General features: G+C 50.2%; 2 protein-coding genes across 4 annotated transcripts; both read right to left on the bottom strand.

The window, feature by feature from the left end:
* Positions 1-17,658: 17,658 nt before the first annotated feature.
* Chst14 (carbohydrate sulfotransferase 14) lies at positions 17,659-19,561 on the bottom strand. The gene has a single exon (XM_004660696.2). It carries the CDS (start codon positions 19,532-19,534, stop codon positions 18,416-18,418), a length of 1,119 nt encoding a protein of 372 aa, XP_004660753.2. The 5' UTR covers positions 19,535-19,561; the 3' UTR covers positions 17,659-18,415.
* Positions 19,562-22,170: 2,609 nt separating this feature from the next.
* On the bottom strand, positions 22,171-46,399 carry Bahd1 (bromo adjacent homology domain containing 1). 3 transcript variants are annotated; one of them, XM_045156912.1, is made up of 7 exons: positions 46,285-46,399; positions 28,929-30,362; positions 26,702-27,084; positions 26,091-26,250; positions 25,606-25,682; positions 24,840-24,940; positions 22,171-24,397 (listed from the first exon to the last, which is right to left on the bottom strand). In XM_045156912.1, the coding sequence occupies exons 2-7, from the start codon at positions 30,346-30,348 to the stop codon at positions 24,208-24,210; spliced, it is 2,331 nt and encodes a 776-aa protein (XP_045012847.1). In that variant the 5' UTR covers positions 30,349-30,362; positions 46,285-46,399; the 3' UTR covers positions 22,171-24,207. The 3 variants fall into 3 exon arrangements, with proteins under 3 accessions (XP_045012847.1, XP_045012846.1, XP_004660843.2); XM_045156911.1 differs by lacking the exon at positions 46,285-46,399 and adding an exon at positions 30,448-30,466; XM_004660786.2 differs by lacking the exon at positions 46,285-46,399 and having other exon boundaries at positions 24,840-24,931.
* Positions 46,400-70,226: the final 23,827 nt, after the last annotated feature.

Below are 70,226 nucleotides of genomic sequence, written 5' to 3'. Positions count from 1 at the left end.
CCCTGGTGCGCCCATTCTCTCTCTCTGCCTCTTTCTCTCTCTCTGTCTGTCACTCTCAAATAAATAAAAATTAAAAAAAAAATATGGCCAGGATTTTGGCTCATGCCTGTAATCCCAGCACTGGGGAGGTGGAGGCAGAAGTTCCTGTTTGCTGGATAGTGAGTTCTGTGCCAGCTCAGCTATAGGAGACATTGTCTCCAAAACACCAAGCAAACAAACAAACACAGACAACCAGAAATACGATATTAATGTTAATCTGTACTCCTTTATGAGCACAGCAGGATTGAGAAATAGGTCTCATAATTGCCATAATTTCTGAGCTAACAGTGTAGCTCAGCTGCAGAGCTCTTGCCTGGCATATGTGAAGCCCTGGGTTTGATCCCCAGTATTGCAAAATAAGTAAATAAATAACTTCCATAATTTCTAAGAAGTGGACAATGTAATTGATATTTCAACAACCATAAAGTGCTATAGGCATGTCTGTGGTATCAATAGATGACAGTCATGAATCTAACCAATATTTCACAAAACTACAAACTTACTAATACTTCATCTACTTTATGTATGTATGTATTTACTTATTTATTTTATTTTCCAAGGCAGAGTCTCACTCTAGCTCAGGCTGACCTGACATTCACTCTGTAGTCTCAGGGTGGCCTTAAACTCGTGGTGATCCTTCTACCTCTGCCTCCCGAGTGCTGGGATTAAAGGTGTGCGCCACCATGCCCAGCTCTATTTCATATATTTTTAGAAAATTAGTGAAAAGGCTGTAACTTCCCCAAAAATTTACCCCTTGAAATTCTTTCCACAAATCTCTTAAGAGGTCCTAAGCACTCCAGTTAAGGATCATTGACTTAAACTTTATCCAAGTAAAGTGAATAAAATTATAGATATGTACTCAAGATTAATTGCTTCTCTGCATCTTGGCTAAGCTCAAGGGTAGTCTGTTCTTAGGAGTTTGGACGATTGGAACAACAGGCTTGGCTGATTAAGGAGCTACCCCAGTCTCCCACAGAGATGCATGATCAACACCCAAACCCAGCGCCCTTGGCAGGCACACTCTGAGCCTTTGCAGGCCCTTAACCCGGAACCTTCTCTTCTGGCACAAGGCTCTTGCTACCTGGATTTTCTCTTCTTCCTTTTTTTTTTTTTTTAAATATATTTTATTTATTTATTTGAGAGAAAGAGTCAGAGAGAGAGAGATTGAGAGAGAGAATGGACGTGCCAGGGCCTCCAGCCACTGTAAACAAACTCCAGCTGCATGTACCACCTTGCGCATCTGGTTTATGTAGGTCCTAGGGAATTGAACCTAGGTCCTTTGGCTTTGCAGACAAGCACCTTAACCGCTGAGCCATCTCTCCAGCCCTCTTCTAGTTTTTCTGGCCACATCATTGTTGCAAGGGTGATGTGCATCCTCCCCTAAGCTCTCAAGCACTCCTACCCCAGAGGAGACCCATATTCCATGACACACTTGTGTGGCTCCCAGGAGAGAGAGAAGGCCCTGAAGACCCTGCTCCTATCTGGGAGGAGGAGGGAAGCCTCCAGAGTGCAAGGACGTCCTTGTTTGTAAGTTACTGGCCATGTGGAGACCCCCAGGGCAAGAAGGACTCAGCTAGTCCCGCAGTCACCTCTCCACACACCACACAACCTTCCACCAACCAGCTGGTTGAAAAGGGCTGAAATGTCCTAGAGTTGCTAGGCAACAGAACAGAATTCAAAGATGACTGTACCCAGAGAATTGTTACATCCTCAGTAGCGTGTGCTATATGATGTGATGAGGAACTTCCTTGGAGGTCTGGAAGGGGCAGGAAAAAAAAAATCTAATTTCTAAGGAAGTCAAGACAAGCTTATGATGGAGACCAGACTCATAGCACAATATGTTAGAGGTGTCCCCTCCCCAGGGTACCCTAATTCTTACCTGTTAAACTGCTTTTCATCACGGCCAGCATGTGTTAAAAGGGGCTGCTAAAAGAATCTCTTGTAATGGAAGTGGTGGATCACACACGTAATCCCAGCACTGGGAGACTAAGGCAGCAGAATTGCTACAAATTCAAGGCCAATCTAGGCTACACAGTAAGCCTTGTCACAAAAACCTAAAACCAGGCCAAGAATGGTGCATTATGCCTGTTAATGTCGCCCAGTGCTTGGAAGGATGAGGTAAGAGGATCACTGAGTCCAAGGTCAGCCTGGCCTATAGGGTGCCCATTAACCTAGGCTAGAGTGAGACCCTGACTCAGAAAAAAACAAAAATAAATCAACAAGACACCGAACAACAACAACAAAAAATTGAGCCAGGCGTGGTGGCACACGCCTTTAATCCCAGCACTCGGGAGACAGAGATAGGAGGATCGCTGTGAGTTCAAGACCACCCTGAGACTACATAGTAAATTCCAGATCAGCCTGGACTAGAGTGAAACTTTACCTTAATAAAACAAAAACAAAACAAAACAAAAATCCAAACAAGAAAAGCATATGTCATATGATTCTCGTGGTATGGGGCGTGAACTCAGACCTAAACACTAAGCTCTGTGTAGCCAACTCCAGGTCAGTCTCTTCAGAGGTGGGTGACAGCCTTCTACGGCTCTCAGTCTCCTCCTCCCATTGGAATCTCTATAAAGAGTAAATGTGGGGTCTGGAGAGATGGCTTAGCAGTTAAGGTGTTTGCCTGTGAAACCTAAGGACACAGGTTTGATTCCCCAGGACCCATGTAAGCCAGATGCACAAAGTGGCACATGTGTCTGGAGTTCATTTGCAGTGTCTGGAGGCCCTTGGCATGCTCATTCTTTCTCTCTCTCTCTCTCCAATAAATAAATAAAAATTGTTTTAAAAAGAGTCAATGTGCAGGTCAGCCTGCATCGAACATGACCTGAATGCTTCAAAATGTCAAATATCAACAATCAAGCCCTAGAGAAGTGTTTTAGATGAAAGGAAACCAAGCAGCCAGGACAATAAAATATAGCATGTGATACTTGATTAGACATTGGATTAAAAATTATCTGAAAAATAATAAAAAAATAAATTATCCATTGTTCCAGGGGTACATTGGACCAAGGTCTTTTTTTTTCAAGGTAGGGTCTTGCTGTAGCTTGGGCTGACCTGGAATTAGTCCCAGGCTGGCCTTGAACTCACAGCAATCCTCCTACCTCAGCCTCCTAAGTGCTGGGAAGAACTTTATAAAAAAACATTTATAATTATTAGCCGGGCATGGTGATGCATGCTTTTCCTCCCAGCACTTGGGAGGCTGAGGTAGGAGGATCACTGGGAGTTTGAGGCCACCCTGAGAACTACATAGTGAATTCCAGGTCAGCCTGAGCTAGACTGAAACCCTGCCTCAACCCCCCCCAAAAAAATAATAATAAAATATATATTTATTTATTTGAGAGAGAGACAAAGAGAAAGAATGGACACACCAGGGCCTCTAGTCACTGCAAACAAACTCTAGTCACAATTGCCACCATGTGCATCTGGTTTACTTGGGTACTAGGGAATCGAACCTGGGTCCTTAAAGTCTTCACAGGCAAGTGCCTTAACCGCTAAGCGGTCTCTCTAGCCCTGGACCAAAGACTTTTGAGTGTAGCTCCCCCTGGGCCAGCTCCCTGGGAAGGGCTCAGCAGTCTGGTTGCAGTGTGGGGTAATCCATCACCCCATGGCATCCTATACAAGATAGTGTGTACTTCAGGAGAGGTTGCAGCCCTGGGCACATGGGGACAGTTTGTCACCTATTTCATCCACTCAGGGCAGCCTTGAACTCCCATCAGTTCTTGTGAGCTGGCTGAGGGCAGTGTGAAAGATCTCAGGGATGAAAGGCTCTCATGGAAAATGGACCCACCAACCCACCTGGGTGATCCACAGACCACAACTATCCAGTTGCCACTCAGGAAAGGGAACAGATTGCATTCCTCACTGGAATGCCAGGCCTCCCTTTCAGACTTCTAGTTGAAGGAGCTAATACTGGCCCTGGCCAGGGATTGCTAGGGTCCTCCAGAGAGAGGGCTGTGGGAAATCACAGCTCTGAGTCCAGCGTTCTCCCTTCCTTGGCTCTCCATGCCACCACTGGTCCTCGATGGCAAAGATATCTCGATTGACATTAAGGAACTGGTCCAAGCAAGTCAAACACCCATTAGGAGCCAAGCTCTGAGTACCCGGCCTGGGAAACCTGTGAGAATTTGTGTGTGCAGATGCACCCAGCTTCACTGTTTTGTGTACCTGGGGAGACAAGCCTCTAGATAGCCAGTGCTTAAGTGTGTAAATGTGAGAGTTAGGGCTCACTCTTACCAGCGGTCAGGGCTGTGCCCACAGTTGGCATTTGCAGTCTTTTGGGAATGTCCTCTGACTTGCACCTGCTTTCACATAGCAAGTACTCCACATACTTCTGTCTTCTAGGTCCACTTCTGCAAATGTAACCCCTTCCAGCACAGAGCCCACTGGGCATCTGGAATGGAAGGAGAGGACCGGCTGCTTGGTGGAAGTCTAGGTGGACGAAAGGCCAGCAAGGTGTGAGGTCTGCTGGGGAAGCCAGGACCCAGCTTAGTGGGACATCTTCAGTTTGAGCCTCTGTGGAGCTGGGCCCAGGTTCCCCTCACATCTTCCATTTCTGGAAGTGGGGAGGAGATAGCCCTTTAGTTGTGTGTTCATGATTCAGTTGTTTGAAAGGCCAAAAAGAAACAGCCAACCACTGAGCAGGTGCTGGCTGGGTTTTGTTTGATTCCCTTGTATCCATCTTTCTGAAGGTTTTATATGATATTTCAGGTCTCTCTTTTTATTTTATTTTATTTTATTTTATTTTATTTTAGAGAGATTGAGAGAGAGACAGAAAGAGAGAGAGAGAGAGAGAAAGTTGACGTGTCAGGGCCTCAGCCACTGAAATCAAACTACAGATGCTTGTGCCACCTAGTGGGCATGAGCGACCTTCTTCTTGCCTCACCTTTGTGTGCCTGGCTAACCTTGGACCTGGAGAGTAGAACATGTGTCCTCAGGCTTCACAGACAAGCGCCTAACCACTAAGCCATCTTTCCAGCCTAGGTCTCTCAATTTTTGCATACATAAACTGGTGACTTCCCAGGCCATAATTTGAAAAAGAAGATGCTGTTGGCAGCAAGGTTAGCAGTTCCCCAGCCCTTCTTTCCAGACTCCACCACACCAGGCACATAGGTGGAAGGGGAGGGCGATAGATTGTAATAGGAATGAAGGGCCTAGAGTCTAAGCCCACGGGACAGTACCAAAGAGAAGCATTATGTAGAAAGATCACTTTATTTTCTGATAATAATACTGTGGCCAGAATGGCTTCTTGAGCTATTTACCCAGCTTGTATATGTTCTTTTTTCTTTCTTTCTTGTTTTTCTGAGGTAGGGTTTCACTCTAAACCAGATAACCCAGGCTGACCTGGAATTCACTATGTACTCTCCGGATGGCCTTGAACTCACAGTGATCCTCCTACCTCTGCCTCCCAAGTGCTGGGATTAAAGGTGTGCGCCACCATGCTTGGCTTGTATGTGTTTTTAAAATTTTTTTTGTTTATTTTTATTTATTTTTTTTTGAAAGTGACAGGTAGAGAAAGAGGCAGATAGATAAGAGAGAGAGAATGGACCAGGACCTCCAGCCACTGTAGATGAACTCCAGATGTGTGATGTGTGATGTGTGATGCATGTGCCCCCGTGTGCATCTGGCTAATGTGGGTCCTGGAATATTGAGCCTCGAACTGGGGTCCTTAGGCTTCACAGGCAAGCGCTTAACCACTAAGCCATCTCTCCAGCCCTTGTATATGTTTTTTTAAACCAGCTGTCCCTTGGTGCCATCTCACCTCCTAGTACATAGTTCTTGTTACATGTTCTCCCAAAGCCCCCTTGTAAATCACATGTGGTAGTGTTCTTCCATTTAATCCCATGTATCTGGAATCTAATAAATAAGAAGAGGCCAAAAAAATTAATAATCACTCATTCTGGTCATAGTGGCACACACCTTTAATCCCAGCATTTGGGAGGCAGAGGTAAGAGAATCACTGCGAGTTCAAGGCTAGCCTGAGACTACATAGTAAATTCTGGGTCAGCCAGGGTTAGAGCAAGACCCTATCTTGAAAAAACTAAAAAATCCAGGTTGCCTTTCAGACAATTGACTCAATATTCTTGTATTGACCAGTGTGTCTTAATTTTGACAATGGCAGTGGTTCATACAGCCAAATGTCCCTTTCTTTGGGAGAATTATGCTAAAGCTCTGGGGAATGAAGCCTCATGGTGTCTATGATCTACTGTGAAATGATTTAGCAAAACACACACCTTCAGGGAAAGAAAACAAATATGGCCAATATGAACCGGGGAATCTAGGCCACTGTGTTCATTGTACTATTTTTAAAAATCTTATGTAGGTTTGAACATTTTTGAAATAGAAAAAAATATGAATGCTCAGAGCTTGGCACAAAGAAGCTAATAGCAGCTCCTTGTTATGTGAACTGACATACCTGCATGAGCATGATTGCTTTCTTTCTTTCTTTCTTTCTTTTCTTTTCTTTTTTTTTTTTTTTTGAGGGAGGGTCTCACTCTAACACAGGCTGGCCTGGAATTCACTGTGTAGTTTCAGGGTGGCCTCGAACTCCCGGTGATCCTCCTACCTCAGCCTCCCGAGTGCTGGGATGAAAGGCGTGCACCATTACACCGGGCTTGATTTCTTTCTTCAACCACAAGGAGGATGCTGTGGAATACTGGGCCGGGAGGCTTCTGGCCTTTCAAGGCACGTGAGCAGTTCTCCCAGACGCATGGAGAGAGCTCCTCTTTCTGTCGAGGGCACCAGCAGCACTACAGCACTCTACGCACTGTGGGAAGATGTCTGAGTCCACCTGGACCAGGTCATTAGGCAAGTTCGCAGCCTGGTCTTCGGGCTCCTCTGTGGAAGGCTAGAGGCCAGAGGTGGGAAGGACACTCTCCAGGCTGGGCTTGCTGGAGGCAGCTGTGGGGGAGCAGAGTATGGAGCAAGGGGAGGGGCTCTCCCCCTGGGGGACCTGCCTGCCTGGGTCTACTGCAGTGGCAGCCCTGATCAGTCACATTGATGCAGTATTGCCTTGCATTTGCAGAATGTTAGGCACACCTGTGACTTATTTTTGAATTAAAAAAAATTTAATACATTTTTATTTATTTATTTGAGAGAGAGAGAGGGAGGGAGGGAGAGAATGGGCACGCCAAGGCCTCCAGTCACTGCAAACGAACTCCAGACGCGTGCGCCCCCTTGTGCATCTGGCTAACGTGGGACCTGGGGAACCGAGCCTCGAACCGGGGTCCTTAGGCTTCACAGGCAAGTGCTTAACCACCAAGCCATCTCTCCAGCCCTATTTTTGAAATTTTTAAAAAGATTTATTTATTTATTAGAGAGAGAGAGAGGATGGGCATGTCAGGGCCTCCAACCACTGCCAATGAACTTCAGATGCATGTGCCACCATGTGCATCTGGCTTACATGGAGAATCACACCTGGGTCCTTAGGCTTTGCAGGCATGTGCCTTAACCACTAAGCAATCTCTCCAGCCCAAGTCATGTAATTTTTTTTAAATTTTTTATTTATTTATTTGAGAGCGACAGACACAGAGAGAAAGACAGATAGAGGGAGAGAGAGAGAATGGGCACTCCAGGGCTTCCAGCCTCTGCAAACGAACTCCAGACGCGTGCGCCCCCTTGTGCATCTGGCTAACGTGGGACCTGGGGAACAGAGCCTTGAACCGGGGTCCTTAGGCTTCACAGGCAAGCGCTTAACCGCTAAGCCATCTTTCCAGCCCCCCCTTTTTATTTTAATAAGAGAGAGAGAGAGCATTGGTGCACCAAGGCCTCTAGCCACTGCGACAGCACTCCAGACGGGGGCGCCACCTTTGTGTGGCGTGTGGGACCTTAAGCGCTTATGTCATCTTGTGCTGCTGGCTTCGCAGGCAGGAGCCTTAACTGCTAAGCCATCTCTCCAGACCGGGCCCGTAAAGTATTTTTAAACTTTACAACAACTCTTCATTCTGGTGGTTATTTTGCTCATTTCACTGGCTCAGCAAAGGCTTAGAGGCTTAGTATGCACCTGAGCAATGGGGCAAGAGCCTGAACCCAGGGCCTCCTCCTGCCTGAGCCCTCGGGACCACTGTTGTGCGCCATTCTTCCCTCTGTGCACTTTGATAGCGTACATGTGGTCGACAAGCCCCCGGAAGTTAGTGAAGGTGACAGGCAAGGAGAATGAGCCTCAGAGAAGGGACATTCTATGCTCATCACAGGCTTGTTGGCAGAGCCTGGGCAGGAACCCAGGAACTGCTCACCCGGTGCCCTTTACCTCCATGGGATTCCCTCCACATCCACCAGCGGCAGCTGGGACAGCTATACCCGTCCTGGAAGCCTGAGCGAGCTATAAACAGATACACATGGCCTTCTTTTACTTCTGCTTCAAGGAAGGGATTTGATTGCTTGAAATGTTCCCTCTGGGAAAGTCCTGTGGTCATCCTTTAATCCTCTTGGTTCTCATGACAACTGTCGCTCACCTGGCTGTGTTCCTGTTATCTAGACATCACCTTTTCCCTCCTAGGCTTCAGCAAGCCTAGTGCACTTCCATCTGGGCTCAAACCCTCTCCTTCCTTCCTTAGCGGACCATCTTTTCTGCCTTTCCATTGTTACCTCCTTTTAGGTGTCAGTATGCCAACTGCCAGATTCCTGATTGCTATGCGATTCTTTTGTTGTTGTTTTTAGTGGGTAGAGTCTCACTGGAACCCAGGCTGATGTGGAACTCCCTCTGAAGTCTCATGGCAATCCCCCTACCCCTGCCTCCCCAGTGCTAGATTAAAGGCGTGCACCACCTTGCTGGGCCTGATTTCTTTTTAAATTTTTTTTTGTTCATTTTTTATTTATTTATTTGAGAGCGACAGACATAGAGAGAAAGACAGATAGAATGGGTGCGCCAGGGCTTCTAGCCACTGCAAACGAACTCCAGACGCGTGCGCCCCCTTGTGCATCTGGCTAACGTGGGACCTGGGGAACCGAGCCTCGAACCGGGGTCCTTAGGCTTCACAGGCAAGCGCTTAACCGCTAAGCCATCTCTCCAGCCCCTGATTTCTTTTTTGTTTTTGTTGTTTTTCAAGTTGGGGGGGGGGTCTCACTCTAGCTCAGGCTGTCCTAGAATTCACTATGTAGTCTCAGGGTGGTCTCTGCTTCCCAAGTGCTGGGATTAAAGGCATGCACCACCACGCCCGGCTCTGATTTCTATTTTTATAGAAGTTTTTCTTCCTGTATTCCTCTTGCTGCCTGCCATGCATCATCTATCCATCCATCTCTCCACACATATAGGTGAATCCATACAAGCATAATCACACACACTTTTCTTTTCTATTCTATTCTATTCTATTCTATTCTATTCTATTCTATTCTATTCTATTCTATTCTATTCTATTCTATTCTATTCTATTCTATTCTATTCTATTCTATTCTATTCTATTCTATTCTATTCTATTCTATTCTATTCTATTCTATTCCATTCCATTCCATTCCATTCCATTCCATTCCATTCCATTCCATTCCATTCCATTCCATTCCATTCCATTCCATTCCATTCATATATCCACCAACCATCTGGTCTTGTCAATTCAGTCTTTATTAAGCACCTAATACTTACCAAATACAAAGGAAAACAAGGCCTGGACCTTCTTGCCTTTGAGAAACATTCAATTTATAGGTAAGTACTCTTGCTGGTCAAAAGCTCTTCTAGAAACATGTATAGGAACCACAGACATCCGTGGAAGGAAGGGCTCAGTGGTCAGTAGCTGAGGCAGGCTTTAGGGAGGGCTGATATCTGGGCTTCAGTAAGAGACCACCTCCTTTTCTGCTCCTTTTCTAAAGCTAGCACTCCCTAAGTCCTCCATATAGACACAAAGAAAAGAAAAGAAATCTGGGGCTGGGAAGATGGCTCAGTGGTTAAAGATGCTTGCTTGTAAATCCTGCCAGCCCAGGTTCAGTTCCCAAGACACCACTTAAACCAGATGTAAAAAGTGACGTGTCGGCTGTTTAAGCTACCTGTAATCCCAGTGCTTGGGAGGCAGAACCGGGGACCCTGTGTCACGAGAAACGCTGCAGAAGCATAGATGAACCCGTTTGTGTCTTTCCACAGTGTCAGACCTTATTGAATAATAACAAATTCAAAAGGGACAATGGCTTCAATGGCAGCAATTTGCCAGATACCTCTTGTTTTCTTGATAGCCCTGGCCAAGGCAAAGACAGGTTCTTTCCAATCTTAATTACTAATGTTTACACATCATACAGTAAAAATCTCTCTCTCTCTCTCTCTCTCTCTCCATATATATATATGTACACATGGGTTAAAATATGGGTTGGAGAGATGGCTTAGCAGTTAAGGCATTTGCCTGCAAAGCCAAAGGATCCTGGTTCGATTCTCCAGGACTCACATAAGCCAGATGCACAAGGGGGCACATGCATCTGGAGTTCGTTTGCAGTGGCTGGAGGCCCTGGTGCCCCCATTCTCTCCCTCTCTCTTTCTCTCAAATAAATAAGTAAATATAAATAAATAAATATAGATATAAAAAATCAAATAAATAAAATATATTTTAAAAAATAAATAAAAGGATTAAAATAAAAAGGCAGGGTACCAAGGAGGCCAGAGAGGCCTGAGCTGAGAAACCGATAGAAATGAAAAGTCCACCTGGGCATGGTGTTAATCCCAGCACTCAGGAGGCTGAGGTAAGCGGATCTCTGTGAATTTGAGTCGGGCCTGGTCTATAGAATGAGCTCCAGATCAGCCTGGACTGGAGTGAAATGCTGACACAAAACAAAAACAAACAAAAAGAAGTGCAAAAGTCTCTGCATTGATAAGATACTCTATTGTAGAAGAGGCTGGAGAACCTGCTGGGTATACTCAGGCCACGGGGCCAAAGCTGAGCTGCAGGAGCCAGGTGAAAGGCTCACTGGGCACAGATGAATGAACACATGAATGGAAGGTGGGTCCAGATGGGCGAACAGGTGGACAGGCAGATGGCAACTGAGTAGACTGTCAACAGTGGGGACACAGCCGAGATGAAGCCCCTGGGACAGTCAGGAGTTCCTTGACCCCACACATGGGGTGGTCAGATGACAGGTCATTCCTAGCTCCCCACTTCTTCATGGGGTCTAAGTGAGGGAGTTACATTCATTCCTCAGTGTGGTATGTCTGATAAGTTCTTGGGCCTGGTTTTCTTAATATGTAGATATCGGGGAATTGAACCCAAACTGTCAGGCTTTGTAATCAAACACCTTTAACTACTGAACCATCTTCCCAGGCCCCTTCTGATATGATTTCTAAATTTAAAAAAAAATTATTTGCATGCATGAATATGTGCGCGTGTGTGTGTGTGTGTGTGTGTGTGGGGGTTGTGGATTGCTCACTAGGCTTCTTGTCAGTGCAAGCAAACACCAAACACTTGTGCTGCTTGTTTTAAAAAATATTATTTATTTATTTATTTAACAGAGAAAGAAAGAGAGAATGGGCACACCAGGACCTCCAGCCATTGCAAATGAAATCCGGGCACATGGGCCCCCTTGTGCATCTGGCTAACGTGGGTCCTGGGGAATGGAACCTGGGCCCTTTGGCACAGCAGGCAAACACTGTAGCCGCTAAGCCATCCCTCCAGCCCACTTGTGCTATAACATCTGGTTTTATATGGTGCTGAGTATGTAGCTCAGGCTGACCTGGAATTCACTATGCAGTCTCAGGGTGGCCTCAAACTCATGGAGATCCTCCTACCTTGGCCTCCTGTGTGCTGGGAATAAAGATGTGTGCCACCATGCCCAGCTTGGTATTGTGCATTTCTAGTTATAGCATTTGGAAGGTAGAGGCAGAAAGGTTGGCCAGGCGTTGTGGTGCATGCCTTTGTTCCCAGCACTCAGGAGGCCAAGGTAGGAGGATCACTGTGAGTTTGAGGCCAGCCTGAGACTACATAGTGAATTCCTGGGCTAAACTGAGACTCTCCCTAAAAAAAAAAAAAAGCTTACAGGGCTGGGGAGATAGCTTAGGTGTTAAGGCAATTGCCTGGCCAAGCCTCAGGATCCAGGTTTGATTCCCCAGTACCCATGTAAGCCATATGTACAAGGAGGTCTCACTGCAAGCTGCCAGTGAGACAGTGGTCCATTAGGTCTGGGAAAATTACTGGGCCATGGACAAGAATGTTATGCAAGTTCTCCATTTCTTTTTATTTGAATTTTTTTATTTATTTGAGAAAGTGAGAGAGGAAGGGGAGGGAGAGGGATAAACAGAGAAGGAGAGAATGGGCTTGCCAGGGCCTCCAGCCGCTGCAAATGAACTCCAGACACATGCATCACCTTGTGCATCTGGCTTATGTGGGTCCTGGGGAATCCAACTGAGGGCCCTTGGCTTTGCAGGCAAACGCCTTAACTGCTAAGCCATCTCTCTAAACCCACAAATTCCCCATTTCTTTTTTTTTTACTTAAAATTTTTTTTTTTGTTGTTTATTTATTTGACAGTGACAGAGAGAGAGAGAAAGTGAGAGAGAGAATGGGCACGCCAGGGCCTCCAGCCACTGCAAATGAACTCCAGATGCGTGTGCCCCCTTATGCATCTGGCTAACGTGGGTCCTGGGGAATGGAGCCTCGAACCAGGGTCTTGGACTTCACAGGCAAGCGCTTAACTGCTAAGCCATCTCTCCAGCCCATCTTTTTTTAAATATTTATTTTTATTTATTTATTTGACAGGGAGAAAGAGAGAATGGACGTGCCAGGGCCTCCAGCCACTGCAAATGAGCTCCAGACGCATGTGCCCCCTTGTGTATCTGGCTAATGTGGGTCCTAGGGAATTGAACCTGGTTTCTTTGGCTTTGCAGACAAACGCCTCAACTGCTAAGCCATCCCTCAAGCCCAAGTTCTCCATTTCTTTCTGACCCACAAGGCTCTACTCCACAGACAAGATCATCCAACTTTCCTACTGGAGGGGTTGAGAAGCAGTGGGTCACCTGGCTTGACCTTTGTCCTCCTCATCCTCTTGCAGTGGCAAAGTCAGGGTCCTGTAATGCTCCTTGCCTCTGGGGGGGGGGGGACTCCTCTGCTGGATCAGGACCTGAAGAGCTGGGCAGGGGGGTGGGCGCTACAGAAGAGTGGGCTCTCATATATATGTGCATTCTGGAAGCCGTCTTTAGGGAACTGCCCTCCCTTGAAAGCTGAAGGCTGCTCCTGGAGTTGAAGGTCAACTGAGGATGGTCGTGTGGGGAGGAAGCCTGGCCTGGCCCATGACTACGCCAGCGCACAGACTTACCTTCTGTAATCCCTCTGGCTGCGTCTGCCCTCTCCACCCCAGCTGAAAGGATGAGAGCCTAGGGAAGCCTATGAAAGCCACCATCAACACTGAGCACCTCAACTAATGAATGACAGACACAATTGACACTTAATGAAAACCTACCTTAAGTTGGATAAAGTGCAGAGAAAATACCCTAAAGATACAACTGGGCATCAGGGCATGGTGATGCAGGTACCTTCTAGGTGAAGGCAGGGACAGAGGTACAGCTATTAGGTCAGGGATAGCTATGGAGATGACTTTAATTCAGAATTATCCAGACATTAAGATCAATAGCTGGTTTTATTTAATCTTATCTTTTATTGTTCAAAAGACCATGGGGCAGGGGCAGAGAGACCATTATGGTCAGAAATGGCGTGACAGCCTGTAATCCTAAGACTCCTGCAATCAGGAGACCGAGACAAGAGGATTGCAAGTTCAAGGTCAGCCTGAATTACATAATGCATTGAAGACCAGTCTGGGTACATAGTGAATTGAAGGAGCTATCCTAAGTTATATAGTGAGATCCTATCTCAAACAATAATACAGGGCTGGACAGATGGTTTAGCAGTTAAGGAGCTTGCTTGAAAAGCCTAAGGACCCTGGTTCGAGGTTTGATTCCCCAGGACCCACATAAGCCACATACACAGGGCGGCACATGCATGTGGAGTTCATTTGCAGTGGTTGGAGGCCCTGGCATGCCCATTCTCTCTCTACCTGCCTCTTTCTCTCAAATAAATAAAAATTTTAAAATGTTTAAAAAAATAATAACACAGGGCTAGAGAGATGGCTTATTGGTTAAGGCACTTGCCTGTGAAGCTTGAGTACCCAAGTTCAATTCCTCAGTATCCATATAAGCCAGATGCACAAGGTGGTGAATTGTGTCTGGAGTTTATTTACAGTGGCTGGATGGCCCTGGCACACCCATTCTCTCTCCCTCTCTCTCTCTCTCCCCCTTTCTCAAATAAATAAATGAATAAAATATAGGGGAAAAAAGGCTTAAAAAATAATAATACAAAAAAGGGAGGCTAGATGTAGCTCAGTGGTAGAGTGCTTGCCTAGCATGAGCAAGGCCCTGGGTTCGATCCCTAGCACATTTAAATAAAAATAATGTCACCATAACCCAAAGGGGCTGACAGGTATAAGCCAGAGTGGCATATTGGTTCTGTGGGACTGCCCTGGAGGCCCACTACTAGGATCTCTCTTTAAGATGACCTGCTGGGAAAATGAATATGTTTGGCTGACAGCACCCCTCCCGTTCCCCTCAGCGCCTTGGGTGTGCCTCACTATTCATGTTTCCCTGGTTGCTTCCAGCATGACTGGGATACCAACAGAGTGCTATCTCCCCCACCCCTCCACCCTCCCATGAAGACTGGCATCTTTTACAGTCCTGCCAGGCCTCATCTTGTTTGAAACCAGATGGGCTGGTTTGAAAAAGAAAGGCACTGGGTCCATCCTAGGCATGGGCTCGGCAGCCTGGCCCCGACAGGAAGGTGAGGGGTTCTGTATTCTCCCAGAGGGGTCGGGTCAGTTGCCCCTGTGCCCTTATGGCTTCTTCCAGGATCCTGTGTGGTGGGACTTTCTGTAGGGTAGGGGAAAAGAAGGGAAAGACCTTAGAATTTAAGGTGGTTTCTGGATAGTAGCTTCAGACTGGAGCAGAATTGGAGCCTGGGAATGAAGTCAGGGCCAGACTTAGAAGACCAGACTTCTGGGGGACCCTCCTCCTCCTCCTTTGCTCAAGGCCCTTATCCCCTGACAGACTGTCCTGGATGGAGGCCGCTTCTTGGAGACCAGCCCCAGTGTAAGGCTTGGCTTCATGTGGGCATCAGATCTGACCCAGTGAAAAGCAGACATTCTAAGAAGATACAGTTCTGGGGTGTAGGCCTGAGAAGTCTTTGCCTCTGGTGACCTAGAACCTGCAAGCCTGGCCTGGACACTCAGACCCACTACGGCTAGCTGGCCCCCACGGTTCTGTTACCTGTTCAGCAGCTTCTCTTAAGGAGTCCATGTGGGGGGCTGGGGAGGTGGCTCAGCTGTTAAACGTGCTTGATTGCAAAGTCTGCCAACCAGGGGTTCAATCCCCCAGTGTCTACATAAAGCCAGATGCATAAATTAGCACATGTATCTGGAGTTCATTTGCAGAGGCAATGGTCCTGGGCATTCATTTTTCTCTCCTCATAAATAAAAAAAATAAAAAAGAAGTCTTATTTTTCGGAGGCTGGGGAGAGAGCTCAGTTGGTAAAGTGCTTGTCATGCAAGCGTGAGGGTCTGAGGTCAGTCAGATTCCCAGTACCCACATAAGAGCTGGGTATGATGATATACCTGCTTTTGTACCTGGGCATGCTAGGCCTTCTAGCCACTGCAAACAAATTCCTCAATGCACGTGCCACCTTGTGCATATGGGTACTGGGGAATCACACCCAGGTCATCAGGCTTTGCAGGCCAGTGCCTTAATTTAACCACTGAGTCATCTCTCCAGCCCCAAGAAGCCTTTTCTATTTTTCAAGGTAGGGTTTTGCTCTAGCCCAGACTGACCTGGAATTCACTATGTAGTCTCATGCTGGCCTCGAACTCACAGCGATCCTTTAAACTCTGCCTCCCCAGTGCTGGAATTAGTGTGTGCCACCACGCCCAGCATATTCTTTAGGGAGGAAATGTAATGACAACTTTCTTGGGCTGAGTCTAGATAATAAGAGGCCTGGCAGATTCAGTTTGTCTTGCCAGACTCTCTCCTTTCTCCTTTCCTCACACCCTTCTCCCAGACCATCAGTTCTGGACACAAGAATGCCCTGTGGGCCAGAACTCCCCACCCCTTCTTTTGCCTGTGTGTGTGGGGGAGCTAATAAGCTAGTATCAATGGACTTCATTTATTGTCCCCTTCTTCGGGGCAGGGACTGGTCAGCTAGCTGGACTGAGTTGGATTCTTTGCAAATGAAAGAATGGAGAAGGGCTAGAGAGATGGTTCAGTGGTTAAGGCACATGCCTACAAAGCCTAAGGAACCAAGTTTGATTGCCCAGTTCCCACATAAAGCCAAATACACAAGGTGGCGCATGCATCTAGAGTTCTTTTGCAGTGGCTAGAGGCCCTGGTGTGCCCATTGTCTCTCTCTCCCTCTTTGCCTTTCAAATAAATAATTGATAAATATTTAAAAAAAGAATGGAGACGCTTGCTAAAAGTTCCTACCCACAAACCCATTCATCATCCCTATATTCTCTGTTTGGTCACACCTTCCACAAACCACCTAGTCTCCCATTGTGGGTTGGTTGGTCCATGTGTCTGTCTTTCCCTTCTTCCCCCCACTCCCTCCTACTTTGAGGGGGGCATGCAGCCTGGGTTGGACACTTTGGGCAGGCTACTTTCCCATTTCTTTGTTGGCTCCCATTTCTGTACAACAGGATGACACCTAGGTGAGTGACCAGACTCTTCTGAGGACTAAATGGAATGAAGCAGATACAACAGACGGGCGGGCATTTTCTGGCCTCTCTGGGTTGACTGTGTGGGCCCTCATGAGGGACCCAATTTACTGCAACAGTCTGGAGATGCTGTAGGTCCGAGGTGAGGAGAGAGCAGGGAGTGGAGGGCTTCTAAGTCCTCGAAGCTCATTGGACTTGACAGCCTCTATCTTTAATTCTGTTTTCCTCTTGCACACACAGCAATCCCCTTTTCTTGTCTTCAAGAAATATTTTACTTATTTATAAGAGAAAGAAAATGGATGCGCCAGGGCCTCTAGCCTCTGTAACTGAACTCCAGACACATGCACCTGCTTATGTGAGTACTGGGGAATAGAACCTTGGTCCTTAGGCTTCACAGGCGCTAAGCCATCTCTCTAGCCCAGCAATCTCCTTCTCATTTGAAAATGTTCTGGGGAGACTCCTCATTCAAGAAGTATTCCTACCTGGGTAGTACCTATAGTTACACCTACTCCAGAGGCTGAGGCAGAAGAATCACGTGTTCCAGTTCAGCCTAGGTGACACATTGACACCCTCGCTACCACCAAAAAAAAAAAAAAAAAAAAAAAAAAAAAAGGATCAAGTCTTACTCCCTAAGAGAACATGGGTTTCATCTCTCTTGTCTACTTTCTTCTTCAGGAACTAATCCAGGCAGGTATGTTTTGGATCCGGCACCATTCCTAACAGGCCTTACTCTCTAATGGCATCTTAGAAGTTGAATGTGTTAGTCTATTAGAAGCCCCCAAAGGCTCCGTGATGTCCAGGGGCCCACGGAACCTGCCCAAGCATTCCCTTATATTGTTAAAACCTTGTATTATTGTCTCTGCCTGCAAGTTTCTTCTCTGGACCTGGAGAAACGAACATCTAAACTCCCTGGATCCATAGGAGTTCAGAAGGGGAATCACAGAAATGCTCAATTTGTATACAAAAAAAAAAAAAAAGTTTATTAAAAGTTCTGCCCTTACAAAGAGTCTATCAAAAAGTACAAATTTTAAATAAATGCATTACAAAAGAGGCAGTCAGCTATACCAACCACAGTTACAACTTTGAAGGCCTTGTAGAAAAGGAAGGGAGATTACTGAAGAGGTTACTGGAGCCCTAGGAAGAGGTGGGGTACACAGGGGTCTGGAGGCTCGGGGAGCGGGCCCTAGAGCTGCCACAGGGGCCCTGCTTCCGTCTCATTTTCCTTGGCAAGTGTAGCAAATTCTCAGTCTGAGGCAGAAAGACACAAGCTTCATTTATAAGGCACCACAGCTCATTCCAGTCCTGAGGCACATGGAGTAGTGGATGGTCAGGGGATCAAAGCCACAGGGCCCTGGGCGCTGATCATGCTTCAAGGCTGGTGCCGCCTTTGGGGTTGGTCACCGGTTAAATCAGGGTGGAACCGGTAGACTGCACAGGCACAGTCAGGCTTTAGATCGGATGTATGGCTTCACTAACACACTAGCCAGGCTCCGACACAGGAAGCATCCTCCCAACGGCCTATAAAACATTCCCCCAGTGGGAATAGCAGGTCTGTCCGGACTAGACCTGTCCTCTGAACCATTGTGGGCACCACCTCTAGACAAGGAACTCCTGAAGACAGTCTCTGCCATCTGGATATCCAGACATCTGGAGAAGCTCCAAGCCCCCAGGGCCAGGGTTTCTCTGAGCAGCATGGCAGAAGTTACCCTAAAAGCTGGTGGCCCGTGGTCACTGGTTACAGGCTGCCCTGGTAACATTAGGCAGTGGGTAGGCAAAGAGGGAGAAATCAAGTATATACTTAGGCAGCACATCCTGCAGCAGAGCCCGTGGGACACTGCACAAGTGGTAATGCAGGCTTTCAGGGCTGGCTGGCCGGTACCAGGCCTGTCGAGCTGGGAAGCGAACATGGGTTGGGGCCTGCACCCACTCCAGCACCTGGTTGGCATCAGCCTCCAGCCTCTCGTAGGAGCCTACGAAGTCATAGTGCACAGCGCAAGGCTGGCACAGATGGTACACTGGCATCCAATGCTCATTCATGTGCTCAGGATCCTCATCCACCAGGTATCTCAGGAATTCTGGGAAGGTGACATCGTCCCCTGCAGGGCTGGGTCCAGCTCCGGCCCGGTACCGCCTCACAATCTCAGCCCCATAGCGCTGCTGGTACTCCCGGATCTCTCCAAACTTGTTGCGGTAGGCGGAGAGGAGGCGCTCCAGGGGGTCGCGCACAAACAGGAACTTGAAGTAGTGCTGCAGGCGGTAGCGAATCTCCTCGGGCCGCAGGTCTGCCAGGAACACCAGATCACTCCGGTGGTCCATCTTGAGGCGGACATCCACGCTGTCCAGGACACCCGCCAGCACCTTCAGCACCCGCTTCCAGTTAGAGCAGGCCACTTTGGGGACGTAGCAGTAGAGGAAGTGATAGCGGTCACTTACGAGGATGTGGCGAAGCAGGGTGCGTCGCTGCCCCACGGGCAAGTCCCAGGGGTCCCGGGGCATGCCAGGTTGTCCACACACGGTCCTCAAGGTCCGGTTCCGAACGTCCCGCCGCACTTGCAAGTCCGGATCGCTGGCATCCAGAGGCTTGAAGGCTGCCCCGCGCCAGGCCGCGCCCTTGTGGCTGCTCGGGTTCAGGGGTAGGGGCTTCATCTCGGCGAGGATGCCCCGCTCGATCATGAGCAGCAGCCCGCTGGAGGCCACGATCACCGCGAACATCAGCATGGACGGCAGCAGCAGCGGCGCGCCCCCCAGGCCCGCCCGGGCCCGACCCAGCGGGGCCCGCCTCGGAGGCCGGCCCAAGGGCTCGACACCCTTGGCGACTGCCAGCGGGGTCAGCGGGCGCGGGAACATGGTGCCCCGATCTCGGCGCTGCGGGCGGGAGGCCCCGAGGAGGCAGCGCTGGCGGCAGGCTCCCGGCGGCGGCGGCGGCGGCGGTGGGCGGAGAGGGACCGGGGCCGGATGTCCCGCCCGGCCGGGCCAGGCGCGGGGGGCGGATCTACGCTGGGGGGGGGGGGGGGGGCGGGGAGAGGGGCGGGAGCCCGGCCCCAGGCCGCATTTGGAACCCCGCTTGGGAGAGGGCGCGGGAGCTTGGCCTGCACCCCGGCCTCGAGGACAAAAGCTTGCAGAAAGAAACGAGCTAGGCCGCGGTCATCGGTCATCGCTCGCCGTCTAGGAAGCTGGACCCGCACCCACCATCCCGCCACCACCTCTGTCCCCTTTCCTCCAACTGAAGGCAGGGCAAACACCTTGCGGGTGCAGACGCGGGGGACCCTATCCTGCCTCGAAGCAGGGTCTTCCCTAAGTAGCCGCCCTGACCTTCCTCGGCCAAGCAGGTCTCGGCCTCTCTCTCCAGCAAAGAGGAAAATAAGGCACTAGCTAATGTCTCCATGGTGACCCTTTAGTTTAGCAATAGCTGAGGACTAGAGTTTATCCACCGGTTAATGCAGCAGTGTCAAGTGGAATCTCCCCTCCTCTACATCTGAAGCGGTGGATTAGCAAGGATTCTTCGGGTAAGGATAAGTGCCTCACGACCAGCCGTGTAGCCAGCATACATTTTAGGATGAACTGGGGGCACATTACTGAGCCTCCTTGCCTGAAGGCAAATGTGTGCTGGATGGCGCTAAGCTGATGGTGTACAGGTAGTGCTCTGGGTGGCACCAAACAGGCAACCGAGCCCGGCAGCCACACTCCAGAACCAGCAAGGTTCTGAAGCACAGAGATAAAGAGTCCAGGCGCATTGAGGCTAAAGGACTTCTAAGATTTCCTTTAGCTTGACACAGCCACTTGGCAGGAAGGTTCTGCGGGGATTCTCATAATAGGGAAAGTAACAACGAGCCTGGGGGAAGCTGAGACAGCACAACGTTTTTGTTTCTTTTTCATTTTTAAATCCTCTCCCCAAGATTGTTCTGAACGTTTTACTAGGTAGCACAGGCTAGCCTTGAATTAAGAGATCTTCCTGCCTCAGGCTTCTTAGTGCTCAGTTTATAGGCATGGGACACTATGTCTGGCTGCCAACCCCCACCCCAGGTAGGGTTTCACTCTAGCCCAGGATGACCTGGAATTCACTATGTGGTCTCAGGCTGGCCTTGAACTCACAGCAATCCTCCTACTTCTGCTTCCTGAGTGCTGGGATAAAAGGTGTGAGCCACCACACAGACTGTCTGGCTTTTCTTGTTGCTGGTCTAAGGTATTCCTTGCTAATCACCACATGGTATGGAGGAAGCTGCAGGCCTCAGGACAAGTTATGCTAAGAGGATGCCCGGAGGCAGAGATGCTAGATGTAGCTACCACCAATTGGACAGGGGCTCTAAAGGATGAAGATGCTAGAGAATTCATGGATAGCCCTCTAATAACATGGGAGCACAGGGAAGTAAGGGTAAGGGCTGGGGGACTGGCACCCTTCCAACTTGCTAAAGCAAGCTCCCTACATCAGGGATGGAATGCCGTGGTACATCCTCAGGCCACTTTTGACCCTCGGCACACTGCTGCTCATTTCTACCTAAGCAGATTTCTGTGGTACAATTATTTGCTACTGCACACCGCCTTGCCCCCCAAAAAGCACAACAAAGACAAACAAAACCTTTGACAATCCCACCACACATGCTCTCTTCTGTTAACAGCCAGTCATTCCACACTCTGGGGTAATCCTTGGGCAAGGTGCTCACTTCTGCGCTAGGTTCCTGTCTGTAAGATACAGTTCTGAAGACACTGACGGGCAGAGCTTTGGCAAGTCCCTAACGGTACCCATACTACCAATAGCCTCTGTGAAGAGGACCAGGGATGGGAAGTCATGTTCTGCCTCCCAAGAACCTGCATTACAGCTGCTGCTCTACCATGACTACATCAACACAGGCTCTACAATGAGCTGACAGGAATCCATTCGGAAGCCCTTGGACGTAAGAAATAAATTTAGCTCTATAACAAGCAAAGGAGTACCTATTTCAAGATACTGATGTCTAAAGGGAAGAGAAAGGAAGGGAGGAGGGTACTTAATAGGTTGATATTGCATATATGTAAGTACAATGATTGAGATGGGATGGGAAGGTAATATGATGGAGAATGGAATTTCAAAGGGGAAAGTATCAGGGGGGAGGGAGGGAATTACCATGGGATATATTTTATATTCATGGAAAATGTTAATAAAAATTTTAAAATTAAGAAAAAAAGAGATACTGATGTCTTAAGAGTTCCCACTGGTCAGTCCCTCAAGATGATAATATGGTGTCTTCAGGCTCGTATTTGAGACTAGCTCAGGTCACTGGTCAGGTGAGGGCTGGCTACCCTCACAGACCCAGGCAGGTGGCTGTGTTCTACCATAATGTCAAGTTCCTCCTCCTGGTCTCTCCTCTTTCTCCATGGCCCCCATCTTCCTTCCCTTATTTAGTCTTGGTAAGCACACGTGCTGCAGAGTAACCAGGACCCCTGAAGTAAGAATAGTGAGCCCCCACATTTACAGGACAAAAAATGACAAGACACACAGGAAATGATACTTTTCTAAATCAATACAACTTCTCAAATTTATTTTTTTTTTTCTTAAAGAAGTACTTCTAATCTCTGTCAAAAGGGAGGCGAGGAAGGGTACCCCCTCTCCCTTGTAAACACTGAAATACAGATCTGGGAAACCAGGATCGACACACACAAAAAGTGCATTTTACAAAATATCAACTAAAATATATTTTACATGGATTATGCTTCCATCGAAATTCTACCAGCTGCATTTTCAGGTTCGAAAAAATATTTCCACATCTAAGAGATTTCAAAAGCATTGAAGTTCCGGGTAGCAAGCCCTGCCTCCTGGGAGGAGGGCCTTCTCGCCTCTCCTTAGGTGAGGTTGGGCTCCTTGGCAGCATCCTGGGAACAAGCAGGCTCCAAAGCTGGCTCTCCAGGGCTCCACGGCCACTCTGCCAACCTCTTACTGCCTGCCTGCCTAGACTGATGCCTTCTTCCAGCTTATTCAATACAAGACGGCCTCAAGTTTGGGATCAGGCTTCCAAAGCACAAATTCCTACCTGAAGCCACCAGGCCTCACCCAGTCCAATGAGCAGTTACAAGCAACCCATCTTTTAAGGGTCAAGACAGGGACCTGAGGTTGCCAGGGTGGTACCCCAAGGACTCATTTCCACTTTCCACAGTAGCCTAAGTCAAACTGTCCTCATCCAGTGCCACCTCCTCAGCCTGCTGGGCGTATCTTCCTCCCCCTAAAGGAGGTCCCAGTGCTGCCTTCCTTGGCTCCTGCCCCAGGGCATGCCCTAGTGGAAGTGCTCAGCTAACAGGCTCAGTCACACTGCACCTCCCTTCCCCATGCTCCTCTTTGGTACAAACAGGAAATAATCAGGCCTCCAGTCCCTTAGACAGTCCAGGCCCAGTCCCGGCAAGGACAACAGGGGGATGAGCCTCCTAATCTTAACCTACTCTGGGGGGCAGCATGAGATGAGAACAGTCTCTGGGCAACAGGAACGAACTGAAAATGCAGGTCCCTAGCTCCTAGAGCAGTGGCTGCAGCTCAGCAGGTCTGTGGACTGATACAGTGTTGATTCTTGCTGGGATGTAAATTAGTGCAATCTACAAAAGACTAGGGGTAGGGGTGGCAGGGCACGGGGAGCCACAGCACTCCTTTGGTTTGATTTCGGGTGGGTGTGGCTTAGAGTATTGTGTGAAGTTCTGCAAGAGGTTTCCCAGAACCTCCAAGTATAAGGCAAGAGGAAAAATCTTCAACAAATCAGGTAGCAATTTTCCTTGCCCCCTGCCCTCCACTGTCGCCCAACACCCATCTACCCTCCCAGGCATGATAAAACTCCATGATGACCAGTTAATTTTCTGAGCAGCCAGACCTGCTGGGTATCCCTCAATGGGAAGTAGACAGGAGGCCGACTCCCACATGTGGGTCACACCTATGACTACAAGGGCCAGGTCAATTTGTGCCAGCACCAGTGGCTACTGCAAGGGCAAAGGAGGAAAGCTAGGGAAAAGCCCCAAGTCTAGGAAGAGGAAGTCAATGCTCTGGAAGCCAGAGTCTGGCTCTCTGCCTCAGAGGAACAAGCTCAGAGCTGTGCTAGTAACCTGGAGAGCCTGGTCCCAGGCTGATAGGGAAGCAGCGGGTCACAGTGGGTGAGGTAAAGCTGGCTCCTGTTCCCCTTGGAAAGCCTCGGGGAGGCAAGGGAAAGGCCGTGGTGGGCCTTGTTCTGGAAGGACCTTACCTCTTCTCTTTTTCCCTGCCCCTTCTTGGCCCATGTCCCTCAGGCTTGGCTCAGCCTTAGGGAAAACTGATTCCTCAGGAGGTTCCACCCAGGGGTACGCGGATGGGCACTCCAGGCCAAGCGGAGGGCTCTGTTGTCTTTGTCGTATCCTGGCCTCCCCTTCCTCCCACAGAGCCCAGACCCAGAGGGACCCTTGCCCCCCACCCCCCAAGAGAGCCACAGACCAGCAACCTGTGGCCCCTTAACCAAGTGCTGTGCTTCAAGCAGTGCCCTCTGCCCTGGGCCCCACCTGCCGCCCATGGGCAGTCCCAGTGTGAGCTTGGGAGGCTACTGGGGGTTCTTGAGGATGCGGCCATGGCGGAAGTCATAAACATGGCGGCAAAGGAACACCAGCTCAGGGTCCGTGTCCTCGGGCACTGTGCGGTGTGGCGGGGTGGAGTAGTCTGCAGACGGGGGTACCAGGGCTGTCTTGCGGCTGGGAAGGCCCTCACCCCGGCGCTTGGCCATGGCACAAAATCTGAAGTGACAAACCATTTGCCATCATTAGCACAGCCACCTATTCCGAAGTCCACTCCTTCCCACCCTTCCCAGAGAGCTGGGACTGTCTTTTCTGGTCAAGGGATGATGCTGCCCCACTCCTAGGGATATTCTTGCTCTGACAAGCACCTCGGCTCTTGAAAAGCCAAATCTGCCAGTGTTTTCTTCCCCCAAACCTCCCAGTTTCCCTACATTTTCTTCTGGGACAGTACTGTCATCTACCTCAGTAGGGTAGAGTACAATTTTTTTTATTTAAAAACAAACAAAAAACCAGGAGGCAAACTAAGGCAGTTGTAAAGAAGAAAGTTCTGAGCCAGTGAGGATGGACCCAGGGCATAAAGTGATTTCCTTGGGAATCCCAGCAGTTCCTCAAATAGTCCTGGGGAGTCTGAGAATAGAGGCCAGCCACAGGCACCACCTACCTGCAGTATTCAGCAAAGGTTAGCACATAGCACTTCTCCTCGATACAGGCCACACTGTTCTGGTCCTGATGACGTGATGCAAAAACTTCATTCTGCAAAGGCTCAAGGGGAGACAGGCAGGGTTGGTTATGAAAGTTAGAAAGAAGCACCTAGCTGTAGAACAAGGCAGGCATGGCCCATCTGCTGGAACTGCTGACCGGAATCAACCCCAGCAAGCCAGGGAGACTCACACGATGTCTAGACCCAACTCCCCACAGCCCTGGCCCAGAGGAGGAAAGGGAAATTGATCCTCGTCCCCCCACACTGGGAAATAAAAAGTGAGCTCGGGCAGCTCCTGGCTTGCAGGTAAGTAGTGCCCATGGCTGGCCTCTGCTCTGACTCCCCAGGACTTTTTGAAGAACTGCATGGAATTCCCAGGGAAACCACTTTGTGCTCTGGGTCTAACGTCGATAGAGAGCTGGGGATGCAGGGAGGGGCCTTGCCTCTCTTTCATGTTGTAGGTAACAACAGCAGGAGCTACATGTGCCAAGACACTTCTGCTCACTCCCATTTTGGCAACCCCTGCCCCCGAGGGTTCCCTTTCTGTCTCTTTGAAGACAAAAAATTTATGTTTGCTTTGGAACATAAACCGGGGCAATGTTCGAGAGACTTAACCCCGGGCCCTTCACTAGGCTCTCTGGTGTGCAAGGTGGTAAGCCCCATGCCATGTTTTGATGCTGCAACCTCTTGCTGTCAGCCCTCCCTCAGCACCTGCCAGGCCGCTCACCTCATGCATGCTGGGGCTGCGGCCTCCCTGCAGGTGCTCAGGCCTGTAGTACCACAGGAGACTCATCATCAGCTCCCCTGGGGAGACAACAGCAGAGGTCACCGCTGGAGCTGACAACGTTGCATACTTAGGCAGGCTGGCCACCTCACTTAGAAACTTGTCCAACCTCAGCTCATGGCCCAATCCTGTAGGCTCCAGCCACCACCCATGTCCCCTGTCCCAGGCCAAGAAGTGGGTGTCCTGGAATGCTGTTAGTGTGGAGATGGCCGAGGAGGCACTGATAGGTGAGTTGGAGACAGGTGCTTAGCTCTGGTGGCTAACAAGGTGGATGCGCAGATTTAATCCAAGCCACAAGGTCGTCACACCCTCCGGAGAAGACAGACCCCTGAGTATAAGGCAGTCTGCCAAGAATGGTGGACACCTGAGCCAGGCCAAACTCCAGGCAGAGCCCAACTGTTTAGATTCCCAGCCTGAGGGACAGGTACCTGACTCGGGATTCTCCCAGAGGGCAGAGATCTTGGCCACATAAGGAGTAGACGTCTTTCTCGGGCCTGACTTGAGGAGAACAGTGTCGCGCACTCGGATTGTCTCTCCATGTCGCTCTACCGCCTGGTAGCTCTTTCGGATGGCTGGTTCTGGCTCATCCTAGGCAAACCAACGCCAAACCAGCTCTCAGAGCCATTACCACAGTGAGGATGGAGGGGAGCAGGAAATGGTATCTCTACGCTTTCATCAGCAGTCAACCTACTAAGCATGCTTGAATGCTATACCCTGCCTACCTGGCATGCAGGGACAGGGTGGAGGTGGGGAACCCCCATGCTTGGAGAAGAGGAATGGGGAAGAAAAGTAGCCTAAAACTTCAGGAACTATATTCTGCCCATCAGTTTTGCCAGCTGGCTCTCTGTAAGTTTCCTAGCACAGTCTGAACACTTCTGCTCCCAAATGACAGTTCAGGTGTGAACCAGTAAGGTTTAGATCAACATGATTGGTCCCAAACATAAGTGAACTTAAGGCCGGTGTCACCTCTCAGTGTAGCCAACGCAGCTCACTGCAGGGCTTACGTCCCCTCTCTCCCCACCCTTCCCATTACACTCACCAAGACGTAGACTGCCTTCTCGCAGGCGGCTCCTACAGGCACCCAGCCATTAGTGCGGCGGCGGCGGCGGCGGCGGGGGCGAGGGCGCTGTGCCCGTGGCTGCTTGGGGTGGCTGGGCCTGCGGGCAGCCTTGCTTCTCACAGTGTGCTTGCAGCTGGAGCCTGTGCGCAGACCTGATTTGGAGCCACTAGGAGGCTTGGCACTCTGAGGGCATGCCCGGGCTACCGTCTGGGGCTCCGAGGTGGGTGTCTGAAGATGGGGGACTGGCTCTGCTGCAGGTGGCACACTGGGCACAGGGCACCCCAGGAGGGGGTGGGCAGGTGAGGCTGGGTGGCCAGCTTCTGGAAGAGGAAATTCCAGCTGACCCAGGGACCTGCAGCCTTCTAGAAAAGGGGAGAGTGGGTGAGGGCAGGTAAAGACAAGATGTCAGCCATCTGCTTTCAGATTCTACTTCTTAATTCCAAGTGTGCAACTCAAAAGGCCAGTGAGGTGGTAGATGGGACAGGGGTCCTTCTTGATCCTGGAGACTGATTAGCAGACATTTCCATCTCCCTTTCTAGTTGAAAAGAGCAATGGTAGAAACAAATTTATTTCTCCAGGGTTTCCATGGTGCTTAGAAGCAGGGGTTCAGACAGACTGGAATCACCTACACTTATCAGCCATGTGACCTCAGGAGAGCCACTCTGCCCCTCAGTGCACTGTTAAGTAGTGCTTGAGTATCCTACGGCATTTCCTGGCCACTTTCCTTATGAACATATTAATTACAACAACCATGAGGTAAATGCTACTACTGCTACTTTATAGTTGGGAAAAGAGACTCAGCAGTTACTGGCTTGTCCCATGGTCATGCGGAAAGCAAGTGGGGCAGAACATTTCACTACAGGCAGTTTGGCTCCAGTCAGCCCAAATACATGCCTTGTGGCCTACTGTATGCAGCAAACCTGGAATAGTATGGTTTGTAGTGTTTACTGGTGGTCTTGCTATGAGGGTAAGGGGTAAAGGGCTACACTTGGGGAAATACACAAAAAGGAAGAAAAGCCCAAGAAACAGCCTGCTCATGTCTTAGCACTCCGACTGCTGCCAGAATCTGATATAACCAGTCTGGCCAGAGCTCAGTGGTCTATAAAGTTATTTTATAGACCCCTAGATGAAGGAGGGGTGGGTGGGGAGGAAGAAAGCTCAGGGAAGGCCCAGCCCTCACCTTCCTAGCAACAGGGCAGATCTGCTGGCCAGGATGGCTCCAGTTACCTCATGTGTACCCAGAAGCCAGGAAGGCAGCCTGAAGAGACAGGTGGGTACACCCCTCCCAATTTAAGGCTATCTTATCAGTTGCACATGAGCCACTTGCGTGTTTAGGTCTTGCTAGGAAGGCAGACACCAAATGTCTGGGCCCCGATTTCACTCCAACCATGCCAAGGAGTTCTGCTGGCCTGTTCTTGGGAGTGTCTATCCAGTCCACATCCAGGTGTCTATATGATCATGATGCTATCTGGGCATCTCTTATGGCCAGGGCAAAGCTCCCCTACTGCACCTAGCTCCACCTCCTGAGCCCAGAACCCACCAACCATTCCATGAATGCTGAACCCAGCCCAGCATGCAGATGGTCTGGGCTCCTTCAAAGTGAATGTTGGCCCTTTGGGGGACGGAGGAGCATGGACAGAATAGGAAGGACTTGCTATATATTATGAAGCCTAAGTTCCTAAGGCCCTGCAGCCAGTATTGGGGGTTGAGCCCAGGGCCTTGTGCATGCTAGGGAAATGCCTGACCACTGTGTCTGGGGATGAGGGTGCGTATAGGCCTCATTTCTTTTTTCTCTTTTGACACAAGGTCTCATTCTGTAATCCAGCCTTGAAGTGTACCACTGGGCCTAGCAAAAGCCCCAACTTCTGTATTTAGAGTCTACGAATGGAAATTACATGGTAAATGGTAGAAGAGACCCTCCTACCCCCTCCTCCATCACTACAATGACACATGACCTCCAAGCAGGGAAGTCTCACTGACAGCCTTGGACAAAGCAGGCCACAAGAGCTGAACATGGGGCTCCTTTCCTGACAATGTTCCTAGGCCTGGGCTGTTGCCTAGGTTAAGTCCTCCCTTCTCAAAGTTCCCAGACTTCCACGAACTAGCTAGACTCACAGGAGGCCCTACCTAGAACCACAGACCAGCCTCCTAGGAAGCCATGTCTCGGACAGTACCCAGCACACTCCACCACCCAGAAGGCAGTTACCTGCTGCAAAAGGCATTTTGTAGGGGCAGCCGCCACAGGTAGTTCCAATGTGGGTGAGAGACAGGGGCAACACTCCACAGATGCTGTAGCCATTCACTCCCGTATCCTCGCTGGAGCAGTAGTGAGATGAACTCCAGGGAGGATGCTGGAAAGGGATGCCTGAGGGCACTGAGCTGGGGGCCATGAGGAGCCCCTCATTAGGGGCAGCCACTGGAGACAGCTTGCCTTCTGGAAGCATGGGGCAAGGAGCATAGCCCCCACACTGCAGTCCCTCTTGGCCGCAGTACAGGTAGAAGCTGCCGAGTGCAGTGAGCTCAGGCCCTGCACACAGGCCACTCACGTCGGCAGGGTTGCCAGGCATCGGCAGTGGAGACAGCTGAGGTACAGGGAAAGAGGGCTGATGCAGTTCCTGCTTGGGAGCAGGTGACTCCTCTCCTGGACGTCCGGGCTCTGGCTTCAGGGCTGCCTGCCCGCCCATGAGCAAAGGCAGGTGGGGGCGCAGCTCCAAAGGGCTCTCCAGAGCTTTGCTCAGGGGCTGGTAAGGTGGCTGGAGGGATGGCTCACCAGAAGTACCAGATGGCCAGGGCTCATCAGGGTGCTCTTGCCAGCTGGGGGGCCCTGTAGCCTCCCCAGAGCCAGCTCCCTGCTGGGCCTTGGGGTAATTCTTGCCATTGACCTTGGCCCATTTTGGCCGTGGGACCTTCGGCGCCAAGGGCTCAGTGGCGCTCCCATCGGCTTCTGCATGGGCACGAGGAGGTCGGAGGGGTAGCTCTCTCTCCTGGCTGAGTTTCAAGAAGGCAGCTGCATTCAGGCTAGCCAGTCTCTTGGGAGCTGGGTCTCCGTTGCGGCGGGCACCTTCATCTGGAGTTGGCTCTGGAGACAGGTCCCGACTTCCTTCTCTGAACTCTCCCAGCCGAGGTCGCTTCTTGGAGGACCAACCCCCAGTGGCCCGGTCACGGCTCCGATGGGGGTCTCCTCCTCGGCTACGGCGGCTGCCCGACAGGCTACTGGTGTCCTCTCGCTCCAGCAGCAGGTTATTTAGAGCCTCTGCATTAAGGGAGGCCAGACGCCGCTTGCGGGGTTGAACAAGACCAATGTCCTCACTGGACGGGGCAGGGCTGGGGGTCTTGGGCAGATCAGGGGGCAGCTCATCAGCCTCATCAGCGCTGCACGGACCAGCCACGTTTTCCAGGCGAGTCAGCAGCACTTTGCAGGCTTTGGGCTTCTCAGGAACCAGGGAGCGCTTGCGTAGTGGGTAGTTCTTGCGGCGCCCTGTGAGGTGCCCAGGACTCTCGGGCATGCCTGGCTCCACACCCTCAGGCCCCTGTTTCCTATTGCTGTCTTCCATCTGCAGGGGCTCCCGGTGGCCGGTGGGGCTGGAACTCAGCATGGGAAGGGACTTCCTCCGAGTATGTGTCATGGAGTCCCTCCAACCTGCAGGATGAAGGCAGGCAATTAGAAGAACCAGTCCTAGCTTGCCCCTGCCTGTTTTCTCCCAAACTACAGCCCCCAACCTCACCTGCAACAGTAACTCTTGCCCACCCCTCCTCTTGTCTCCAGCCTGGATTTTCCTGTAACTCTCTTCTTTGCAAGGGTCTGAGTAGTCAGGCTGTCAGCAGCTGTGTAAGGACTGGTTCCTCCACTCTCAGTCTTTATGAACTACGGCCTTGGCCAGTCCAAGGGGTGATGCAGACCCAAGAGTACAAGAGAAGCTAGAGGCAAAGCTTGGACCTCTACTTGTTTTCTTCCCTCTGGATACTCAAGGACAGGAAAGGCTGAGGATGTGGCTAGGTAGTAGGAAGTCTTTACTACCAACTCCTCCCCAACTCAGGGTAGAGAGGAGTTGAGACTAGGAACCTGCCTGCTGGGTGGGGGAGGAGACGAAGTCCAGCTTCTGAAGACTACCTGGCACATAGGGCAGAGCACCACACTGGATCTTGATGGAAAAGCACTAAGATGGGCGAGGCCTCGCTTTCATAAGCCCAAGGTTGGGGAGGCCTCAGGCAGCCCTGGGAGAGAGCTCCACTTGATGGGTTCAGTTCTAGGGAAGGGCAGCTCAAAGAGTGCCAGTCTTTTAAGTAAGGCTGGGATCAAATCTGACGCAGCAGACAAGCCAGGGGGTCCTTGTCGATCTCACCCTGTTCCTCTGTTCTCCCTGGAAGGAAAGATGTCAAAGTGGGCAGGATTAGGGAGGAGTCGTCTTGGGACACCCAGGGCTCCTGAGGCAAGATGCCACGACAAGGCATGATCCCCTAACTTTGCTTGGCAGATGTCCCCTACTATATACTCAGAGTTAGCCCAGGCCCTAGTTCTGAGTGGAAACAGCCAGAGCTGGCTGAGCTGAGCTGTGTGCTGAGCTGTTCTAACGCTGAAGCAATGCACAGTGCAGGGGACAGCAGGAGCTGGTGGTCAGGGACTGAGCTCTTCACTTCCTACCTACTCAACCCATAGCACAGGCCACAGTCACTGCCAAGTAAGGTGCCAGACAGTGTGAGAGCCCCCACCAGCCACCCTGTGACCCTCCCCAACAAGCAGGTGCGAGCTTTTCAGCTAGGTCTCCCCACTGCTATTGTTATTCTCACAAACTCCACTGGGAGCTGGGAGCAGTCCCTGTTGGGTTGGGATTTAACCCTGAAAGTCCCCAACCTGAAGATTTCCAGGCACTGCTGGGTCCTTTCTGGGCCCGTGGCTCGGTTACTGGGTACCCTCTCTCTACATATGCTACAATAGCCTGAGAAAAGACTTGGAAAACTGGAAAGGGGAGGAAACAGGCCAGGGCCATGTGTGGGGACCTGCCAGTGTCCAGAGATCAGATGTGCCCTAGGTGTGACAGTCACAGAAGGCAAGTCCATTCGTTCTTGAAGCACAGACAGAGCTCTTGAAAATCCCAGGCACCACTAGGCTCCATAAGACTCTTTCTTGCTTTGAATCAGAGTGGCCACTGCCCCTGACAACTTAACATGCTTGTTAGTACCGCCTCTCTCTCCCTCTCTCTAAAGCATCCCAACTGGGAACAGCTCATAGGTTCCCTTTTTTCAAACCAGGGCACCCCCTACCCAGGGCCCACTTGTCACCCATGTCATCCTCTATTTCCTAGCTAGCTTCTCCATCCCTGGGGATCCTGGAAATGCGGGGAGGGAACAGACTGACCAGACAGTTGAATGCGAAGACTGAAGGACCTCAGCAAGACCCTATCACCAAAGGGGCTGACCCTCCAAGGCTGAGGTCACCTGAGCGAGCACTGGGTACAGAGCCAGGGGTGAAGCACTGCTTGGCGGGGCTCAGCAGGGAGGAGAATGGCTTGTTCCCAGGCTGCCTGTTGCAGGGTGGCCACATGGGTGGATTGATGGTCCTGGAACACCCGTGTCATAGTACCTCCCCCCGCACACCACCCAGCTGTCTTTCTGTCTTGATACACAAAAGGTCCCAAGCAAGGCGTTGGAAGTGCTTTGACCACATTCAGGTACCTGTTCTCATAGAGCACTTCTGTCCCTCAAAGATACCCACTTCCCCGAGGTGGGCATCTGGGGGTAAGTTCTGAATCACAAGGTTTAAGTCCCAATTCTAAGTCAAGCATAGGAGCCTGCTGCTAACATGAATGTGCCAAACCTGTCACTAGCTCAAAGCACCCAAGGCCATCAAAGCACGCTGGAAACAATCTCCAGCTTTCATGTGGTGCCTCGGGTCAAAGAGGCTGGGGTCTCGGTGGCCAGCCGCTGGTGCACTTGCGTATGAGAAGAGCTGGTGTGAGTCATGCTTTGAAGCACCTGTGAGAACGTCAGCAGTAGCTTTTCCCTCGGGTGGGGCTGGGTGGAGGGGCTCCTGGCCTTTCAGGGCCAGCCCCCTCCCGCCACAGGGGGGTGGCCTCGCTGGGCTGGTTGGAGGAACAAGATCCCAGGAAAGAAATAGGCTTGGCTCTTATTCCAAACTGGCAAATCTCCTGTTGGCCCTCCCACTTACAGTAGCTCAACCAGGAACTTTTTATCACTGCAAAAGGATGAAACTGCGATACTGCCCTCCCTCCCCTCTGGGAGGCCCTGCCCATGCAGGCCCCCAGAGAAGGCTCCTAGGAGGGCTCTCCAGGATGACAACCTCTCACCTACCAGGTATCAAACAAGCTCTTACTGGAGAGAACCAGTTTTACTATCCTTGCCTCTTAATAGCTACCCTGTAGGACAGTGGCTAGCCAGGGGCCAAAGACCCAGAGAACCACAGGCTGAATCCTAAATCCCCACAAGCACATGACAAAGTCTGCAAACAAGCCATCTCCATTATAGGCACACCAAAGGCTAAAAATAAAAAGAGGAGGGGGTAATCCTGCCTGATGTGGTGGTACATGCCGTTAATCCCAGCACTCGGGAGGCAGAGGTAGGAGAATCACAGTGAGTTCGAGACCCCCCCACCCCCCGTGAGCCTACACAGTGAATTCCAGGTTAGCCTGGACTAGATGAAACCCCACCTTGAAACACCATAAAAAGGGGTGGGAAGGGGATGTAGCCCAGCTGAAGTGTGTCATGGTGTGGCCAGACCTCAGTGTGGCTCAAACCTGCCTGGGGCTTGCAGAAGCCATGCCCAGAAAGAGGGTGAGATGCCTGTCTCTTGCCCACAAAACACCACATACCATCCTGACCAGTGCAGGTAGAAGGCCTCCAATGTGCTATGGGGACAGATGGAAGGCCACAGCGAGGGAAATGGGGGTGGGCAGGATTAAGGGCCGGTCCTATTCTCTCCTATCTGTCACACTTGAAATTCTTCTTTGGCCTTAGTGGGAGAAGTGTTCATGGGTGCTGAGTGAGGCCAGACCAGGTTCCACCCAGATGAAGGCTAAGAGGGACACCACCTCAGCCACCTTCCTCCACCTACAACAAACTGCACACATCTGAGCTATGTGCTGCCCTCCCTCCATGTTCTCAACTGGAATAACTCTCTAGCACCTAGAATGAGCAAGACTTTCTAGGGCATTGGCTTTTCAAGAGTCTTCCATCAAAAAAGAAAAGCAGGGCTGGAGGGTTGGCTTAACAGTTAAAGTGCTTGCCAGCAAAGCCAAAGGACCCAGGTTTGACTCCTCAGTACCCACATAAAGCCAGATGCACAAGGTGGTGCATGCATCTGGAGTTCATCCACAGTGGCTGGCGTCCCTGGCATGCCAATTCTCTCTGCCTCTTTCTCTCTCCCTCTCTCAAATAAATAAAATATATTAAAAAAGAAGAAAAGTGTCAAAAGACTCCCTTTTATTTAAATTTAGTTGATGTTCTTTTATGGGAAAATAGGTGAAGCTGCTGTTTTTCTTACAAGTAAGGCTAGGTAAAGGTCTCATATCTCTGCAATCTCTTGAAAGTAAAACACAGAAAGAACCAAAGGCCTAAGGCAGGCAGAGCTGGTTTTGAGGCTAGAGTGAGGCTCAGTGGCAGAAGGCTTGCTTAGCATGTACAAAAGGCCCTGGTTTCTATTCCTAACACAATAAAAATAAAGATGAAAAACAAGTGCTGGCTTTGGCCCTCACAAACAACTTTCTTAAACTTCTCTGAACTTTAGATTCCTCATTTGAAATGGATATATCAAAATGAACCTTACTCCCCAAAGGTAGCAAGGATGGCAAGACACTGAAGAAAACTACCAGAGACCAGAAGTCAGCAGACTGGAATCCCTCCTCTCCCCTCCAGGCCACACAGGAGGTACCTGTTGTCTTCCAGAGCACACCCAGGGCAACCTGGCTGGGAAGCTGGCCTCATGTGGTTATGAGAATTGCAATGTTCACCCTACACCTGAAATCTCTGCTCTGCTATTTGGTCAAGAACACTCAAGGGTCAATCCCAAGGGAAGATGAGACCCTTTTCAGAGGCAGCACAGGGGCAAATTATGGGGGGTCCAGCAAGAAGGTTGAGGCAGAAGTTGTGCCAGAATAACTTCCGAGCAACACTGCCATGTCTCTAGGAAACCCTCAAAAGCCGAGTTCCTCAGAGGGCCTGTGTTCTGGGCAGTCACCCACAAAGAGTAGAGGTTCAGGGCCAGGGTCGTGGCAGCAGAGTTCCAATCCTGAGCATTGTCTGACAACCAGCCCTGCCTCTTGGGTGCCCATTTGGCTCAACCTACTTGGAATACTCGATTCGCCTTACCACCAAGGTGGGCCCAGGAAACACCAGGGCAGGAAGCATGGTGAATGAACAACCCAAGGCAGATGGCTTGAGCCCCTGGACAAAGGCTTCTTTCTGTTGCTGTTATACCAAGTCCAGCATGCATCCAAGGAGGCATAAATGCCCTCCAGAAGTACCAATCCTGTCTATGGTGTGTCAGACCACATGCTTCTGCCCTGTCACCCTGGGACTTTTGGGAGCCCAGATAGGCGGAACCAAGAACCTATGCAGAGAAAGGTTCACACCCATCCCTAATAGGTAGGAAGCTTGCCCTGCAGCCAGGTCCTATTGTATTACACTGACCATTCTAGCAGAAGAGCCCTAAGGGTCAGGGCTTTACACAAGGGTCCAGAACTGTGGCTTACTTAGAGCCCCAGACACTCACCAGCCCCTTCCGGTAGCTATAAAGGCATATAGACGCCAATGGGAGGAGGTAGCTCTGACTCGGGCTACAGACCCCCTCATCCTCTGTTAGAAATAGAAATGTAGGACAGTAACAGCAGAGCTGATAGAATATTCTCATATGGTTAGGAACTGTCAAGCAGGCTGCAAAGAGAGGGCTTAGTGGTTAAGGCACTTGCTTGCCAAGCCTCAGGACCCAGATTTGGTTCTCGAGATCCCATGTAAGCACATGGTGGCACTGTATCTGAAGCTCATGTGCAGTGGCTAGAAACTCTGGCATGCTCATTCTTTGTCTGTCTCTCTCTCTTTCCCTCCCTCAAATAAATAAATAAATAAAAATATTTTTTAAAAAGACACTGTCGGGCTGGAGAGATGGTTTAGCAGTTAAACGCTTGCCTGTGAAGCCTAAGGACCCTGGTTCGAGGCTCGGTTCCCCAAGTCCCACGTTAGCCAGATGCACAAGGGGGCGCACGTATCTGGAGTTCGTTTGCAGAGGCTGGAAGCCCTGGCGCGCCCATTCTCTCTCTCCCCCTCTATCTGTCTTTCTCTCTGTGTCTGTCGCTCTCAAATAAATAAATAAATAATTAAAAAAAAAAGACATTGTCAAGCAACCTAGACTTGAGGCAGGATCCTTCCTCCAGGTAGGGATTGAAGGTGAGGAGTCTAGAGGGTATCTTTTGGTTTACAGATCCCTGAGCAAGCCCAGTGGATAGGGAAAGAACTCAGTTTAGTCTTCAGGAAAATGAATCTATGATATATTAGAAGGTAATCATATGTAATGCCAACTTGTCTTCAGGGTGTTCTTTCGCTAAAGGTTCCTGCCCCTACCTACTTCAGGCAATCTGACCTCCCTAAGCTCTTTCTGCTGCACAGCTCCCGTGAGAAGCCAGAGCATGTACCCTTCCCAGGTACAAAGCACATCTTGTGACTTTTTCCCATTCAGCCAGCATTTGTTGTCCCAACTTAGCCCCAGGTCCCTCAAAGTAAGATCCAATCCAAGCTGCAAGCTACTTTAGGCTTGGTCAAGGGCCTGAACTCTGAGCCTTGCTTGCTTTCCTTATTCACATAGCATGATTTTTAAGGGTTAAATAAAATAGGAATGTGTATTTATAAAGTGCATAAAAGAGTGCCTAGTATACACTGGGTGCTCAATAAATGACAATCCTTTCCTCCTTTCCCTTACATGCACTTTTTTCATGCTAAGGGCCGAAAAAAATACAAAAGACAAAACTGGAGCATGGGCTGTAGCTTTACAGAGCGAACATTTGAACTAGGATTTCATCAGAAGTTTCCTGAGGGCCTACTATATACCAGGGGTACAGTGGGAATAATAGCCCAGCAGGGAGGGCAGCATTCCAAGAAGTTCTTTTCTAAAGGCTGGGATGTAGGAAGGGGCCAGAGACAAGAGGCTGAAGTTCTGAGGAAGCGAATGAAACATCCCAACCTAGTCCTGTCAAGTCCTTGGAGGACTGCTCCAGGCAGGGGCGAAGGAAGGATCGATCTCTGCCAGGCTCCCTTAGACACTGCCACTCACATGCCACGTTGCCTAGGCTGGGCCAGAAGTAACCCTATTTTTCTGTGAGTAGCAAATAGTACTAGAGAAATAAAGCAGGAATGGGGACAAAGATCCTCCCAACTTTGCAATGAGCCCTCAGCAAACCAGGAAGCCTTGAGCTACTGAGGCATCATTTTTCAAAAAAGTGTATTAAAAAAAAAGTGTACGAATGGCTGGCGCATCAAGCTGCTCTGCACACCGGTGCAGGAGCAGCAAAGGATGTGTGTGGGCTCAGCCACCAGGACAGCGCTAGGATGGACTTCAGCAGGAAGCACCAGCCTCGAATATGCAAATATGCAAGGCTTCAGGCTCCATCCCCTCCATGTGAATAGGTGATGAGTAGGATTGGGGTGTTGTGGGGATTAAGCCAGGTAGAGTTTCAGGAACTCCTGGGCCTCAGGAGTTCTAGGCCAGCCTGGAGAACACAGGGAGACCTCCGGAAACTTAGATTTCTAAAACTGATTGCTAAGACTAGCGGTACTGCTTCCAGTTCTGAACAGAAAAGAAGTCAGTCGGCTCATAATGGGAGGTCTGCCTTAGACCTTCTCAACAGAGAACTAACCTCCTGAATAAGGTTGCCATGAAAAACAAGACCCAAGGCCAGGTCTTGCGAACACTCCATTAGCAGGAGCGAGTCACAAGGCAGACCCCGGTGTCACCACAACAGGTCACAAGCTTAGGGAAAGGAGCAGGTGGACCTTAGCTTTACTAGTAAATTTCATCCACAGGGTTTAACAAAAGTATAAATGAAGCTGGGTATAGTAGCCTCTTTCACAACTTGGGAGGCAGAGATAGAAGGATCCCAGTGAATTCAAGGTCACCATGAGACTACATAATGAATTCCAGGTCAGCCTGGGCTAAAGTGAGTCCCTACCTTGAAAAACAATAATAACAAGCAAAAAGTGTACTAAATGAATGGAGACCTTGCTAACTACCCAGCCTGGTTCAACCCAGCTGAAAATCCCTTATCCAAAACATTTGCAAGAACTAGAAGTATTTCAAATTTCTGAGTTTTTTGGATCTTGGAATATGTACTTTATCTGCATGCATCTGTATCTGAAATGTTTTTCAAATCCAAACCTTTTAAACAGCATCTGAGGATTTTCAAGTTTTTGGATTAGGGATACTCAATGTACGTAACATTTCTAGACTAACGTAGCACTTTGGTGACCAAGATAAAGTCTCCAAATTTCTCCTCCCATTTCCCAGGAGTCCATTTGCATAGTTAGCTTAACCTACACTCAGTCACTTTGAATTATACAACCCAACCCTCTCTCCTGACCATCCTGTGCTCTCTCAGGAAAACACTCTACCTGTTCCCTACACCATTAGTGAGTGAGTGTAGTAATATGCATACTCAAGACAGATGCTGGAGATGAGCTGGGGACGCGACTCAGGACAACATGAAGCCCTGGTTTCACTCCTCAGCACGGCATGAAACGGTGTAATCTCGGTATTCAGGCAGTAGAAGCGGGAAGACCAGAAGTTCAAGGTCATCCTTGGCTACATGGCATGTTCCAGGCCAGCCCGGATACACATACACCTCTCTCATTTTCTTCTCCCCGTTGGGGAAAAAGAAAAAAGAATGTCAGAGAAAGAAAGGTGGAACGGGCAGCAATGACCCAGGGTTAGCCCTATCAGTTCTCAAGTTCCCCGAGTGTGCAGGGCAGAGAACGCAGAGGCTCCTCCGGCAGCAGGATGCTGCTGCTTTTGGGTCCTCTACTCACAACAGTGCACCTGGCACCAGCCCTGGCAGGCAGCTGTCGCCACCTCACCCTCAGGAAGATGGAACAGGCACAAATAGTTTTTTTTTTTTTTAAATGCCACAACACTGAGGGCAAAGGCTGGATGTCCAAGCGTGTGCCAGCCAGCCTCCATATTCCTTATAGCCACACACTGACTCTATCTAGGACCTTACAGGACAGCTGATGGGTCACACACCAACGTGCAAGAAGATAACGTGCACGTACTATTCATTTCCTCCCATGTTAGTTATTGCCATTACAACATATATTATTCGTTTTCCTTGAATTTACCACAAAAAATTGAAGCTGTATCTTATTTAAATTGTATCTGTGAGCTAGCTAGGGGACCATGAACGTAATTTAAAGAATTGTTTCTATAGCTACTTGTGGTGATCCACAGCTCTGATTCCAACACTCCAGGGGCTGAATTCAGCAGGAGGACGGGGAGATGGAGGCCAACCTGGGCTGTCTCAAAATAAGAAGACTTCGATAGAAAAGTTAGCTCGGAGTTCCCAGAAGTCTTACATGTACTTCTAAACCCTATTTTTTTTTTTTAATTTAAGACTTTTTTAGTATTTTTATTTATTTGAGAGAGACAGAGAAACAGAGACAGAGAGTTATGGGACACCAGGGCCTCCTGGCACTGCAAATAAACTGCAGATGCATACACTACTTTACGCATCTGGTTTTATGTGGGTACTGGGGTACAGGAGAATTGAGCCCATCTTATGACTTTGAAAGTGGTACGAGCTCCAAAGATAGCTTGTACTGATTTAACAGTAAATACCGAAAAAGTCTGAAAACTTCCCCAAGAAGTCTCTCGCTGTAGGTTAAATCCCCTTCCCCTGGCCTAGACTGCAATGAAACTGAAAACCTGTCAGTTGGTAGAGTGCTTGCCTGACACATACAAGGCCCTCGGTGCAATTCCCAGCACCACATAAACTGTGTGTGGTGGGGCACACCTGTAATATTAGCACTTGACAGGGAAGACATCTGGAAATTCAAAGTCATCTTAGGCTACGGATCTAAGTTCAAGGTCAGTCTAGGACACATGAGACTGTTTCAAAGATAAACAAACAAATGAATGAATGAAAACCTGTCATTATACTGTTGACAGCCACCTTAACTTAGAGAGACACGGTAACTGCCCTTGGCTTCCTGTCTTTGGAACAAATAAACTAAAGTACTTTCAATTTTCTTTTAAGATCATCTCTTCCTTTCTAGAGTCCTTGAACAAAGCAGGGACACTCCTCAGTACTGAGAAGCGCCCAGCCAACCCTGACCACAATGGAAATGTGGCTCTACCCTTCCTTCTGGCATACTTGTGAGGCTCTCCTGGCACCAAGTGATACCCTAATAATGCCTTTCCCAAGATCCTCTAAGAATTCAGGATTCACCTCTAAACCACCTGGCTGCACAGGAATGTGATTAACACACTGTTATACTCAACATTTTGGACAGATACCTACAGTTGGAGATAGGACTATGTATGGGTGGTACTCTGCAGCAGGAACTAAGTAAGTGGTACTGACAGAGGGAGGAAGACACTAGACCATCCCCCTACCCAAGGCCAGGGGGTCAACACACCTGTCCTCCCCAAATCCCACAGAAAATGAACTGAGGCAAGAGAAAAACCAGTTCAGTTCCAAGTCCTTACTTGGAACTGGTATCAACTACTATGTAGTCTCCTGTCTTTTCATTCAAGTAGCTTGGTTATGGTGTCCTGGAAGTCCCAATTTACATCAGTGAGGCTGAGACAAAGATTAGTGTTTCTTCCCTAGAGGATTGGGCAGGCAAAGGATCTCAATGACAATGCCATGGGGGGGGGGGGGAGAGGGCAGTGAGTCAGGTGAATAAGCACACTTGCAGGTATTTCCACTGGAAAAAAGGAATCTTATGACCACTAACTACCCCAAGAGTGACTGTATCCTGGGGCTTGTTCACCAAACCTAGGGGCCTCTAATGCCCATCTTTGAGATCTTTTCAGAAGTTGCCTGGGACAGGACACTCACAACCGTACCAGGACCCCAGGGCTGGGAAGTTCTGGGCAGGCTGTCTGCTGCTGCTCTTCCTCTGCCTCCCTTTTAGCCATTTTACTGCTCATTAGTGGCACTACCAGGAGGTAGGCTGGAGCAACATAAAGGAGCTGAAATTCAAACCAGTCCATTTTATTCCAGTTAGGTTCCTCCCATAAAACCAGGCAGGATCTCATCATCTAAGACCTCCCTGGTCAAACCTGGAGGTCTGAGCAGCCCGAGGGTCAGGAGCTACAGAACTTCAGTTCACCAGGCTCTTGTGTTTTCCACCTTTTCAGGGCTAAAAGGCACTTCAGCCCTGAGCTGGCCATCAAGACAGGGCCAAGCCTGCACAACCACAGCGCTGGGGCTGTGCTCAAAGCACATTCTCCTCACACTCTCCTTGTCCCTCCAAAGTCTCCAGCACAAAGGAAGTGAGCCTTGCCAGACTATGCTAGCAAATTCCCATAAATACTTGGGCTGGGGTAGTGCTTATGTAAAATGCTTCCCCATTGAGAGATGCTGCTTTATTTACATTCTTCACAACCCATTCATAAAAAGGAGGCCCTTTAATGTCAGGGCTGTTCACATAATGCTCCATAAACTCCACAGCTTCAGCTGGCAGCCCGAGTTCAGGCTACTTTTCAACACTGGAGAGATTTTTTTTTCCTTGATTTTTCTCTTCTTAATGACTCACCTTGTGACAGGGTGCAGGCCAGATGTTGCCTGACTAAGGCCAAGAGGGATAAGAGCAGATGAAAGAACACTACACAAGTCCTCTTGGATGCTGGGATGGAGAGGTGGAAGGGAATGAAAATAATTAGCAGGTTCTCACACAACTCCAATTTGAAGTAGATATGCTAAGAGATTGCCTTTCTTTCAGGTCTACTGAAAATTCCTTTTGGGATGTCAAATGCTCCCCAACGCCTATCTCTAAATACTGGAGGAGGTATGGAAGGTACTTTGTCCCCAGAGGAAGAGAATGTGAAGGACTCTTTCTGGATTTTAATTTGCATTGTGGATGAATAAATAAAAACATATTTTCTTTCCTGGGCAGAAGTGTCCCAGGAGGTGCTGGCTCAGAGGCGCAAAATTTGCTCAGGGTGAAGGAACTCCAGCGACTGCCCTTAAGAAGGAAGGGGCTGCGCTCTGGGTCGCAGGGGAAGAGCAAGCAGATCACGACAGCACCCAGCAGAGGCATTCCTGGGTGGCTTTTCTCCTGCTACAGGAGAGAAGTAGTAAGGATTTTTTTTTTTAATTGACAGGGGAGCGGTCTGTATTGCCATGGCAACTATGAGGGGTGGCCTTCCCACTTGGAAGGGAAATGCTGGCCCATTAATCATCAAACTGGGGCACAAAAGGGAGCTTTAGGGGAAGGGAGATGGATGCAGAATATGTTTTTTTCACTGTCTAGCCTCAAATCAGTCGCTACTCTTCTTTCCCATTTTCCCTGAGATTAAGGCTGGAGAGTGAACACAAACCAAGTTCTGAGAGAGCTGGACCAGAAGCAACCTTTTTCAAAGGTCCGGCATGGACCAGACTGTGCCTCAAGTCAGCAAAAACACCTCCTACAATATGAATGGTACTGCAGAGATGGCTCACTGGTTAAAGTGCTTACATACATACAAAACGAACCCTAAAAATCCCAGTAACGGGCCAGACACAGGTTATTTTTCTTTCCTGTCCTCTGAATCCTGTTTTCTCTCTCTTTTACACCCCCGATGAGAAATGATAAAAACAGGTGGATTCATTTAGTAGGGACAACAAGGAAAATTACAAGAGAGTAAGACTGGGTACAGAAAATGGTCTAGCAGTATAATAGGAGGAAAATATGTTTGTAGTACCTTTCCAATTCATGTCTATATGATATCATGTGAATAACCAATAGGACTGACTCTTCACCAGCAGATGTATCAGAAACAGCAGCTAACGAGCCCCAAACGTGCCCTATCTACAGTCTTGAACACATAAGGTCAGAGACCCTCAAGGACTCCATACTGAGTACTCATGGAGAAGCCAAAGGGACATGTTCCTGCTATTCCCACCAATTTCTACAGCCAACTACACTAATTCACTCAGAAAAAGGAATACACAGCACTATTAAGAATACTGGAGCTGGGCATGTTGGTGCACATCTTTAATCTCAGCACTTGGGAGGCGGAGGTAGGAGGATCGCTATGAGTTCAAAGCCACCCTGGAGACTACCTAGGGAATTCCAGGTCAGCCTGGGCTACAGTGAGACCCTATACCTTGCAAAAAAACGGGACTACTTATACAAACACACATGGGGCTAACTCATTATTATCCCTGTCCTTAAGAAACTTCAAACTGGGCTAGAGAGATGGCTTGGTTGTTAAAACAATCACTCGCCTAAGAAGCCTAAGGACCCAGGTTCAATTGCCCAGTACCCACATAAGCCAGACACACAAGGTGGCACATGTGTCTAGAGTTCCTTTGCAGTGGCTAGATGCCTGGTGTACCATTCACCCTCTCTCAAATAAATAAATAAAATATTTTTTTAAGAAAGACTTTTTAAAAAGAAGAAACTTCAAACTACAAAACAAGAAAGATACCATGTTTAAAAAAAAAAAAAAAACAGATGGAGAGTTGGCTTAGCGATTAAGGCATTTGCCTGCAAAGCCAAAGGCTCACAGTTCAACTCTCCAGTACCCACGTAAGCCAGATGCACAAAGGGGCACATGCATCTGGAGTTTGTTTGTAGTGGCTAGAAGACCTGGGCTTGCCCATTCTCTCTCTCTGTCACACACACAAAAAAATAACTTTTTTAAAAAATCCACTGTTGTGGGCTGTGGAAATGGCATGCCTGCAGAGCCTCGTGACCCAAGTTCAGTTCCCCAGTACCTACGTAAAGCCAAATGCACCAAGTGGCACAGGCACCTGGAGTTCCTTTGTAGAGACTAGAGGCCCTGGTGCGCCCATTCTCTCACCTGCTCTCTCCCCCCTTGCAAATAAATAAGGGAAGACCCTTAAGGCCTGCAGGTAAAGAGGAGCCAAGTCACAATTTAATGGGTAAGGACATGACTTGTGGAAGGGATGCTGGGTACATACTGTATGAGAAAGGCCAGGGGAAGCAAGAGGGAAAAGGAGGCAGTAACACCACGAGCTAGACATGGGGACAACAGGCAACAGAAAGGAAGAGGAGACACCAAAAAGAGCAAACTGAAGTTGACATGACAGTACACATCTCTAATCCCAGATCTTGGGAGGCAAAGGCAAGAGGACTGCTGCAAGTTCCAGGCTAGGGAGATCTTGAGGGAGGGAGGGGGACCTCAGCCAGGTCTCCTAAACATTGATCTCCTGCCAGGTAAAGGCCCTCTTAAAGAGGGAAAGACTATTTTGCTAACCCCTTTCCCATTCCAGCAGCCAAGCCAGATAACCCTTCTGATTGCCACCAAAGGGAGTAATATACAGTGCATCTCTACCAAAGGCACCAAGATTCTTCAGCCTTCTGGATTTTCGACATGCAATTGCATTCCTCAAACTTCAGTCTCTCATGAGAGTAATACCCCTCTTTCCCACAAACCTCAACAACACCCAGGCTGAGGTCTGGACCTTCCTGGAGAGATGGATGAGGTCGCCATGAATTAACTCCATTGCCCTACTACTGAGTGTAGCTCCGGACCAGTCCCACTGGTACACAACTCCAACCCAGATTTCTCAGCAAAAGGCCACTTCTCAGTTCTCAAACAGCCTGGGTCTCCTCTCTTCCTGTTCCCAATATGATCACATGAGGGGGCACAGGAGCCCTGAGTGGGTTTTTATAAATGAGTCAACAGCATCCAGCTGGTCACTAGTGGGGTAACAGAGACTCAGCGTAAGCCAGTGAGTTCTAAGTGCCCCTGTGGTGGTGACGCTGAAACATCCTAAAGCCCTTTTCTCTCCCTCCCTCCCTCCTTCTCTCTTTCTCCCTCTCTTTTTGCCCAGGACCCGGAGGTGAAGAAGGTGAGGAGGAATGTCTCCGGTGGCACAAAGGAAGAGAACTGGAAACCTTATCCCATCAGTTCTGCCCGGATTTATAGACTCAGCTTATTTTCCTATGTGAGTGCCTTCTTGGCTAAGGAGAACTGCTGCAGGTAGTTGTGGAGACATTGCTGGAACACACTGGGGGGTAGGAGGGTGTCCCTTAGACCCAATCCAACTAGTCACGCTCTTAAGACTGCCGACAATGGGCCACTAGGAGACATCCCAGGTGGAATTAAACCTCTGCCTGTAGGAAGACTTGCTGAAAACCTCTCATTGCTAGCAAGCTCGGCTCCACTCCCCGTGAGTCCACTAGCCCCCTTGCCACAGCCCAGGGCACACGCAGTGCACCCCCCTCCCCGCCCCTCCGCCTTAGCCAAGTCGACCCCACTCTTCTCAGAGCCTCGAGGCAATCAGCCTCAATAACCTAGAGCCAGTGCCGCAGCTCCTCCCGGCGGATGCCCCGGCCCCCGCAGTCCCTAGGGCAGAGTCCGACCCCATCGCCCGCCCCTTGGGGTGGGTGCCCCGGACTCGCTCAGCTCCCCGACGCCACTACCTGCGCCCGCTCGGGCGCCGCCTTTGTCCAGCTCTCCACCGCCGAGCGGGCCCCTCGGCCCGACCTGACCCAGCCCCGGAGGGCAGGCGGCGAGGGTGGTAGGGTAGAACAGGCCAGGCCGAGCGCACTGGGTCCCGCTGTCACTTGGAGGCGGTCTGACAACTTCGATTCCCCCCCGCCCCACCTTGGACTCGGCCGCCGCCCCGCACGGTGTCCCCACCGGGCCTCCCGCGGCCCACACTCGCTTTTCGAACCCGGTCCCCCTTCCGTCTTCCGCGCCTCCCTTCCTCCGGCCCGATCCGATCCAGTCTACACACCACCCCTCACCCCGGCGCGGCCCCCATCCTCAGCGTCGTCGTCCTTACCCCCCCACCCCCCGCCAAGCAATAGCCGGTCGGCTCTCAACGCGGGAGGGCGCTCCCCCCCCCGCACCCCACCCCGAGCGGGCGATCCCGCGGCGACGCCCCCGGCCGCGGCCCCTTGCCTTGGGGACCGGGATGGGGGAGGGGGCGCAGCGGGGGCCTTGCCGCCCGCGCACTCGAGAGGCAGCCGGCTCCGCCGCGGCAAGGAAACGACCGGAGTCCTCCCGCCCTCCGTAGCCCGGGACTCCCGCGCCGCCGCCGCCCGGCCAAGGTGCCACCCTGTGGTCGCCACCCACCCCGCCCCCGGCCTGTGAGGCGGGCGCCCCCCCGGGGGCTGTCACCTCGAGGCGCGCCGAGCTCCCCGATGGCGGGACCGTGGCGCCGGACCCGGGAGAAGGGAGGCGGCGCGGGCGGGCGGCGCGGGCGGTGGCCGCACCTGCTTCGCGTCGTCCGTCCGTCCGTCCCTTCCCGGGGCTGGCGGGGGCGGCGGCGCGGCGCGCTCGGCGGGGCGCTCTTGACGGGCGGCCGGTCCTCTCCTTCGCTAGTCCGCCTCCCTCGCTCCCTCGCCCATCCCTTCCCCCTCCTCGATCGCGACCCCTAGCTCACCGGGACGAACGGCGCGGACGGCGCGGCTTTGGGAGCCCGCAGGCCCCGGCCGGGCTGGAATCCGGCGGCTGGAACCCCCCGGGGGCGCTCAATTCCCGGGCTCCACGCTGCTGCGTCAGCGCCTCCTCCTGGGGGCCGGGGCCGGGCGGGCGGAGCGGGGGCCGCGGCCGGGCGGGGCCGTCGGGAGAGGCGGGCGCGCCTGGCCGGGGCGGGCGGACGGCAAGGGCCGGACGGGCGGGGGCAGGCAGCCGGACGGGCGGGCGGCAGGGGCCGGGCTCCGGGATCCGCTACGCCGCTCGCGGTTCCCCCACAAACTCCCCGAGAGCAGAGCCTCCGCCGCCCTCCTTCCTGCTTCCTCGTCCCCAGCCAATCAGCGGCGCGCCCCTCGGCCAGCTGCGCCAATCAGCCACCCCGCCCTGCGCTGGCCCCGCCAGCCAATCCGGCCTTCGGCTCCCCCTCCCGGTCTCCAGCCAATCAGAATCGTGGGTCGGTCGTCCCGACGCAGGGGGCAGCACGAGGCGGCCGGGGGAGGCGGTGCGGGGAGTGGTGGGGCTTGGGGGGAGGGGTACGGTGCCAAGGGTGGTGGCGGGGGATGATTTTCTTTGCCGGCTTCTTGGATTTTTTTTTCCCCCTAGTCTCCAGAGCCTGATCCTGTATCCCATGGTGACCTGACCCTGGAACCCCAGGCCCCCAGCTGCAGCCCCCCACACACCCCTAAGAAATCTTATCGCGCTCCCACCCTGACAGCCACCCCTCTACATCCCTCTTCCTTCGTAATCTCTCCGGCAGCGGCTAGAGAAAACTGCGGGCCCGAGGAACACCCCACCCTCATTAGAGGCTGCTGCCCCCAGGGCAAAGCTTCGGGAAGACCAACAGAAAAATCAAGCGAGAACAACACCCCTTTTCCTGCAGAAAGGGCCCCAGACTCCCGCGAAAGGGCCCCGACTGCTGAGAAGCCCCTCCCGCCCTTGCCTCATCTTTCTGACTTCCCTGCTTGCCACGTCTCCTTTCCTTTCAAGCAAGGTCGGTCCTGGCTCGGTAACCCCTCACTCGCATCTCTTTTTTCCTCTTTCTGCCCTTCACCTACCGCCCCCTACCCCAGCTCCCAATTCACCCTTTGAGAAGCCGGGTGTGGAACCCTCATCCATTTCCAGCTGACAGCAGAGCCTGGTCTGTGAGTCCTTGACACCCACACACCCTCAACCACCACCGCCAGGGAACATCCGAGCTCTCCGTGGGAGGGAGAAGGGGGCAGGCAGCCTACCGGGCGCGACTGGACTCCCTCCTTCGCGTCCCCAAGCCAGGATGGGAGCAAGAGTAGACAGACACTTACCTAGCCCCCCCCCCCCGTCACCGTGTGCCGTGGCTCCGTCTCTCACACCCACAGACGTGCCTTTCCAAGCCTGAGCACGCTCGCGGGGTCAGCAGGGTGGGTGGGCACAGCACGCTGAGGTCATCCGGAGAGGTGGGAAGTCTCTGTGGAGGTGCGGTAAGGGGGTTGTATCCTGGGCACCTTGTAGCGCCAGAGCCCGCCCAGGGCTTCACGACCGGGAACCCTGATTGCACACAGTAGGTTCTTGAGAGATGTGGAGTCCACCCCTGAACAAAGCCTCATTCCCAATTCATGCGGGGGAGGGGCGCTTTGGGAGGTAAAAGGAGCAGCGGCAGAAAGTAGTGTCAAGTCACCGGAGTACAGGGAGTAGACCGGGAGGGGCTGGGCCCAGAGAAGTACCCAGTGTGTTGAGGAAGCCTGGACATTCAGGAAAAAAACAACGTTGGAGTGTGGCTGAGGGGCTCCTGCGCCACACAAAGTGCCCAATCTGTCCTAGACCTTGAGATTCAAGCATTCAGCCAGGAAGCCTTTAAGATCGCCAGAGCTGCCAGCCTCTATGGCTGGAAAATGTCCCACCTTCCCTAAACAAAACACAAATCCAAAACCCAGTTCATTTGTCTCCAGAAATGCCCAGGGGTTCCAGGACTACCTTAGCTGTTAGGACATGCTTAGCATGGAAGCTTCTCAAAGGATCAAGTTCTCCCAGTACAACTGCCCCTTACTTCCACCTCCCATCTCTGCAGAAAGCAAAGCCCCAAACCTATAAAAGGCCACTGAAGGACTGACTTCTCCCTTCCCTGAGCTTCCCAGGGCAAAGATTCCTGACAGTCCTCCTTCCCTCTATACGTACAACAAGCCAACTCTAGTACCCACCTCACAAACTTTCTCCTCTCCCATCCCAGTCAATGGCCATGTCCCATGGTAGCCCCTAGCCCTTATCAGATGGGGTGTGGAGGGTAACAGCAAGAGTGACCACTGAAACTGAGCCATGACACAGGTTGAGACAAGAGGGCACAGGGCTCTTGTCAGCCCCCCAGCCTTTGACCTTGGCAGAAGTCTCATCCCTGATAATGGTTGGAATTGAGGCTAAGAGTCAGAAGAGAAATTTGCCTGGTCACAGGGAAAGAGACCCAAGTGGCAGGCAAGAGACCCACCCAGCCTGGGAAATTGCAAGGTGAGGTTGCTGAAGTGGTCTTCTCCTTGGCATCTTGAGGGCAAGGATCTGGTCCTGGTGTAAGAGGAAGATTTGAGACTTGGGTGGGAGGGAGGGAAGGGAATTATGACTGTGGAAAAGGCAGAGCCCCCTCCTTCAGCCTGCTCTACAGCTGAAGGAACTCTGTGCTTGGTGTTCCCTGTGGGTGACTGTCTTCTTGGTCCCAGGAGGCTCTGGTTTAGTGGGCTTCGGCTTCGGAGACACAGGATGGCTAAAGGCACTCAATGTTCCTTCTTTATCTCCTAAGTCCCTTTCTTTCCATTAAAGCTGGTCAACAAGCCAGCCAAGAAGAGGTCATGGATTATACTGCCTACCTGTCCCCCAGAGGGATTTTTTTTGTCCTCATTCACCCCACTTCCAGGGACGGCTGCATCAGGGCCTCCTTCCTTAACAGTGCAGAGCCTTTACACACCTGGAAAGGGCTCCACCTCTTCCTGCTTCCCTCAGGTTCTCCAGCCTTTCAAAGTGAATGTTGCTCCCACATCACTCCACTGGGGAAGCCTGTGCCAATGCCTGGGGCCCATTACCTTTCCTCTCTCTGGCTCCTCCAGCAGCACAGAGGTCTCCCACTGAAAAGGGCTTGGGGTTCGGTCTGGAAAGATGAATGGCTCCATCAGGGTCTCTCTCTACCCAGGCATCTCTAGACCCATCAGGGTTAACTGCCTTGGAGCAAGCGAGGAGAAAGAGGGAGATGTTAGGAGGGAAACATCCTTGAGAACACGCTGCACAACCCTCCCCCTCAAGTACAACCAGACTGACAGCAGGGACAGACTCGCTGCTCTGTCATCTCCAGTCCAGCAGCGCGGCACCTCCCCCCACTGCCCGCCGCAGTCCCTGCAGACCTGCCGCCTGCCTGAGATGTAGCCACCTGGCACAGGGCAGGGCACCCCAGCAGGCAGCGCCGTCGCGTGATGGAGGCTGCGATTACTTTATCCTCCCTCTATGCCAGGGGCAGCTCCCACTTTCTTTCCTGAGTGTGGGCAGCTCTTCTCCTAACTCCCCCAGCACCTGAATTCTAGGTTCCAAAGAACACTCACAGAGCCACAGGAACCCCATTCGCACTGAACAAGATGAAGGGAACAGCTCTGCGGGAGAGGAAGACTGGGGCACGGTTAAAATTTGGAGGCAACATTTGACCCCTCCCCCCATTATAGGAAGCCCCCACCCTATGAAGGAATACAGAAAGCTGGACTTTTACAGTCCTTTTGCTGTGACCCGCTCCCTCTTAAAGGGATTAGAACACCCCCCTTAAAGGGATCTCCAGAAATTATTTGCCCCCAGGCAAACTCAAGTATAGAGGTCTGGTTTTTACCTGCTGGGGGCCTCATTCCCTGGGGATGGAGTAGGCAGACATGCTCCCTTCCGTTAGCCCGAGGGACGAGGCCCCCTTCCGCCACCCAAGAGCTAGTTGTTGAATGTCCAGCAATGAACAAGACCTTTGCCTCTCCTAAAGGCTCCTATTGTCACTGGCTGGGACTAGGGATCAGGATGTGGTGGGAGGGTCTGTGTGGGACCCAGTCTTCACCTAAAGCTACCAGAGCTACACGCGCTCAGACTTTGGGGATCGCATGCCACGATGCTGTGTCCAAAAACCCCCATCTGCCCAGCTCTGCCCTCCACACTGCTGGCCAGGGAAGTCTTTGCAGGCTGCCTCTCCCCGCGAAGGCTGTTTCTGCATTCTCCTTCCCTCGGTGACCCAGAACTCCTATTCTTTGGGTGTCGAGGCCTCCCCTTAGGATGCAGTGTCTACCCCACACCCGAGTGGCCCCCCACTGCAGCGCCAGCTACTGCAGACTACCCTAAACCAGGCTCCTTCCTGCCCTACTTGGCGTCCTTGGAGGTCCGTGTGCACCCCCTCCCCGTCAAGGGGCCGGGAGGGGGGATGGGCACACCCCAGCTCCGGAGATCGTCTCGAAGCCGCTTTCTCTCTCTGTCCTCTACGCTTACGAGTCACCCGTTTCACCTATCCCTTGGGGCTGGAGGGTTCGAGGAGAGAGTTGGGTACAAATGGCGGGGAGAGGTCCCGGGGCACTTGTGCTGGACTCACCAGCGGCGTGCACTGAAGTCACCCCATCTGCCCTCCCCCTGAGGCCGCCCAAGGGTCGAGAGCGCCGTGGGCAGGGGTCCCTCTCCACTTGGGATCCCGTCCAGACCCCCCACCCACCCTTGCCACTCCCAGGAGGAGAGACTCCCCGCCACCCCCAGGACCCAGCCGCGAGCCCTACCCCCCGCCAGCAGCTGCTGCAGCCTCCGGCGGAGGTCAGGCTCCACCTATCTCGCTCGGGAGAGAACGAGCGCCGAGGGTTGTTTGTTGTTGGGGTGTGTGCGAGGGGAAGGTTCGAGATCACCTGGCTGGGTGGGCGCGCCGGTGGGGTGGGGGTGGTGGGGTGGCTGCTGAGCGCAGCACTGCCCTCGCCCCGCCCCCATCCACCCCACCCCAGGTTCGGGAGAAGCCGCCCCTCGCGTCCGCAGCCCGGTCCTGCCCTCCGGCCGCCCCGCCTCGCCGGGCGCCCCGGCGAGAGGCTACCCCGAGAGTGACCACGGGAACCTGACTGCCTGCTTTCAAGAAGCTTCCAGTGGGAAGCCGGGAGGGCCGAGGGAGCGGACTGCGTAACTTTCTTAGCTCCTGGCCGGTGGGGAGGGGCAGGTGTCAAGGTCGGCGGGGGGGGGGGGGTCGGGGGGGCGAGCTCCGGAAGGCGCTGAACCTACCGGCTTATGCACTTATGCACCGGCCGGGAGACGTGAGACGGGGTGAGGCCGAACCACGAGGCTGGAGAGCCGCTGGCACAGCTCAAGTTTCTAAGGACCCCCCCCCCCCCACACACACACACACTCCCCAGCTCTGCCCCAAAGGCGCTGGAGCACGCTGCAGGAGTCTTAGGGACGCGAACTCCTGGCCCGACTTCTGCAAAGGCAAACTTGGGCCAGCTACGTGGGGAGTTCTAGAAGGGGGCGGCCGGCGGCCCTTGTTTCTTCTAAACTCAGCCCTGGAATATTTAAACCTTGTTTCTCCCCTCCCTCGCTCCCAGGGACGGAGTTGGCTGGAGAGGGTCTTTCCTGGATGACAGCCCTTTCTCAGCGGTGCTGGCACCCTCAACAGTTCCTGCCCTCTACCACGATGCTAGGACCACCCCACCCGGGAAAAGTTGAGAAGTCAAGCGTGGTGACGCTTAATCCCAGCACTCGGGAGGCAGAGGTAGGACGATCACCGTCAGTTCAAGGCCACCCTGAGACTACATAATGAATTCCAGGTCAGGCTGGGCTACAGCGAGACCCTACCCCGGAAAACAAAACAAAAGGTTGAGTAGTGCCCTAAGCTTCCAACTCCAGCTCTCCCGCTGAGGCAGGCAGTCCGGCCCCCTGCATGGTTTCACGGAACAGCTACTGGAAAAAGGTCCGCAAACATGGGGGCCTACTTTCCCCTCCAAGTGCTCACCCACTTGACATTGAACTACGGGGGCTATAAAATTCATATAGAACTCTAGGTGTGGTGGCACATCCCTGTAGTACTCCCAAAATTCGGGAGGCTGGGGTAGGATTGCTGTGAATTTGAAGCCAGTCTGGACTACAGAGTGAGTTCCAGGTCAGCCTGGACTAGAGTGACCCTGATTTAAAAAAAAAAAAAAAAAAAAGCCGGGCATAGTGGCGCACGCCTTTAATCCCAGCACTTGGGAGGCAGAGGTAGGAGGATCGCTGTGAGTTCGAGGCCACCCTGAAACTGCATAATGAATTCCAGGTCAACCTGGGCTAGAGCTGAACCCTTCCTGGGGGAGAGGGGAGTAAAAGGGACTGGAGAGACAGGTTAGTGGTTAAAGGCACTTGCTTGCAAAGCCGGGTGGCCTGGGTTTGATTCTCCAGTTCACATGCACAAAACTAAATTTAAAAAACATAGAAATGGAAGTAAATGATTACAGGAGTAGTTTCTTCATTCTTTCTGCAATCCCCATGTCTGCTCATTTACAGAGTTAACTCAGATTAGGAAACCAAGGATTAAAGCAGTTAACACTAGCTCACCTGAGCGCTTGGTCAGTATTCAACACTTGCCTGGAGTAGGGCCACACTTTGCGCCTGCCCACAGCACTGCCTTCTTCCAGTTTATAGAGCCTTGGCATGCTGATGTCTACTGGCCTGGGGGGCTCCCACCTCAGTGGGTGATTGCCAGTGTGTGGCATCAAGGAAGCTTTCTGTACCATTGTCCTTTCCAGCTAGTTTTTTCCCTAAAAACAAATTCTCCATAGGTCATTCATCACCATCTTTTTTTGTCGTTCGTTTGGTGAGACAGGGTCTCACTATATATAGCCCAGGCTGGCCTGGAACACTCTATGTACTCTAGGCTGGCCTCAAGCTCACAGTCCTTCCAAGTGCTAGGATTACAGGTGTGTGCCATCACACCCAGCTTGAGTTCAGTTTATTCATTTTTCGTCCTGAGCTCCCCAGGCTTCTGCCTCTGGAATTGCTGCTGTCAGTCAAGCCTGACTTTCTGGAAAGGTCTTCGGAAGTTCAGGTCCACTTTGCTTCTGTTGCCCTGAGCTCTGAGGGTTCCACATGGTCCCTTGCTTCGGCCTTTCTGGCCATCTGCTGCTTTGCCTGGCTGTCTGTAATGAGACTATAAACACCCAAAGGGCAGGATTATAGCTTCCACATTTGCTTTGTGGTTTTCTCTGGGTTTAGCACAGTCTCAGCCCCAAGGAAGCTTGGCCTTTCATGTGCCTCAAACTTGGCTCTTGGACACACATCCCTCCAACACTCCCCTTCCCCAAACCCATGTGAGGGTCTCAAATAATTCAGCAAACAAGTTTTGTTTGGCTCCCACAGGACTGCCAAAAAAGACTAAGATTAAAATCTAATGCTGAAGATGGGTGTGCTGGTGCAGGCCTTTAATCCCAGCACTCCAGAGGCAGAGGTAGGAGGATGGACATGAGTTCAAGGCCACCCTGAGACTACATAATGAATTCCAGGTCAGCCTGAGCTAGAGTGAAACCCAACGTCGAAACCCTCCCCCCCCAAAAAAAAAAATCTAATGCTGATATTTTTTTCGGACATTTAAAATTAAAAGTTAGTTCCTTAAAAAAAAAAAATTTCCTTTTGAAAAGTCAAAACATTTGTTAACATTGGCCAACATTTTCACTTGCAGTGATAAGCTGATGTCAAGTAGTAAGTACCATCTTTATGGGACAGACATTTCTAGTGTGCCTGTGGTCCTACCTTTCCCACGAGGGGCACTCTTGGGGTCCTACTGAATCGTTTTCACATGCATGAACTTTGTCCAGCATCATGGTCAGAGTCATGGGTGAGCATCATGGCCCAGGCAGTTAGGGTACCCCACCTCCCTTGCACATCCTTGGGGAGCCTGTTGGCAGTGTCATGCCATCTCTCAGTACCTTGAGCACTGCCCCAGGAGCAGTTTACTGAGCACAATCTCTGATAAGCAAAGCCCCAGCTGGAGATTAAATGGGAAATTAAACACAGTCCAGAGTTTGTGGCCTCTTCAGGGGACTGCTCCCAAGAGCATGGCAAAACCTGGCAAACAGTAGGTGCCTCATAATGTTTGGTGAACTGAACAGCGAATGACTGGAAAAGAACATCTGTACGAGTTAAGTTCACAGAGAGGAGAGGGCCGTTTCGAGAAGTGTGGAATGTCTGTGCTGATCCAGGTGTGGGTTACTTGGGACCTCAGGGTCCTCTCAGGCCACCTCTCTGCTCAGTCACGGTGATTGTCACCGAGGGGTATGGTCAGTGGGATTTCTTCCTTGAGAATTACTAAAGCTGTGAACTGAAAGCCAGGGGAACATTTCCTGTGAATCTAGACCTGTAGCCACTAGGAAGATGATGCAATCCAAATCTGGAATGGCTGTATCTCCAAACCAGGAGTGTTACAGGAGACAGGCACTCAACATATTTTATTTAGTCTTCAACAACCCTGGTGGGTAAGTTTTATTCTCAGATTTACAAATTAATGAGAAAACAGAGTTAGAAGGTCTAAATTACAGCTGAAGATCTACAGTCCAAAAAAAAAAAAAAAAGTATCTACAGATAAACTGTGGTTCTAAAACTGTTCTTGGGCTGGGGAGATGGCTCAGTGGTTAAAGCCTGCTAAAGAGGTTCTGTTCCTTGGTACTTATGTAAAGCCAGACACATAAGGTGATGCATGAGTCTGGAGTTAGTTCATTTGCAATGGTAAGAGGTCCTGATGTGTCTGTCCATACTCTGTCTCAAATAGACAGACAAACCGTGTTCTCCTTCACTATGGCATTTAACATAAAGATTAAGCAGAGGTCTAACCTTTTGTAGGTCTAAAACCTTATTTTTTGTTTGTTTGTTTCTATATTCCACACAGTGTAGTGGTTAAGAATGCAAGAGAAGCCTGGAGAGATGGTTTAGCAGTTAAGGCAGTTCCTGCAAAGGCAAAAAACCCAGGTTCAATTCCCCAGGACCCATGTAAGCCAGATGCACAAGGTGACACATGTGTCTGAAGTTCAGATGCAGCAGCTGAAGGCCCTGGTGTGCCCATTGTCTCCCTCTCCCCTCTCTCTCTCTGCCTCTTTCTCTCTCTCAAATAAATAAGTAAAGTACGTATTTTAAAAAAGATTTAAAAGAGACATTTCCTTAGTAGGAGTCCTAGCTCTTGACCTTAGAACATTTAAAGGACTTTGTAGTGCCTGACCCTGGTAGCCAAGTGCCCCCCAAAGCAGTAGCAATTGTGTATCTATTTTAGCCGTGCCTACAGCCTTCTGCTTCTGTGCAATGAGACTGGTGACCTCTGCCTGCACCAGGGTCTTCCATCTGGATCCCCAGCTGCAGGGTGCTTGTGGCTGTCTTCCGCCCACCCAGCTGCAGATGCCACCTTCTGGCTTCAGTCAGGTTGAGTGGCTTCCTTTGCCGGGGTCTCGGTGGCTTCTCTCTATGCTTACCCCATTCCACCAATTCCGCGACTGTTTCCCAGGCCCCGGACATACATCTCCCCTGCATCTGGAAGGATTCTCAGCGGCCCCCCTAATCACGTTCCCCGGCCCTCCTGCAGACTTCCAGCAACAGGTACCAACCTCTCTAGTCTTCCGAAACACAGAGTTGAAAGAGAGTCGTCCAACGCTCTTTTCCCGGTTTCCTTCAACTTCCCTTAACCTGCAGCATGGGCAGGAGCAGTTCACCCTTGTAGGCGCAATGCAGACTGGGCCACACTATGGTCCTGACCAAGCCCGGTACTTACTGCTCAGGCACAGCTATTCAGCTCCAGAAGACCTGGGAGCTTGGGCGGATGGCATTGCCTCTGGCCTTGAGAAGCCTCTACTGTACTCAGCAAAGAAGAGACTGACCCACGCGAGACGGACACAGAAATGAGTAGCTGAGCAGGTGACATAGACTTAGGATATCTGACAAACTGTCTTCCTGGTTTGTGAATATTCTTTTTTTTTTTTCTTTTTTCGCGGTAGGGTTTGGGTCTAGCCCAGGCTGACCTGGAATTCGCTCTGTAGTCGCAGGGTGTCCTCCTACCTCTGCCCCCCCCCACCCAGTGGTGGGATTAAAGGTGTGCGCCACCATGCCTGGCTCAGATATTCTTTTGTTTGTTTGTTTGTTTGTTTTGTTTTTCAAGGTAGGGTTTCACTCTAGCTCAGGCTATCCTGGAATTAACTGTGTAGTCTCAGGGTGGCCTCGAACTCGGCAATTCTCCTACCTCTGCCTCCCAAGTGCTGGGATTAAAGGTGTGTCCACCATGCCTGGCTCCGATATTCTTTTTAAATTTTTTTTATTTTTATTTATATATTTGAGAGCAACAGAGAGAGAGAAGGAGGCAGAGAGAGAGAGAGAGAGAGAGAGAGAGAGAGAGAGAATGAGAATGAGAATGGGCACGCCAGGACCTCCAGCCACTGCAAACAAACTCCGGATGCGTGCATCCCCTTGTGCATCTGGCTAATGTGGGTTCTGGGGAATCGAGCCTCGAACCAGGGTCCTTAGACTTCACAGGCAAGCACTTAACTGCTGAGCCATTTCTCCAGCCCTCAGATATTCTTATAATACAGCTCTGGCTATCATTCCCACTTTACTGATGAAGGAACAGTCATAGAGAGGTTTGGCATCTTGCCTTTACTCACACAGCTAATAAGTGGTGGAGTGAGAATTCAGATGGCAGCCTTGTCAAACATTTTAAAATATTATTTTCCTTGTGCCCATGCACACTGTGCGCATGTGTGAGGTGTATATGTATGGACAAGAGACAAGACCTCTTGCGTGCATATGTGTGTACATGTATATGTATAGACATGCCAGGGCCTCTTGCTACTGCATACTAATGCTGGATGCTTGCACTAATTTTTGTGTCTGGCTTACATGAGCGGCTTGGGAATTGAATCCCAGGGCAGCAGACTTTGCAAAACGTGCCTTTAACCACTGTGCCATGTCCCCAGTCCCTACTTTTAATCCTTCCTCCATCACTTTTTCCTAAATAAGCTTCCCCAAACAAGTCTTCTGTTTTCCAAATGTCTGTTAGCAATGCATTTGAATTTGACACATGGAATTGCTGCTAGCAACATTCATCTCACTACTAGATTGGGGGCAAACATGTTGCAAGCAGATTGTCATATTTCTTTATCAAAAGAATATTTCTTGGGCTGGAGAGATGGCTTAGCGATTAAGCGCTTGCCTGTGAAGCCTAAGGACCCCGGTTCAAGGCTCGATTCCCCAGGACCCGCGTTAGTCAGATGCACAAGGGGGTGCACGCGTCTGGAGTTCGTTTGCAGTGGCTGGAGCCCCTGGCGTACCCATTCTCTCTCTCTCTCGCCTCTCTCTCTGTGTTGCTCTCAAAAAAATAAATAAAAATAAACAAAAAAGTTTTTTTAAAAAGAATATTTCTTGGGCGGGGGAGATGGCTCAACAGTTAAAGGTACTGGTTTGCAAAGCGTGATGGCCCAGGTTCAATTCCCCAGTAACTCATGATGCACTGGGAGTTTATTTGCAGTGGCAGGAGGCCCTAGCATTCCCACTCTCTCCCTCCTTCTCTCTCTCCTCAAATAAATACATTTTTTAAAAAGAATATTTCTCTAGCAAAGCCTCATCAAAACAAACAATATTTTCTGCCGGGCATGGTGGGGCACGCCTTTAATCCCAGCACTGAGGAGGCAGAGGTAGGAGGATTGCTGTGAATTTGAGGCCACTCTGAGAGTACATAATGAATTCCAGGTCAGCCTGGGCTAGAGTGATACCCTACCACTTAAAAACAAACAAACAAACAAACAAACAAAAAACACTTTCTAGGTCCTGCACTGGCTTTGACACTGAAATAACAATGTGGGGCTGGAGAGATGGCTTAGTGGTTGAGGCACTTGCCTACAGAGCCAAAGGACCCAGGTTTGATTCACCAGAACCCACGTAAGCCAGATGCACAAGGTGGCGCATGTGTCTGGAGTTCATTTGCAGTGGCTAGAGAGACTGGCATGCCCATTCTCTCTCAAATAAATAAACAAAAATAAAATATAAAAAGGAAAGAAAGAAAGAAAGAAAGAAAACAAGAAAGAAAGAAAGAAAGAAAGAAAGAAAGAAAGAAAGAAAGAAAGAAAGAAAGAAAGAAAGAAGGAAAAAAGCTGAGCGTGGTGGCACATGCCTCTAATCCCAGCACTTGGGAGGCTGGGGTAGGAGGATCGCTGTGAGTTCAAGGTCACCCTGAGACTACATAGTGAATTCCAGGTCAGCCTGGGCTAGAATGAAACTGTACCTGGAAAAACCAAAAAGAAAGAAAAAAAAATAACAAATTAGTCTTTCAGGAGCAGCTGCTACACTTTAACCAATTTCTAATAGCGAGCAAACTGAAGTTTCCATTTGGAAGAAGACACCATCTCCCACTTAGTTTTGAAAGTCCAGAACCTTCCAGCCATATTTGGCATCTCCCTGCTCACCCTTAACCATTGCCCTCTAAAATCTATCATCACCATGGCTTTTCCTCCACGTCCATCAAGCAGCCTGCTGCCTCCCCAATCCAGCAACCTGCAGCCCTGACCTCTAATTCCTTTGCCCAAGCAAGAGACATTACAGTCAGTGGGCGCTTTCCAAAATACAGCATACCCTCTCAGTGCTCTTCCCCTCTGCTCGGAATCCAGATCCGGAGCTGGGCATTGTGGCTCCCCAGCTGGGAACTCTCCCATCTTGTTCCTGGGCTCAGTCTTAACTCCTAAACGTGTTATGCTTCCTGAAACCCGGCTAGCTGTGACTCCTCTGCCAAGTGCCTTCCACCTAGGTACCCCTGCCGGTGTTCCACTGCTGCCCTGGTCTGCAGCTTACTGTGTATGATGGATCTCAGTGGCTGTGGCGAAGGACTATCTGGGAAAGCAAGCTTTGGCCCATGTGCCACGCTCTTCGGTCCATTCTGACTGTACGGGGCCAGCTGGCCCCAACCCTGGATTTCCATTTAGCTCAATACTCCCTCATGCAGCTGTATTACCGCCCATTATCCTAGACTCTCTCCTCCTGACTGATTTGCCTGGCTTTTGGAGAAATTGTTATTGGTACCTTGGCCTCTGAATTGTCTTTTGTATTTTTTTGTTGTTTGTGCATTTTTGTTTTTTATAAATTTACTGACTTGGCCCAGAGTGGTGGCATACGCCTTTAATCCCAGCACTTGGGAGGCAAAGGTAGGAGGATCACTGTGAGTTCAAGGCCACCATGGGACTACATAGTGAATTCCAGGTCAGCCTGGGCTAGAGTGAGACCCTACCTCAAGAAAAAAAAAAAAACAAAAAACACTAGCCAGGCATGGTCATGCACACCTTTAATCCCAGCGCTCAGGAGGCAGAGGTAAGCAGATCACCATGAGTTCAAGGCCACCTGGAGACTACATAGTGAATTCCAGGTCAGCCTGGGTTACACTGAGACCCTACCTCAAAAATTCAAAACAAAACAACAACAAAGAAAATTACTGACTTGGTGCTGAGAAGATGGCTCAATGGTTAAAGGTGTTTGCTTGCAAAGCATGCCAGCCCAGGTTAAATTCTCCAGCTACTCACATAAGCTGGATGCAAAAAGAGGTACAAGAGGGCTGGAGAGATGGTTTAGCGGTTAAGCACTTGCCTGTGAAGCCTAAGGACCCTGGTTCGAGGCTTGTTTCCCCAGGACCCACGTTAGCCAGATGCACAAGGGGGCACATGCATCTGGAGTTCGTTTGCAGTGGCTGGAAGCCCTGGCACACCCATTCCCTCTCTATCTGTCTTTCTCTCCCTCTCTCTCTCTGTCACTTTCAAATAAATAAATAAAAATGAACAAAAATAAATTTTTTTTAAAAAAGAGGCACAAGAGCCAGGTGTGGTGGCACACGCCTTTAATCCCAGCACTTGGGAGGCAGAGGTAGTGGGATCATTATGAGTCCAAGGCCACCCTGAGACTACATAGTGAATTCCTGGTCAGCCTGGACTAGAATGAAAACCTACCACAGGAAAAAAAAAAAAAGAGGCACAAGTGTCTAATGTTTGCAGCAGCAAGCGGTCCTGGCACACCCATATATACAAATAAATAAGCATTTAAAATAATCACTGAGTTGGAGCTGGGGAGATGGCTCATGTGTTAAGGGTGCTTGCTTGCAAGGCCTGATGGTCTGGATCAACTCCCCAGTGCCCACAGAGTCTGGTGCACAGAGTGGCACATGTGTCTGGAATTTAGTTGCAGTGATGGAAGGGCCAGGTGCACCCATTTTTTTCCTGTCTCTCTGTCTCTCTGTCTCTCTCTCTGTCTCTCTCTCTGCCTCTGTCTTTCTCTTCTTCCTCCTCTGCTTGCAAATAAATGATTAAAAAATTACTGACTTGATTTATTCAATGACTGGATTACAAAGGCTGTGGGTTTGACAAGATTGATTGAAACCTGGGTCCCAAAGGTGATGGCTCTGGATTGGGGGTATCCTTGTGTGGTAGAACATGGATTTAGCTTGTTGGAAGCCCTGGGTTCTATCCCTAGAACCAAAATACCAGTTGTTGCTTCTGGCTCTTACAGTCCAGATAGTTTTCCCAAGCAGGGAGGGCTGTGGCTCCAGGACCCTACTTTTGTAATAACTGCTGAAAAAAAAAAAAAAAAAAAAGAAAGAATTTAGTTCAAGGCAAAGCCTTGAGGTTTCTCCTGCCTACCCCTTCCCTCTGCTCTCCAAGGCTGCCCTTGACATTTCAATCTGATTGTGTCTATATGAGCTTCATGGATGGCCTTGGGGAGAAAGGAGCTCTTGTTCTAAAGCCCCTATTCACTATGGAAATCTTTACTGGGGAGAGATGGTCCATGCCCAGAATTCCAGTCCTTCAAGAGCTGAAGATACCTTGTGTATCTGAGCTGAGGCAGGAGAATCAAGAGCACTAGACTAGGGGGCAGGGGGCCTAAATACCTGAGTTTGGAGTCCCAGCACCCATGTAAAACTGGATGCTGTGGCATCCCTGGTCTCAGCCCACCAACTGTGAAAAAGGAGGTGGAGACAGAAAACTTCTCCTGGAAGCCGGCAGGCCATCTAGCCTGGTGAAAGTAATGATGAAGAGGCTGGACTATATAGTTAGACTCTATCTCAAAACTAAATCAGGGGCTGGCAAGATGGCTTAGCAGTTAAGGCACTTGCCAGCAAAGCCAAAGGACCTACGCTCGATTCCCCAGTACCCACGTGAAGCCAGATGCACAAGGTGGCACATGTGTCAAGAGTTTGTTTGCAGTGGCTGGAGGCCCTGGCAACCCATTCTTTCTACCTACCTCTTTCTATTGCTATCTCAATTAAATAAAATTAAAAATAAACTAATGGGTTTGGGGTGATGGCCCAGTGGGTAGAGAGCTTGCTGTGTGTGAGCACCTGAGCTTGGATCCCTAGCATACACATAAATGCTGAGCAGGATGGTGCCCACCTGTAATCCCAGCACCCTAGGGAGTGAAGACAGGTGGATCCCCAGAACGAGCTGGCCAGTTAGACTAGCCAAACTAGTAAACGGTGGGCTCACTGGGAGACTCTGCCTCAATAAATAAGTAGAAAGCAATAGAGGGAGACACCTGACATTGACCTCTGCCCTTCCATGCATGCTTACACAGACACGCTATACACATGCACAGACTTGACATACGCAGTGAATAAAATGGGAGCTGAACAGATTGCCCAGTGGTTCAGAGAGCTCACTTGCAAAGCCTGCCAGCCTGGGGTTCAATTCCCAAGCCACCCATGTAAGCCAGACGCAAGACAAGATGCAAAACAAACATCTGGTGTTTTGTTTGCAGCGCCAAGAGGCCCCGGCATGCGTACATACGTGTATACACGCACACACGTGCTTACATAAAATGAAAAGGACTTATTGGGCTGGCAGGTACAGGTTGTAAGGTGTCTGAAGACCAGTAGTAACCTTTCTGTGGGTGGGTTTGATGTGGTGCCCATGCTGTTAAAGAATAACATAAAGGCAGCTGCGTGTTGATCCTCACTGCTGAGTCTGCCCACTTCTGTGAGTTCTTTTATTTTTTTATTTTATTTATTTTTTGTTGTTGTTGTTGTGTATTTTGATTTATTTATTTGAAACAGACAGAGAGAAGGAGGCAGAGAGAGAGAGAGAGAATGGGCGTGACAGGGCTTCCAGCCACTGCAAACGAATTCCAGACACATGCACCCCTTGTGCATCTGGCTAACATGGGTCCTGAGGAATCGAGCCTCAAACCGGGGTCCTTAGGCTTCACAGGCAAGCGCTTAACCGCTAAGCCATCTCTCCAGCCCCACTTCTGTGAGTTCTAACTTAAAGGTATAATCTTTCCCATCTATTTAAGAGAAAGAGAGAGAGCATGGGCATGCCAGGGCCTCCAGCCACTGCAAACAAACTCCAAATGCATGTGTCAACCACCTTGTGTATCTGGCTCATGTGGGTAACTGAGGAATCAAACCTGGGTCTTAGACTTCACAGGCAAGCGCCTTAACCACTAAGCCATCTCTCTAGCCCAACTTTTCTTTTCCTTCCTCCCTCCCTCCCTCCCTCTCTTCCTTTCTCTCTCTCTTTCTTTCTTTTTGTTATTATTTATTTATTAGAGACAGAGGGAGGGAAAGAGAGAGAGAATGAGAGAGAGCCTGTGTGTGTCAGGGCCTTTAGCCATGGCAGACAAACTCCAGACACATGTGCCACCTGGAAGCCCTGGCGCGCCCATTCTCTCTCTTCCTCTATCTGTCTTTCTCTCTGTGTCTGTCGCTCTCAAATAAATAAATAAAAAATTAAAAAAAAAAAAACAATGTTAAAATTGACTGGAGGGCTGGGGATGAAGCTCAGTTTTAGAACATGTGACTAGCATGTGTGCAGATCCAGGGTTCATTTCCCAGCACAGCAAGCGTTAAGCCAAATGTGGTGGCACATGCTTATAATCCTAACACTTGTCAGGTTGAGGCAAGAGGATTGCTGTGAGTTCTAAGCCAGCCTGAGGACCTGGCCAGCCATGGATACACCATCATAATAAGGTAAAACAACGCTGATCAAGGTGATGGACATGATCTATTTTTATGCCCTTTCCCCTAAGTAACTTGTAAACTCCATCAACCTTATAACCGTTACGCCTTCTCATCCCTGTCACTCCTGCACATAGTGGCTACTCAGCAAATGCCAGCTGTTCTTAACTGAGCAGAGGCTTGGTGGAGGTTGGGCAGGTTACTCAAGTGGTCAGAAGGCAGGATGCCCAAGAGAAGAGGCTGGCCAAGCAGGCGCCTCTACAGGCAGGGGGGATGGGATGGTGTAGTGGACACATGCCCATATCTTATTTTTTTTTTTTTGATTGTGCAATAAGTTGTGTTATATATATATGCTCAAATGTGGTGTTGGTGACATTCATGTAAAGTGCTTGGAGCAATAAAGTTTTCATTTGTGGCTGTCTAGTGTCTCAGAGCATTGTTTTTCTTCCTGACTCAGGAGGACCCAGAAGGGCTGGCTCTGATGCCACCCACCTGCAGATGGCTGCACGCTGCTCACTCGTTGTGGGGTGCTGTCACTGTGCCCGAATCTTTCTTCCACCTCACAAGCACTGAGGAGTTAATGCCCTTGGGGACAGCCCCTAACCAATGAAATGCCCATAGCTTTATGGACAACAGGGAAATGAGGTGGGTGGCTCTTTCTGGTGGGAATGGATTTCTCAGAGGACCTTGAAGAGAAAGCTCAAGTTAGCCACTGGGATTTCCTGCTTTGGAGGAGAGAGAATGTGGCAATTTCTCCGGGGAAGCAGCACGTGGAATAGGGAAGGATTACCCGCCAGTGACTGATGTCCCAGGTGGACCCGAGGCTGTGGACTTTCGTCCTTCTTTGGAGAGGCCTGACAACCTCTCTTCCGGAGAGATTGTCTTTTTGCCTCTTGGTAACAGGCTGTATGTGCTGCAGATGTCTAGAACTCTTGCCACATATCCGTGGCCTCTCTCCAGAGTCAGGAGTTCACAATAGCGGGCTGTAGCTGCTCATGGGGCCTGGCTGTTTAGTTGGGAAAAGCAGAAATGCACAGTGTGAAGGACTCCATGTATGTGGGTCAGCAAATTGGGCACTGCATGTGTGTGTGTGTGTGTGTGTGTGTGTGTGTGTTTGTGCACACTCCCCAAAACATGATACTTCTTTCCAATAAGGACTTCCTCTTCCTTCTTTCTGGAGCCAGGAAGAACCCAGGAAAAGGGGGAATCCAGAGCAGATGGAGGCCCTCAGTCAGCCCTCTGCCCTCCTTTTCCAGCCTCATTGGGCCACCACTCTGCCCTGTGCGGGGAGGTCAGGGCAAGGAGGTGCTGAGAGGGACTGGCACTTGCTGGACCTGAACTAGACAGCTAAGAGCCTTGGAAAAAGTCTCAGGATTGGGGGGCATATCTCTGCTCCCTGAACAAATACAGCCACATAAAATTCACATACGTCTAGTCGTAATTAGCAACCTTGCTAAGTGAGCCTCACCTCTATTTTTGGCCAGAAATGGGAGTGTGGAAAGAAAGGAAGAGCTAGGAAGCTGCAGGCCAGCTTTGAAGCACACTGACTCTCCTCCCCTCATGGTTTCGTATCTGTTCAGATTCCTTCTTCTCCTTATTCTAAATCTTTTTTTTTAAATTTTTTTTAAAATTTATTTATTTGAGAGCGACAGACACAGAGAGAAAGACAGATAGAGGGAGAGAGAGAGAGAATGGGCGCGCCAGGGCTTCCAGCCTCTGCAAACGAACTCCAGACGCGTGCGCCCCCTTGTGCATCTGGCTAACGTGGGACCTGGGGAACCGAGCCTCGAACCGGGGTCCTTAGGCTTCACAGGCAAGCCCTTAACCGCTAAGCCATCTCTCCAGCCCTTTATTCTAAATCTTAATTTGAATACTTTCCACCATCTCCTTCCCCTTTCCCTTCTCTGTCTCTCTCATTTTATTTTATTTTGATTTTGTTGTATGGGGTATGGATTAAACCCTGGACTTCAAGTGTGCTAAAAAGGTCTATCCCTGTGCTACATGCCAGCCTATACCAAATTCCTTGAAGTTTTCTTCAACAGCTAAAGGGACCGAATCCCAATCTATTTATCCTCTCAGCTCAACCGCAACCCAGGTTGGACTAAGGGAATTTGTGACTCCATTCCTGTAAATACAATAGGCCCTTGAGGGTGGGGGCGAAGTGCCCAGGCTGTACTGAAGCCAGAGGGCTTTGCAGAGTCCGCTTCTCAGGAGCTCAGATAGATGCACAAAGTGACACTCCAGGCGGGCCAGGCGGGTGGACCCCCATCCTGGGCTTATCTCCCACCAGCAGCTGCGTGTTTGAGCTCCTTGCCTCTGCTCCTGACAGCATGTCTGACAGCCTCTCTCGGTGTGTGCAGTGGTATATGCGTCCATGTGTGTGCTCATCCGTGTCTGCTCCTAGACAGGCACAGCATGTGCTTGCGTGGATCTGGAGCTGCGACCGTCTCTGTGAGCACAAACATAGACCTTAGCCTTCTTTCTTCTGGCCCCTGCCAGCGACCATCAACTGCTGGCAAACGCAGTTCTCCATACCTCCACCCCTCTCCACTTCTGAGGAAACAACTGCTCCTCCCCATGTCCACATAGACCTGGGCCCACAACACCGTTTTTGTTCCCCCACAAGAAAATCCCCACCTCTCTCGTCCAGCCCTTACTCTCCTCCATGGCTTCCAGGGCAAGCTGAGGTCTCTGGCTGCCTGGTGAAGCACATGGAAACCTAACTGTCGTCTGAGGTTGGTCTGTGCTAACTTATCACCGGCCCCAGGCCCCTGGGCCAGTGCGTGTCTCTTAGTAACCCTTCTATGAAGTTCTGTTCAAGGTATGGTTTATGAGTCTGGCCAAGAAAGCTGCAATGCACATCTGTAAGTGGCTCTGGAGCTGGCATACCTGCCACCTCTGAGCCATTTCCTGTAGCATGCTAAAGCATATTGATATCCCACTGCTTTGGAAAACAGCTTTGAACTTCCTCATAGGTTGGTCAGGTACACACCCCCTACAATAAAGACATACCATTTCTAGGGATGTACCCAGAGGAACGGTTGCACATTTGCACCAGAAGGTACCTATAAGAACTTTCCACAGCCACCCTGAACCAGAAAACACCCAAATGTAGAATGAAGCAAAAACACGAGGCAGTAGAATGAAACTTAAATTACAGAATTCTAGATGAGGGAGTACTAGACAAGGAAAAATTAAACAAATTATAATTCTGCCCATTAATAGATAAATTAAAAAATAAATGGGCTGGAGAGATGGCTTAGCTGTTAAGGTGCTTGCTGGCAAAGCCAAAGGATACAGGTTTGAGTCCCCAGTATCCACATGAAGCCAGATGCACAAGGTGGCACATGCATCTGGAGTTTGTTTACATTGGCTAGAGGCCCTGGCGTGCCCATTCTCTCTCTCTCTTTCTCTCTGAAATAAAAAAATGAAAATTAAAAAAAAAAAAACTGTGAGGTCAGAGGATAGGGTAGGAAGTGGGCTAGTCAAATTAAAGATGTTGCTAGGTGTGGTGGTACATGCCTTTAGTCCCAGCACTTGGGAGGCAGAGGTAGAAGGATTGCCATGAGTTCGAGGCCAGCCTGGTACTACATAGTGAATTCCAGGTCAGCCTGGGCAAGGGAGAAACCGTACCTAAAAAAAAAAAAAAAAAAAAAGGAAAGAAAATTATTTTAGTGCTAGGGCTAGGATACCTCCCAGTGAATTATTGGTCAGGGAGGCCCTTGATTCATCCAAAGCATTACATGCCATTGCCAAGGCTCTTGGTTGCCCACCAGAACTAGATGGTAAGACCCTATTGATGAAGACTGTACATGCTTGGACTGTACATCACTGAGAAACCAAGCTGGAGGTGAGCTGGAAGCCTCCTCCCTGTTCATGAGCTTCATGATACTGCAAAGAGCTATGCCGCTTGTGGAAGAAAAGTCATCAATATCCTTAACTTAATCTGCAAGTTCTACGGCTGGCCAGCAGGTCAGATGTACCAACTGCAATGCTGTCATGTCTGTTAGGAGGGGAACCAACTGCTTTCTGATTGGACTGGAGGCCCGCTCCACAGGAGGGGAGTCCTTACTGGTATTGACAACCTAGCTAAAAGCCAATAGCTTGGGAATTTATAAGCCCTAAAGGTGAAACTACTACTGTTGTCTGGCTAAATTATATATGATGCCCAACAAAATGCCCTCAATACTTATGTTGATACCCATATATTAATGCTACTCTCACTTTTGGTTAGAGATGCTTCTCTTTAAAGATGGAGGTGACCACTCGGGTGATTCAAAGTGCTGAGAAGTGACAGAGGAGTATTCAGCACTGAGACGTCTCTATCACACCCTCCAGTGCTCAGGGGCCATTGCAGAATTGCTGACAGAAAGAATCTAAGAGCCAAAAGAAGGGGAGAAATCCTTTGCAATTCTGTCTTCCAGATACAAAGTGACCTTGATATTCATGACCTTACAGTGTCTGACACTACCTACACAAGACCTGCATAATAAGAAGGGGAAAACGATGACATCAAAACAGAAGAGAGATGAGTTGGAAAGAAGGGATTCAGTGGAAGGGAAAATAGAGAGAATGGTGGGAGGGGATTATGATCATGGTAAATTGTCTATCTGAATGGAAGTTGTCAATAAAAAGTAGAAAGCTGGGCTGGAGAGATGGCTTAGCGGTTAAGCGCTTGCCTGTGAAGCCTAAGGACCAGGTTCAAGGCTTGATTCCCCATGACCCATGTTAGCCAGATGCACAAGGGGGCGCATGCATCTGGAATTTGTTTGCAGTGGCTGGAGGCCCTGGCGTGTCCATTCTCTCTCTCTCTCTCTCTCTCTGCCTCTTTCTCTCTCAAATAAATAAATAAACCAAAAATTTTTTTTTAAAAAAAGTAGAAAGTTAAAGGTTAAAAAAATAAAATTGGTTCCAGGCATATTGGTGGCACATGCCTTTAATCCCAGAACTAGGGAAGCAGAGATAGGTGGATCTCTGTGAGTTCACAGCCACCTTCAGACTACATAGTGAATGCTAGGTCAGCCTGGGCTAGAGAGTGAGATCTTATCTTGAAAAACCAAAACTAACTAAATAAAATAAAATTGGGGCTGGAGTAATTAATGGCTCAGCAGTTGAGGTGCTTACCTATAAAGCCTAAGCACCCAGGTTCAATTCTCTAATACCCACATAATGCCAGGTATACAGGTGGCACATATGTCTGGAGTTCGTTTGCAGTGGTTAGAGGCCCTGATGGTGCTCCCATTCTCATTCTCTCTCTCTCTCTCTCTCTCTCTCTCTCTCTCTCTCTCTTTCTCTCTCTCTCTTTCTCTTGTTTTGTTTTCCAAGGTAGAGTTTCATTCTAGTCCAAGCTGGCCTGAAATTCACTATATAGTCTCAGGCTTGCCTCAAACTCACTGCAATCCTCCTACCTCTGCCTCCCAAATGCTGGGATTAAAGGCGTGTGCCACCACACTCGGCCATTCTCTCTCTTTTTTAAAAAATATTTTATTATTTATTTATTTATTTATTTATTTGAGAGAGGGAAGGAAGGAGAGAGGAGGGTGGGGGAGAATGGGCATGCCAGGGCTTCCAGACACTGCAAACAAACTCCAGACGCATGTACCACCTTGTGCATCTGGCTTACGTGGGTCCTGGGGAATCAAACCTGGGTCCTTTGGCTTTGCAGGCAAGTGCCTTAACTGCAAAGCCATCAGGCTGATCTCGAGCTCAAAGCGATCCTCCTACCACTGCCTTCCCAGTGCTGGGATTAAGGGCGTGCACCACCATGCCTGGTCCATTCTCTCTCTTTCTATCTGCCTCTTTCTCTCTTTGTATATCACTCTCACAAATAAATACATAAATAAAATATTTTTAAAAATAAAATTGTAGCCAGGTGTGGTGGCACAGGCCTTTAATCCTAGAACTCAGGAGGCAGAGGTAAGAGGATCGCCATGAGTTCGAGGCCACCCTGAGACTACATAGTGAATTCCAGGTCAGCCTGAGCTAGAGTGAGACCCTACCTCGGAAAACACACACACACACACAAATAAAAAATAAATAAATAAATAAAATAAAATTGTAACACAAAAAACCCATAATTGAACTCAGGGCAAAGCCGGTCCTCTTGGGCCCCACTGAGCCATGAGCCATCTTCCCCAACCCACACATACTCTTTCTCAAGGCAGAGTCTCACTCTCTCAGCCTAGGCTGACCTGGAACTCACTCTGTAGTTCCAGGCTGACCTCGAACTCAAGGCAATCCTTCTCCTTCTGCCTCCCAGATGCTGAGATTAAAGGTGTGCACCACAATACCCAGTTCTTTTTAAAAAATATTTTTGTTTATTTATTTACTTATATATTTTTAAACATTTTATTTTTATTTATTTATTTGAGAACGACAGATAGAGAAAGACAGGAGAGAGAGAGAGACAGAGGATGGGCATGCCAGTGTCTCTTGCTGCTGCAAACAAACTCCAGATGCCATGTGCCTCCTGTACATCTGGCTAAAATGGGACCTGGGGAATCAAGCCTTGAACTGGGGTCCTTAGGCTTCACAGGCAAGTGCTTAACCACTAAGCCATCTCTCCAGCCCTGTTTATTTATTTATTATTACTTTTTGTTGTTGTTGTTTTGTTTTTAGAGGTAGGGTTTCACTCTAGGCTGACCTGGAATTCACTCTGTATTTTCAGGGTGGCCTTGAACTCACGGCGATCCTCCTACCTCTGCCTCCTGAGTGCTGGGATTAAAGGCGTGCACCACCACTCCCGGATCCTGTTTATTTATTTTTAAGGAGAGAGAGAGAAGAGACAGGCGTGGGGGGGAGGGTGCTTCCAGCCACTGCCAGTAGACTCTAGGTGCATGTACCACCTTGTGCATCTGGCTTTCCGTGGATACTGGGGAATTGAAGCCAGGTTAGGCTGTGCAGGCACATGCCTTAACCTCTGAGCCACCTTTCCAGCCCTCTTTCCCTTTTTGTTATTTACTAATTTGAGAGAGAGAAAATGGGCA

The sequence above is a fragment of the Jaculus jaculus genome, chromosome 8 (genome assembly GCF_020740685.1).
Source record: "Jaculus jaculus isolate mJacJac1 chromosome 8, mJacJac1.mat.Y.cur, whole genome shotgun sequence".
Classification (NCBI taxonomy): domain Eukaryota; kingdom Metazoa; phylum Chordata; class Mammalia; order Rodentia; family Dipodidae; genus Jaculus; species Jaculus jaculus.
This window is presented reverse-complemented; position numbering and strand designations above follow the sequence as displayed.

What these genes read in the sequence shown, in the direction of transcription:
- Chst14 (XM_004660696.2), bottom strand. Translation starts at nt 19,534, where the DNA reads ATGTTCCCGCGCCCGCTGACCCCGCTGGCAGTCGCCAAGGGTGTCGAG.
- Bahd1 (XM_045156912.1), bottom strand. Translation starts at nt 30,348, where the DNA reads ATGACACATACTCGGAGGAAGTCCCTTCCCATGCTGAGTTCCAGCCCC. An exon ending in CAAAATGCCTTTTGCAGCAG is followed by an intron (nt 27,085 to 28,928) that starts GTAACTGCCTTC and finishes CCCCTTTTCTAG; the next exon opens with AAGGCTGCAGGTCCCTGGGT. An exon ending in AGAAGGCAGTCTACGTCTTG is followed by an intron (nt 26,251 to 26,701) that starts GTGAGTGTAATG and finishes TGGTTTGCCTAG; the next exon opens with GATGAGCCAGAACCAGCCAT.